The 60,948-nt window shown below is 34.6% G+C and overlaps 2 protein-coding genes, 1 long non-coding RNA gene and 1 pseudogene across 4 annotated transcripts; all 4 read right to left on the bottom strand.

Moving 5' to 3' along the window:
- Positions 1 to 14,292: 14,292 nt before the first annotated feature.
- On the bottom strand, positions 14,293 to 19,427 carry LOC149212840 (glyceraldehyde-3-phosphate dehydrogenase, cytosolic-like; annotated as a pseudogene). The gene is made up of 9 exons (XR_016250023.1): positions 19,417 to 19,427; positions 19,249 to 19,348; positions 17,278 to 17,424; positions 17,085 to 17,145; positions 16,894 to 16,991; positions 15,929 to 16,071; positions 15,672 to 15,805; positions 15,031 to 15,157; positions 14,293 to 14,913 (listed from the first exon to the last, which is right to left on the bottom strand). The product of XR_016250023.1 is annotated as a glyceraldehyde-3-phosphate dehydrogenase, cytosolic-like (transcript).
- On the bottom strand, positions 19,265 to 29,234 carry LOC149212839 (putative receptor-like protein kinase At1g80640). The gene is made up of 8 exons (XM_089388842.1): positions 29,039 to 29,234; positions 28,642 to 28,905; positions 27,916 to 28,163; positions 27,577 to 27,663; positions 27,079 to 27,174; positions 26,444 to 26,549; positions 19,492 to 19,607; positions 19,265 to 19,348 (listed from the first exon to the last, which is right to left on the bottom strand). The coding sequence occupies exons 1-7, from the start codon at positions 29,232 to 29,234 to the stop codon at positions 19,588 to 19,590; spliced, it is 1,017 nt and encodes a 338-aa protein (XP_089244968.1). The 3' UTR covers positions 19,265 to 19,348; positions 19,492 to 19,587.
- A 1,009-nt stretch (positions 29,235 to 30,243) lies between these two features.
- On the bottom strand, positions 30,244 to 31,109 carry LOC149212838 (uncharacterized). The gene is made up of 3 exons (XR_016250274.1): positions 31,045 to 31,109; positions 30,827 to 30,922; positions 30,244 to 30,298 (listed from the first exon to the last, which is right to left on the bottom strand). It is a non-coding gene; the product is annotated as an uncharacterized LOC149212838 (long non-coding RNA).
- A 13,807-nt stretch (positions 31,110 to 44,916) lies between these two features.
- On the bottom strand, positions 44,917 to 45,563 carry LOC149212837 (putative receptor-like protein kinase At1g80640). The gene is made up of 3 exons (XM_089390675.1): positions 45,367 to 45,563; positions 45,133 to 45,196; positions 44,917 to 45,010 (listed from the first exon to the last, which is right to left on the bottom strand). The coding sequence occupies exons 1-3, from the start codon at positions 45,482 to 45,484 to the stop codon at positions 45,004 to 45,006; spliced, it is 189 nt and encodes a 62-aa protein (XP_089246801.1). The 5' UTR covers positions 45,485 to 45,563; the 3' UTR covers positions 44,917 to 45,003.
- Between the last annotated feature and the right edge of the window lie 15,385 nt (positions 45,564 to 60,948).

Below are 60,948 nucleotides of genomic sequence, written 5' to 3'. Positions count from 1 at the left end.
ATAATAATAATATGCCATGGTGTTTTGAAGTGACAATGAGTGTATTTTTAATAATTTTTTTGTTAAATAATCACTAATTCAAATTGTCTCATAACATAGTTGATAAAGAAAAATTAATAATTCAAAATAAAATTATAGACATGTTTATTTGAGAATAAGGCTTTCATAATTTTAATTTAATTATCAATACTTGTTAGGTGGATAATAGAGATTTACTCCGCATGGAATACTCAAGAATATTTTTAATAGTTGTCACATATGAAAGGTTGAGGTTTACCTTAGAAGTAGTCCTATCTTTTTGTCAAAGGATCTTAAGTTGAGTGTTATGGCACTCTTTTCATGTACCAAACTACATGGGTTCAAGTATCCAACTACATGGATTCAAGTCTTCAAAGACTATTGTTAAGCTGACCCTAGTGACATTTATGAAATTGTTGTTCTACTTAAGAAGGTATTGATTCATAATGATTCTATCATAGGAGAATGTACTAAAGGTTGAGAATCATGTTCTTTCTACTTTTTTAATTAAATTTAAAATCATGGTTAAAAAACTTGTTATATGTTTTAAAAATGTATATATGTTTAACTTTCTCACCGGTTGTAGAGTACATGGTAATCATGATCATTTTAATTTTCTAATTAAATTAAAAATCATGGTTAAAAAACTTGTTACATGTTTTTAAAAATGTATATATGTTTAACTTTCCCACCGGTTGTAGAGTACATGGTGACTGGATGTTTAGTTAAGGCAGTTTGTGGTGTAAAGGTCAGCAGTTGAAAACTCCATGGGTTAAAATGCAACTATGTTAAAAGATGGTGTGGCCTACATGTGATTTTCACAATTCAGATGTCATTATGTCACGACTACTCAAGGCACACGTTAGACATGCTAGTCATCTCATGACCCACATAACCTAGAAAACAAAAAAATGTTTATATGCTTCACTTATATATGAATTCTTTTTATAATAATAATAATAAGAATATGAATAAGGGACAAAGTTATAGTTTAGCTAAGTTTAATGGCTTTTTTCAATCTTAACAATGCTAGATGTGTCATGATGTAACATACCGAAAACCTCACATGTAAAAGCAGGGAGTTAGAATATCTTTTTATACAAATTACCCACAAGTAATTATCCAATTCACAACTCCACAATTCCTCATTAACCATTAGATATAATTTTCATTAGTACATCAAGTAAATTGCAATAAAAGATAGTAAGTTGCATAACCATTAACCACCACTGTGGTAGCGTAATAACATAAACTGTCTCATGAATCCTTGCATCCATTTCATGATTTCCTTAACCATATTAATTAATCACATACTTGGACATTATCATTATCCCATCAAATAAAGAACCATCATCATCAAACTGACACAAAAGGCAATCACACCATTGAACACCGATATACCCTGGAAACCCCGTAGGGTGAAAACCAACAAACATTTAATCTTATTATTAAACGCTCGTGAGGGTTTTCACCCCTCACTCAATGGCTTATAAGGGATTCCATCCCTTAACCATTGTTATAAAATTATTACAATGAATTATCACATAACTAGCTAAAAGCTAATACATTTTCCATGAAACCCTTTACATACATACCGCCACATGCAACATTCCTTGTGGCATGATTGTTCTAGAAATGTACAATCCCGCAACTTGTACTCATCTGCATAGACCATTAATCATTTTCCCACCATAATGTTAAATATAATCTATGCCTTTCACAAGTAATCCAACTTTACCTGCCCATGTTATCATTATCAACATTGAAATCATGACTACATTTATAAATAATAATATTAACTAACATTTCCCTTCGCATAAGCACATATTCTTAGAAGTCAAAACACTAAGTCATTACTTCGAAGGGTCTAACCACAACATCAGTTATAATCTTCTTACATCAAAATTTACATAAACTTTAACAAAGGAACTAGTCCTTTAGCTATTACTTTGATGCATGCAAATATATAAAGCAATCTCACACAACCTGTTGTCTTTTCCCGCATGCGAATGTATATCCTTTCTAATGAAAGCTAACACAAATCTCGTGTGCATACACATCTCATTCAACAAGAAACTAAGATAATAGTTATGTTAGCATCAAAGTAATCAAATACCATTTTCCTAAAGAAAATCACTCAATAGTTCTTCAATCCATACAAAGAATATATCTCTATAACACATTGAATATACTTTGTGCGTCCAACAACTTATCATAACAACCCTTCTTTAAGGTATGCAACACATAGTCCCTTCTCTAGAATTCTACCATCATTTCATGTAAACAATTACATACTTCTTTCTTAAAGCAAGTCATTATAACCCCATTTCTCTATCTTCCTATAAGTAAGTTTCTCATGCTTTCCCTTTCAAGAAATTATTATAGATACCCATATTTATGCATAAAAATCAAGAAATAATAACAATGTTCACTTAACTTTTTATGCACCAAAATCAAGAAGTCGACCCAACTCATCTAGCAAGATAATATTTTCAAGAGATTAATATTTTCAAGAAAGTCACCATAATACTTTCTCTACGCGCACACAAAAATCATATTTCCAATGTTACAATAACTACCCTTATGTGCATGGAACATGTGTTTTTCCCAACACAACTACTTTTGCTTCAATGCACATAATCTTTTCATGAAACAAGTATGGACTCTTGTTCTTTTATGAGCACTATTCATATGTGTCTTTTAAGGAAAGAATATCTATTTTTTGTTTTCAAGAGATCTCTCATAAAAGCCATCATTTTCATGCATGAAGTATGCACACTTTTTCTAAAAAGAAACTATATTTATGTTTGTATAAAACATACATTTTCTTCAAGAAAATTAGAATGATTATCTATGTGCCTAGAGGGACATCATTAGCTATTTCTATTATGCATGCAATGCATAACTATTTCACAAGAACTTTGAAATTAGCTAGCATCCCATTGCAATAAAGCATGTATCCCTTTTCAATAAAATCCAACTTAACTACTATTTCTTTTATATGCATTCTCTTTTCCATAAATGCAATAACTATTGTTTGAATATGGGTTATCCTTACCCAAAATAGCTATTTCTATGTCCAAAATAAACATATATTCATTTCAAATACTAACACAAACTCCTATATTTTCCAAGATTTGGCATAGATACTTATCTCTTCATTTGTACCACCATCAAGCTATCCAAAATGCGGAGAGACCAGCGAGAAATCCAAATCATGCATTCCAAACATTTAAGGAGGAAATTGAGTGTGAAGCATCAAAAAGATGATCTGCATGAGAGGGATTTCTTATAGAATACGGCATGCCTGAAGCCACAGTAGATATGGAGCACACAAGAGCTACGACAATGGCAACATTCACCTGACCTCTTCGTGGAAGGGGCTTCCGCCGGCTGTGAAAAACCTCGCCAGAATTGTCACCCACCGCCCTTTATACTTCAGGTTGTGCGGCAGAAAACCAAATTCCAATGATATTTCCCTGAAAGGTACTGTCTTTGCTTGACCACTATATTAGTGTGCCAGTGGATGAGCAAATTCATGGTAACAACATCAGGTAAACCAAGAATTAAATGGAAGTAAAGAGGTGTGATAGAGACAAGAATAATTCTCGACATGCTTGGTATCCACCCGAAATACCATTGCAGAGCCCCAACTATTGCATGAAATCACAAATGGCAAATTGCCACGGGAAATAACGTTTCTAGAACCATAGAAACAACGAATTCCTACAAAGAGTTCAGAGAGCCAGCCTCCATCACGAAGACATGCATAAGATGATGAACTAAAAACTCTGATTCCTTCCCTTCTTGATTTCGTCCTCCTTTAGATTTCAGGAATATCAAGAATTAGTTTTTATAACTGATTCGTAATTTTTTTATTTTACCATGAGTTATTTTAGGGATGTTACATACTCCCCCCCTTAACAGGAACACTGTCCTCGATTTTCATCTCTCGTTGGAGCTTTAGATTTTACTCATGGTATAACCATCTAAACCACAAAAAAAGTGATCCTTCCTCTTTAAAATCAAAGATTTTATTCCAAGAAGTGACAATAAACAAAAATTGAAATGTCATAACATAAGAAAAATAAATAGTCATAAGCATTTATAACTACAAACATATACAAGTTCTAATTCCATCATTTGGCCCTTATTCAAATTCATAATTTACAAATACAAATCTCTAGATCAACTTACCATTACTTACCAATTACTCTTGAAAATCATTAGCACTTTCACGTAAGCATTTTAATAGTGATTGAACGACCCATCAACCCTCCATGGTAAGTAATCCTGTAATGTATGAAAAAGAAATCAATCGCATTAGTCACAATATTCTGAGTCAAATGAAATACTCTTAACTATCCATCAATCATGCAATGTTAGATGATATTTAATTCACGGTACTTTTACAAGTACTTAAGAGCTCACCACATCTCCACATGCACATTGAATTAGCTCTCACTAAAGACATCCACACAGTACTTCTAAATGTACCAAAAGAGCACCTAGCTCTCTAATCATCAAAACAGTCAATCACTGCATCAAGTAAAAATTGTCTTAACCCCTACTAAGATGTTCATAAGATTAATAATACAATAAAGGAATTAAAATTTCCAATAACTCCTTATTGAGCACTAAGCTCATTTCCTGCTAAATGTGCATGACATTTTTTACACATCTATATATGAAATTCATCTTTAACATAACACATAGTTGATTAGTTAATTTCTTTAGCTATGAGAACCACAATAGGCTAAAGAATTCCCAACCCATGGGAATTGGTTTCCACAACCAGAACGAGTCATTTTCACATCCAGACGGTTTCTTTGATAGATACCTTACCAGGTCGAACATGGAATTCCACTAGCCAACCAGCTCAAGAATTCCAATGACCACATAGGGTCCAATATAGGATTCCGCTTGGCAGCGTCCTACCTATTCCTCTGACAGTGTCCTGTCTATGAGTAATTTTTGGCCTCCTCCAACAGGCTCCAAATCAATAAAGTTTCCTCAGGATTTTACCCTCTTAACCATCTTGGCAAACTCTTTTCCCTTACTGAGATAATTGATCTCTAGGGAGAGGAAATCCGGGCAAGCAAGTACCATCAACCCCTTTGGGGAGGTAACTGCCATCAACCCAAGGCATTCTAGCCTTTCACAACTATCCGCAACTGTCGGGCATGTTAAATTTCTATTTTATCACTTTTTCCCAAAGTAATTTACATAATGAACCATATGAACGTTGTCCTTAACAAAATTAACATGCATGTACAACATGCATTTACACTTAACCCTCAACATGGGTCCACAACATCTAGATTGATAGGAAACATAACTAACATACATGTTGTATGCATTCTGATTTTCCAAATAACACAATCATGCATATCATATAACATTATAATTTCTCATTTATGTTTGCAATTCACATTGCAACATTTTATGTGACGAATTTTCTTGTTGCCATTAAGCTACCACTACTTAATCCCATCAGCAACGTTAGCTATACATATGCATCATTTAACAAGCATTCACTTCCCAAATCATTTTAGTTTCATGCATAAAATATTGTCATGCATAAAATCATATGCAAATATTCATTAATGTATAAATGTCAACAATAGTTGAATTAACAATCTAAACATTTCAAATTTCCCATAGTGTATTGTCATCAACACACTGATACATGAAGTAACTACCATAATCACTTGTTTATGAATTGTAATAATCTTAAATCCAATTCAATTAATGCATATAAGTTCTATTGGTTAGTCATACAACACTAACCAATATCAACTACCAATCATCTTAATTAAACCATGGCAAAACTTAATAAAAAATTAGTTATTACAATCAAGTCTTGCTACTTGACTCATTGCATATTTTCAATATCTAAAGGGGTTCTTCTAATGTCCTTTTAAAACAATTTGTCATCCTATTCAAGGATGTTCCCCATAATTTATATTCATGCATTGACTCATTAAATTTCGTTCATTGTAACTTCAATCTTGTTCAATAAATGCATCATTGTTATTGCCATATTTGCAAATCAAAAGTTGGTAGTTGATTGTCACTTTCCTCAATGAGTGTTCAATATTGTTCATAAGTGTAATGAGTGTTCAATATTGTTCTTAAGTGCGACAAAAGTTTTATTGTCTTTTATCCTCATCAGGAATCCAATGTCATGAACATAGTTATGCAGCAAACTTTATTACTTACTACTCAAAGCAGTTATAAACATGAATCACACATATCATGCCGAAAGTAGTGTACTACATAAATCAATATGTGAATGGTTAAACTCATACTTGAGTTAATGCCCACTGGTGGCATACCTCAATTTCTTTTCCACTTACCAATTCCCAAAGGTGCCAGTGGTACAACCTTTAGCTCTGATACCACTTGTAACGTACCCCAGTAACCTCACATGTAAAAGCAGGGAGTTAGATTTTTTTTTATACAAGTTACCCACAAGTAATTATCCAATTCACACCTCCACAATTCCTCATTAACCATTAGCTATAATGTTCATTAGTACATCAATTAAATTGCAATAAAAGACAGTAAGTTGCATACCCGTTAAACGCCACTGTGGTAGTGTAATAACATAAACTGTCTCATGAATCCTTACATCCATTTCATGATTTCCTTAACCATATTAATTAATCACATACTTGGACATTATGATTATCCCATCAAATAAAGAACCATTATCATCAAGGATTCAACATCATCAAACTGACGTAAAAGGAAATCACACCATTTAACACCGATATACCCTGGAAACCTCGTAGGGTGAAAACCAGCAAACGTTTAATCTTATTATTAAATGCTCGTGAGGGTTTTCACCCCTCACTCAATGGATTATAAGAGATTCCATCCCTTAACCATTGTTATAAAATTATTACAATTAATTATCATTAAGTTGTCACATAACTAGCTAAAAGCTAATACATTTTCCATGAAACCCTTTACGTACATACCGCCACATGCAACATTCCTTGTGGCATGATTGTTCTAGCAATGTATGATCCTGCAACTCGTACTCATCCGCATGGACCATTAATCCTTTTCCTGCCACAACGTTAAATATAATCTATGCCTTGCACAAGTAATCCAACTTTACCTACCCATGTTATCATTATCAACATTGATATCATGACTAGATTTATGAAAAATCATATTAACTAACATTTCCCTTCATATAAGCACATATTATTAGAAGTCGAAACACTAAGGCATTACTTTGAAGGGTCCAACTACAACATAAATTATAATCTTCTTACATGAAAAGTTACATAAACTTTAACGAAGGATCTAGTCCTTTAGCTATTACTTTGATGGATGCAAATATATAAAGCAATCTCACACAACCTGTTGTCTTTTTGCGTATGCGAATGTATATCCTTTCTAATGAAAGCTAACACAAATATTGTGTGCATACAAATCTCATTCAACAAGAAACTAAGGTAATAGTTATGTTAGCATCAAAGTAATCACATATCATTTTCCTAAGAAAATGACTCAATAGTTCTTCAATCCATACAAAGAATATATCTCTATAACACATTGACTATACTTTTTGCATCCAATAGCTTATCATAACAACCCTTCTTTAATGTATGCAACACATATTCCCTTCTCTATAATTCTACCATCATTTCATGTAAACAATTACATACTTCTTTCTTAAAGGAAGTCATTATAACCCCATTTCTCTATCTTCCTATAAGTAAGTTTCTCATGCTTTCCCTTTCAAGAAATTATTATAGATACCCATATTTATGCATAAAAATCAAGAAATAATAACAAGGTTAACTTAACCTTTTATGCACCAAAATCAAGAAGTCGACCCAACTCATCTAGCAAGACAATCTTTTCAAGAGATTAATATTTTCAAGAAAGTTAACATCGATTTATTATTTTCAAGAAATTCAACATAATACTTTCTCTACGTGCACACAAAAATCATATTTCCAATGTTACAATAACTACCCTTATGTGCATGCAACATGTGTTTTTCCCAACACAACTACTTTTACTTCAATGCACATAATCTTTTCATGAAACAAGTATGGATTCTTGTTCTTTTATGAACACTATTCATATGTGTCTTTTAAGGAAAGAATCTCTATTTTTGTTTTCAAGAGATCTCTCATAAAAGCCATCATTTTCATGCATGAAGTATGCACACTTTTTCTAAAAAGAAACTATATTTATGTGTATATAAAACATACGTTTTCTTCAAGAAAGTTAGAATGATTATCTATGTGCCTAGAAGGACATCATTAGCTATTTCTATTATGCATGCAATGCATAACTATTTCACAAGAACTTCGAAATTAGCTAGCATCCCATTGCAATAAAGCATGTATCCCTTTTCAATAAAATCCAACTTAACTAATATTTCTTTTATATGCATTCTATTTTCCATAAATGCAATAAATATTGTTTGAATATGGGTTATCCTTACCCAAAATAGTTATTTCTATGTCCAACATAAACATATATTCATTTCAAATACTAACTAAAACTCCTATATTTTCCAATATTTGGCATAGATACTTATCTCTTCAATTGTACCACCACCAAGCTATCCAAAATGCAAAGGCCGGCGAGAAATCCAAATCATGCATTCCAAACATTTCAGGAGGAAATTGAGTGTGAAGCATCAAAAAGATGATCTATGTGAGAGGGATTTTTTATAGAATACGTCATGCCTGAAGCGACAGTAGATATGGAGCGCACAAGAGCTGCGGTAATGGCAGCCTTCACCTGACTTCTTCGCGGAAGGGGCTTCCGCCGGCTATGAAAACCCTCACCAGAATTGTCACCCACCGCCCTTTATACTTCAGGTTGTGCGGCAGAAAACCAAATGCCAATTATATTTCCCCGGAAGGTACTCTGTATGCTTGACCACTATATTAGCGTGCCAGTGGATGGGCGAATTCATGGTAACACCATCAGGTAAACCAAGAATTAAATGGAAGTAAAGAGCTGTGACAGAGACAAGAATAATTCTCGACATGCCTGGTATCCACCCCAAATACCATCGTAGAGCCCCAACTATTGCATGAAATCACAAATGGCAAATTGCCATAGGAAATAATGGTTCTAGAACCATAGAAACAATGAAGTCATGCGAGGAGTTCACAAAGCCAGCCTCCAGCCCGAAGACATGCATAAGATGATGAACTAAAAACTCTTTGATTCCTTCCCTTCTTGATTTCATCCTCCTTTAAATTTCAGGAATATCAAGAATTAATTTTTATAACTGATTCATAATTTTCTTTATTTTACCACGAGTTATTTTAGGGATGTTACACATGAGGTAAGGGTTTTGATGCCTATTCACATTACCAACCATTTCATTTGTATGGCTTCTCTTTCTTTGTTGAGTCTACACAATCCTAGTCTTCCATAAATTTTCTAAAGTCAATTCATTTTTGTGTTCAAAAATGTAATTTAAACAACTAATGATCTTTCTTAGAAAATTATATATTACAGAGCAATGTAACACATAAAATATTGTTGAAACACAAATATAGAAACACATAAAACACGAAAGACATAGATATACATGTTTTACCTAATTTGGGCTATGTCCGCTAGTCGTTCTTTTTATATTATTGAGCAAAATGAAGAGATATAACCTACAACATATCCACTGTAATTTCCTCTTCGCTCTCACACATCCTCCTCTCTCTCGCTTAGAAGAATACTACATAGACGTAATCCAATTCCCTCATATAAACTGAGGGTTTCCTTCTATGGAAAAAAACCCTATATTAACATAACTTCTACCATCATATTATCTGCCTAATGAATGACCCAGATTGACTATGAAATTACAATATTTCACTAGGCATTTTTACAACTACTTTTAGCTTCAGCGGCGCCTTACTGGGGCTAGTGCCACTAGCCCCCGATCACCCAGCTGGGGGACGGTCCACTTGGACCGAGGGGACTTGTCCGCCTACCCTACCTGGAGGGGTGTACAACCCTCTATAATTATACACCTGACTAAAAGATGACCTTTGAATCACAAAGATAATCAAGCTCCACACCCAACATGTCCCATAAATAATATGTCACCCAATTTCAATTTCAAAAATGAAAAAATCAATTTAAATATTTCAAATTTTATTTTATATAATTAAAAAAACCCAAAAAATCAATTTACCTCATTTAAATTATTTTTACCTCTAAATTTATTTATATATAAAAAATAATTTAAATAATAGTGAAATATATAATCCTATTAGTTTTTATACTTAATTTAATTTAATTTGTATTCAGCAACGATAATATTTTTGATTTTTAGACGATTTCAAACAAAATTAATTAAAAAATAAAAACGACAATAAAAATGTTTACAAATCTCTTATATAGCTTCTCCGTAATTTTCCAAGTGCTTTGATTGCAAAACTGTAAAATTCAGTCATGTATAATATCCTATTCAATTTTCACACTGACTAATCACTAAAACAAATTAATTATCCTTCTTTGACACTCACAAATAAATAAAACCAATTAATCATTCCAACACTATTACATCATAAAGTTGTAGAAATTAGTTAGAGTGTGTGAGTGTCATACAGATTTATCGAAGAATCTTAATTTTATATTTAACTAATTAATTAAATAATAATCAAATTATACAAGCTAAAATTATAATGTTAACATTTTTCAAATTAATTAATTAAATTGATTAATAATTTAATTAAAAATAATTTATAATATAATTAATTAATAATAAATAATAATAAGTTTGATTTAATGTAATAAAATAAATAATATTATTAAATCTAATTTACAATATGACATTATTATCATTAAAATAAAAATAAATATGAAGTAACGTAATAATTAGTTTTTAAATTATTGTAATAAAAACCTAAATTAAATTCGATTTTAATGAAATAATAAGTAGATTCTAAATAAAGTTTGATTTAATTTAATTTGTGTAAATTAGATTTGAACTTAATGTAATAATAATTAAATAAAAATGAATAATAATAAGTTTGTTAATAATGATTCATAATAAAACTAGCATTTGCACCAGATGTTGCAAAGGAAACGCCGTAAGGCATAAAGTGCGGAAATCTATTATCCATATAGTGTATGCATTAGGTCAATGACCTATCACTTTGTCTAAATGTTGTAAACGACGAGAATTATAGAAATATTCCTAAATGTGTACCAATATTTATAGGCACACTCCTTATACCTTAAGATTTTTGGTTGCAGCTTCAGATTTGGAAGTCTTGAGATTTACCAAAGCTTCAATTCTTGCTTCTTCTCGTTGATATCTGAAATTTACAGACAACTTGAATGCTCACAGATTTTGTTGTGAAAATTATAGATAACAAATGTTAGCAATCTATTAATTTAGAAAAAGCTTTGTTAGAGATAAAGGTCTTATCATGTTTATCAATACATAGCATTGTAGATTAGAGCTCATTTCAACTTTAAAAACTAGAAATTATAAAAAAAAAAAGAAAAAAAAAGGGAAATTTCACAGAATTGTAATACGATCTTTTAAATGCATTAACACTAAGCTAATGATATGTTCTTTAAAAATGTGCCCATGAATCATTCTCTATTAACGCAAGCAAGAGATATTTAATTACCATTACAAATTGCTTTGACATTTGTTGTGGTGGTCTTTAACACTACATCTAACTGGTAAAGTTTATGTTCAAAAACACTTTTTTACATTCCTGGTCTAAGTAGAAAATTGTTTTTGTTAACCAAACTACAGAGAGCAATCTGCATGTAGAGGTTGTGTTCACAACAGGCAAACACTTGGTGAAGAAAAGGAACAAAAATATCATAGCTTTGGGGGTGGAAAGCTTTGTCATGTTAAGCAAGGCAGAAGTTGACTCAATTCAAGATTTTAATCTCAAGAATGTCACATCTAAGGAGAGTGTCTTTGATCAGGTCTGTACAGAAGGGAAGCCTCTGTCTCAAAAGACTAGAATTGCAGGAATTTCAACTGATAGAAAAGCCTAGTAACTGAAACGATTGGTTCAACATTTAGTCATTCTATGTTTCTTCAATAACATAAACACTGGAGCATGGCAGATGACTCACAATGCTCACACCTTTTTAGAACATTGATTGAAGGGGATTTGACTTACTTATTTGTTTTATATTTCGTTGTATATTTAGCAAATTCAAACATAAATTATGGACTAAACAAGAACATGCCCGGGGATAGAAAATTCTTAGAAAATGGTTGTCGGCATTCTAATCCAAAGAATTGGAAAGAATCCCCAAACTTGTCAACTTTAAATGTTGCAAGCATGCCAAATTCATTATCTGTCTTCAGTGCTTCAGAAATGTCTCAAATATCAGCTCTAGATCTTCTTCTTGTGCCTACGTGCCTACTCTTGCAACTTTCAAAGGGGTCATGCCTTTCCAGCTTCTCACAAAAATGATTTGTGAATCTTATTATTCTTAATGTTAGATATTAATTTACAAAATCCTCAACAAATGAATAGAAAGAATTTAATGATAAAATGGAAATTTCGAAAAACATCACAAATAAAGATATAATGCATTGAACTTACAAGCCACCAAAAAACTGGAACAAAATATCGATGGACATTATCACAACCAAATGCACACCAAGTGTAAGAAATATTATTTTTAGTGTCAACAATCTAGCACATTCAAAACTAATATTACAGACAACTGCCATTTATGCCAAGTCTCCTTTCCTTGCACAACATAACATCTCAATCTAGTTGCAAGTTAAACATGAAAAAAATTGTGTAATTAAAAATTGAAAAATAGTTGGTTTTGAATACATAATGAATACAAAAACTGTAATATAGATTTCAGTTTTGACTTATGAGTTACCATTTCAAGTTTGTACAATACCCAAAATTTCCAGCATCTCCCCATTCAACTCTCTTCGTCTGCAATCTTCACTATCTGAGTTCCAAGTTCTAGAATAATTGCAATTTTTCTTTGAAATTACTTCCTTTTAAAGCTTAGATAGAAACATTACAATCCCTGGGAATCAGACACAAGAAGCAACCCACTTGAACAATTAAAGTGGCCCTTGAGGGGTAAACCACTGAACACGAGGACTTTCATTTGGTTAAGCTGTCATGACAGCGCATACTTTTCAGTCAAAATCACCCAGGGATTTGCACATGGCTCCAATTGCTTATTCATGGCTCAAGAAATTTAACCTTAGTGGTTGCCTTAACATACAACCATCTTTGCCCACGGGGCTTTGGATTGACAGTGAATGGGTGCGTTGTTAAGGCACTCCTTGCGATAGGTCACGGGTTCAAATCCCCTGTGGGTACTTAGGTTAGTCTAATAGAAAAAAATAATAACATACAACCATCTTCACTGCTGAACTTTAACCCCACTTGCAAAAGCTTAAAATTAGAAGCTCAGACAAAGATGGATATTGCAATTTCAAGCAAAAACATGAAATGGCTATTCATACATCACTGCATAAATTAAAGCGTTGATTCCTTACCAGTGCTTCTTGAACAATAACTAAATAATAGAGGCCAATATAAAAGGAATCGAACTCAATCCGCAAGCAAGGTTCCACAGTTCAATTAGCCATTTAATACTAACACTCTAATGCCTTCTTATCAGTTCAATGGATTGGTATAAGCACCGACTAGAAATCTGATCAAACTCAGCCATGTAGCAAATGAGTAGACAAAATCAGTTTTGAGATTTCCCAAAATCCTCCATTCAAACTCGCATCTTTGGTGGCTTTCTGGTACCAATCATCTTGTTATAGAAACCCTCAGCTCCAAGAAATCAGCAACGAATCTATTGGGTTTCATTTGTGAATATACAGATGCATCATCAATAGATAAGAATAAAAATCACAATCTAAATATGAAGCCCCATATGACCATTTTATTCACGGACAGTTCCATCACTGCCATCAAAAACCTGGCCACACAATTAGCTTGCTTTTCTATTGTTACACTTGTCAAGTTGTGTACCACAACCATAAAAGGAAAAGTCTTTATAATATTCCACTACAAGAAAACTAACTTGACCGATTCTAGATCAATTTGAAATGGCCAAGATCTCTGCAGATATTTGGACTGGAAACCAACCTAGATTGAAAATAGGTTGCACAAAGCCGTAAAAAATAAGCTATCATAAATAGAGTTATTACATGCACAAGGTGCTTAAAACCCTTCGCCTCACATCCCTTTACAAGGAGGATGCAAAAATTGCAATATTATTTTATTGTGAATTACACCAGGGAATTCCTAGTATGATGAACTTGATTGCTACATCTTACCAGCACATATTCTACAACAGAGACACTGAACTTGCTTGCTACAACCTTACCAGCACATAATCTGCAACTGACACACCGAGATCTTGAAGAATTCCCCCAGATCTCTTGACAGTGAAGTGCTTTGAAAGTTTGAAGTTTGAACATTAGCCACCATATCATGTGATTCTTGATTATTATTTGCATGGTTAGAACTGTCAAATAATATTCCTTTGAGGTCCCTATTGCATTAGAAGGAAGTCCAACTAAAGCATGCCGCTAAATATCTAAAGTCATACAGGCAGATACAATGTACAAGCATCATAGAGCAACTCAATATAAATACAATGAGCAAAGGAACCCCCTCTTCTGAAGAACCACAGCATCTCTTCCACAACTAAGCAGCCATGAAATATGTAAAAATAAAAACCATAACCATCCCTATTAAACTGATTCTGACAATGCTTAAGAGGAAGCTACAGTTTGCTCATGATGATCAGAATGATATCTGGAGCTACCCTGTTCACATTTCCCCAAAACCTGCACAGTTGACGTGAAATCCTTCATAACCCACGGATGCCTTGCAACAGCCTCTAAGCTCATCCTTTTCTTCGGATCTGTGAAATCCAATAGTGGCAGCTTGATTATTATGGTGAATTTCAAAATTTGCAGCAATGCAACTCTTAAAACTAAAATCTTCTCTGTAAAACATTCAATTGAGAAAAGTCACTTACCCTTGCAAAGAAGACCTTCGAGTAAGTTTGCAAGTGCTGGATTCATATCCTCTGGAAGTACAAGTGGATCATGAACAATCTAAGCCACCATCAGTAACAACAAAATAAGTATTTCCCTCCATCCGGCCTGTTTGAAAAGTCAAAAGCAGCAGAGATTTTATTTTTCCAACAATATTAAGCTATTTTATTTTTCCAACAATAGAGAGAATGATTGGTATTCTCCTTCAAATTGTTTTAGTGAAAACAAGGTATGCAATATGTAAATATTTCAAAATTTGGTAACAAAAAAATGGCAGAATCAAAGCTTGAATAAAACCTTTTATGATTTATCCAATGAAATGAAGGAAAAAAAAGTACAAGATATTGAAAATAATAGTAATAGATTCTGAATTAGTTCTAATACATTCAATAATCCTGACAAAAGCTTGAAAAAACTTCAATGAGCAGTGCTCTTTATATGTTTCTCCCAATACAAAATTATCATTCCCTGTTCAACAAAGGTAGTGAAACGATCCCTAAGCCTGTGAATGCATTGGACCGCTGATAAGTACAATTCTTAACTTTAGAGAAGTATGAGTGAAAATTGTGACATGAGTGAGAAAGGATTTTTCTCTTCTGGAATTGGAAACAATAAATCTTACCCAATATACTATATCTTCTTCAAGTTCTTGAAGTTTTTTGGGTTGTTAGTTGTCAAGTCTCTATATGGCACAAGGTTACCACAATTTCCTCTGTGTAACCAAGAATTCCTTTCAATTTTCCCTCAGATTCCTCCCTATAAAATGAAATGTACCATATATAGTTAAAATGAAATACACAACCTCGAAACTTATTCCTGACAGAGATTGTATATATCCTCTTCCCTTCCTCTTCTTAGGGGGTAAGTGAGACTACTTACTTAATGGCCGCCTTGATCTGGTCATAAGTGGCAGACTTCTCAAGTCTAACAGTCAAATCAACAACTGAAACATCTGGTGTGGGTACTCGGAAGGCCATTCCAGTCAACTTTCCATTGAGAGCTGGTAGAACCTTTCCAACATCCTTCAAAAATACAATCACAATTAGTAGCTGTGAGAACATAAAAGGTGATGATGGTGGGGATTCATATTAACAAAATTAGAATAAAAATGTACAGAACCCAACTAGATTTAACCAATTGCAAGTACACAGCTAATGTTTTTCCAAATAAATCCAATAAACAAATAAAACCTAATCACCCGAAGCATCGGACAATATGATAAAATGCGAAAATTAGGTAAGAAATAAAAAATATTAAATTCAAATGGGATCCAATGTCAAGCAATTGTGTTGTTGCGCCTACTATAAATAAGTGGTACTTCCCATTTTCTCTCCTAACAGTCACCTAACTGTCAAGGGTAACCATAAGGATGAAAAAACACCAGTGGAAAATAGAAACAGACAAGCTTAACAAAGTGGGCTTTACAAAGAGATAATTTGGATGTAAAGATAGGAAAATCGTGAGCCCTAGGTTTCGAACAACAGTGCACATTCATGACTGCGTGAAAGTAATGGTAAGAAGATGTATTTTGTCACTTGACACGATAAGGTGGTAGCCTCACTGTTTGTTGCTCAGGTAAGACCCTGATCATACTAAGTTTTGTTCAGGGAAGGTCCTGATCATAACTTCCCATGAAGAGAAGAAATTTTAGTTTCTCAGGGCTATCTTGAAGCAGGCGAGGTAATTTTTATACATGAAAAGAATGACCAAAAGAATTGTCTGAGAAGTAAATCAATAAAACTAACCTTATTAAGTGTTTAATGTGAATGATAATCACCAGAATAAAATATTTATTGATGGTTTTAAATATGTTTAATCATCATTGATAAATTTTTTCTTCCTACCTTAACTGCTCTTGTACTGCTAGGAATAATGTTAAAACCAGCTCCTCTATCACCTCGCTAGTCCTTGTTTGATGGTCCATCAACTATCTTCTGTGTTGCTGTTTACATACAGAAACATAAGTCAATGCAGCTTGCAAACGCCTTGTATCAATAAAATTCAAGGGCATAATACTAGTTCATAGTAAGTGTACCTGTGATGGAATGGACAGTTGTCATGAGACCTTCAACAATGCCAAACTTGTCATTGATTACCTGCCAGAGAAAATAGAGTGTTTTTGTTCTCTTTCAACATATAGTTCCTCCCCAGCAATATGTAATTTTTCTCATATAAAGACACCTATACAATGAAAACTGTGATAATTTAGTAAAAATATCATTGCAAACCTTAGCCAAGGGAGCCAAGCAGTTAGTAGTACAGCTTGCATTTGAAACAATGTTCAAATCAGATTTGTATTGGTGCTCATTAACCCCAACAACAAACATAGGTGCATCCTTGCTTGGAGCTGAGATAACAACTTTTTTAGCACCTGCCTATTAGAAATCAACAAAAAAAATTTATTATATGGAGTTCAAATTGTAATTTCCATTGTTGCACTTTATACCGTTTGAAATTTACAAAATTAGATATGTTAATAGCCTTTCAAATATTTTTGCATGCACCACAAAGAAAAATCATAGAATAGATTGTTTTCCAAAGAAACTGAAAACAAACATGTTATTTTTCAATCACTTCATCAATTTTGAATAGTCACAACTATGGAGCAATTTTAAGGTAACCTTTCATGAGGCGACTGCTCAATTTGAAAGAAGTTTCAACTTAGAATAGGGTTGGTTATGTCGATATCAGTCAACAGTGTCAATTTTATAAATTGAGAAAGAGCCAAAGCGGACATGCTATTGCCAAATCTCCTTGCTCATGTAGGGAGGGAGCGGTATTACACTGTATTTTAGTGTACTTCAAATATCATTTATCAACTTTTAGGTACACTGTATTTTTAATTAGTAGCTTGTCGGATAAACTTTGAAGGAAAAAATCAATTATAATTGAAATGTGGAATGGTAATATTCAAACCTTCAAGTGAGCAGTTGTTTTCTCTTTGTCGGTGAAGACACCTGTGGATTCAACCACATACTCTGCATTGACCTCGCCCCATGGTATTTCGTCAGGATTTCCACAATTTTCAAACCAAAATGTGAATAGTTAGAAAAATGGGAACAAATAGACAATATCAGCACTTACACTTTGTTCATGCTTAAGCTCAAGCAATAATTGACCTAAGAAACTTTCATTAATCTCCATAAACAAGTGTTTTACCTGAAACCGAATACAGCAACAGATTTTTCTCCAAAGAGCAAAGTTTTCGAGTCTTTGACCTTGACTTCATGATGCTTCCACTGTACGTGGACACTGTCATACTTGAACATATAATTCTAAACAGAGGCACAAAAATTACTGCAGAGATCTTGGGTGGGAAAAATATGGTAGAAGAAAGCTATCAAACGAGTTAATAAAATGTTCCTGTTTCAGTTTGTTCGTAAAACATAAATGCTGTTGGGAATAAATCGAAGATTAAAAAATGCAAAACGAAGAACAATCTTCAGGTAGACGATCCAAAATTCATCAGGAGAATGATGTGCAGATATGCCTAAATTTCAATGAAGAATTCCTCCTAGATAGATAAATAAGGAAGAAGAGAAAAATTGCTCATTTAAAAGGACTTTAGCAAAGAATAATGTATATATTACACAAGCGGACTTTGCCAAAGAATAATGTATTCATTATGCAAATGAACTCAAATATTCTTGAAAGACACCGTATATAATGATCGAGAAGGATTTGAAGAGAGAAAATCAAGCCTTGATAACATTTCTGGCTTAACAGAGTGGGCTTTACAAAGAGATAACTTGGATGTAAAGATAGGAAAATCATGAGCCCTAGGTTTCGAACAACAATGCACTTTCATGACTACGTGAAAGTAATGGTAACAATCTGTATTTTGTCACTTGACATGGTAAGGTGGTAATCTCACTGTTTTTTGCTCAGGTAAGACCCTAGTCATACTAAGTTTTGTTCAGGTAAGGTCTTGATCATAACTTCCCATGAAGAGAAGACACTTCAGGTTTCTCAGGGCTATCTTGAAGCAGCTGAGGTAATTTTTTTACTTGAGACATGCTATTGCCAAATCTCCTTGCTCATGTAGGGAGGGAGCGGTATTACATGTGACAACTCCTTAGTTACCTCAAATATCATTTATCAACTTTTAGGTACATTGTATTTTTAATTAGTAGCATGACGGATAAATTTTGAAGGAAAAAATCAATTATAATTGACTTGTGGAATGGTAATATTCAAACCTTCAAGCGAGCAACTGCTTTCTCTTTATCGGTGAAGACACCTGTAGATTCAACCACATACTCTTCGTCGACCTCGCCCCATGGTATTTCCTCAGGATTTCTATAGTTTTCAAACCAAAATGTGAACAGTTAGACAAATGGGAACAAATAGACAATGTCAGCACTCACACTCTATTCATGCCTAAGCTCAAGCAGTAACTGACCTATGAAACTCTCATTGATCTCCATAAACAAGTGTTTTACCTCAAACCGAATATAGCAACAGATGTTTCTCCAAAGAGTAAAGTTTTCGAGTCTTTGACCTTGACTTCATGATGCTTCCATTGTTCGTGGACACTATCATACTTGAACATATAATTCTGAAAAATAACAGAGGCACAGAAATTACTGCAGAGATCTTGAGTGGGCAAAATATGGTAGAAGAAAGCTATCAAATGAGTTAATAAAATCTTCCCGTTTCAGTTTGTCTGTAAAACATAAATGTTGTTGGTTATCTTAGAATGAGAAAACCTTGGAAGAGATAAACAGGTTTTATTTACCCTTTTATTAGATTGCGAGTCCCATAACTGTACAACAAAATTATTCAACCCAAAAGCAATTTGCGTCCCATCGAGTGCCTAACTAACGCTGGTAACAGGGCCCTCTTCTTCATCTGCAATCAGAAGCTCAGATATAGAGCTATCAGAAGCATGCCACAAGTATATAGTGTTATTCAGAGCTATGGACAAAACATTGGTGGAACTCCAATCCAATAGATTCAAGTAATAATCATCCAGAACGTCGTGCGCATCCAGGGTTCTATCTGCAGACTGCAATCAACATGGATAAGTTAAATTACTAGGTGAAAAAAAAGGGACAAAGGACAATGGTCCTCAGATAGGCATATCTAGTGTACTAATAACAAAAACCCCAAATACTATGTAGTTTTTGTGGTGTCCGAAGAGTATATCAATGGTTAAAAAAAAAAAAGTTATCATGGCTTTGTTTGCAAAGGGGTACTTTTTCTGTACTGAAATGATTTCTAACATCATTCTGTTATAAAAAAAATTAAGAAATTGGAATGGGTGTGGTAGCGATTTCAGCGTTACACATGAAAAAGAAAAAAATCTGTGTAGCACATTCCTCCATATGGGATAATGTTGTAATTGAAAATAGGATCAAGGGCTTTGATTCAATAACGAGTAAACACCAATGGTATTCAAGATTTGATTATGGAATATCTAGTGAAAATGATGGTAAAAAATATGAAATCCAGGCCTACCTGAGCAATATATTTACGTGCTCTTCTAGAAATAGGGAAATTAGCTAGCACATTTTCTTGTGAACCCTGGGAAACAGTCGATGATTTTCCATTGAAAGAAAGAATTATGTAATTGTTGTCCACGGCACGGGCATTCTTCAATAAAGTGGCTGCCATCTCCTTCTTGTATGCTTTTCTGGAAGAGGAGGGGGAAGGGGAGAGGACATGGGTATCGTCACTGTCCTTTTGCTTCTGCGTGATCATGAATCTAGCTACCTACCTCCAAATCGATGGATCCTCTTGCCGGGATAAAGCTGTTGCTCTGTGATGGAAAAAACAATAAAACAAAATCCTGATTCACACTTCCAACTGAACGTACCAAAAAAGGGTATCCACTTAAAAAAATTTCGATGGTTGAGTAGAGAGGCTGATAACCTGTTGCCCCCTAGCCACATTTCACTGTAATAAACCCAATTGAGGGAATTACATGTTTGCAGCATATAAATTATTTGTAAAAACAAGGAGAGAATGCATACACTGTGTTTATTCATTGAAGCACCCTGTTTCTGTAGAGGACGAAGACATCGCTCCCCTGTGGAAAAATTTCCTCTGATCGTTGATGGCTGTCTGAGTGGCATCTGTTTCTTTTCATATGTATTTTTGCGCACTGCGAGGGTCGATGTGGTATTCTGCTTGCGAGGAAACAGTATCGAGGCGTCGATGTGTTCCGTGGCAAAGGCATCTTGCCGCTGCTATTGAGCAGACTCTCTGGTCCTTGAAAATTCATGAACCGTTTCAGTTTCAGTTTCATGAACCGTTTCAGTTTTGGATCAACGATCAAACTTTGTTCAATCGTCTAACACCACAAATCCACGGTTAACAATAGGACACGACAACATCTGGGGAAATTCATTTCAAAGGGAAACGCCTTACGACATAATAACTAGCATTTGCACCTTATGTTCCAAAGGAAACGTTGTAAGGCATAGAGTGGGGAAGAATAGGTAATAAAATCCATCAAAATTAAGATTAAATTGATCTATTAATTTTTCATTTACATACACTGAAATCATATGCAGCGTGGGATAAGAATCTCGAGAATCTCAAGTTACCATTTAGATAAATTTCTATAGTCCATGTTCTATTGTAAATATTTGACTCTTTTGTCATAACTGGAAGAATCTCAAGTTATCATTGAGATAAGTAATATATATCTATATATATATATATATATATATATATATATATATATATATATATATATATATATATATATATATATATATATATATATGAATGAAGATCTCTGCTATGATTTATATTACTGTGGCAATGCCATTTTTCTCTCGCAAAGTTGCATCCATTGGTTTTTTTTAAGACATTAAAAGAATCTAGCTGCTATGGTTTGTTATGATCGATGGGTTATCTTTCATATTATATTGTAGATGATGTTAGATACATTAAATCATTTTGAAATAAACACGGACATGCCGTTGGCATTGATTAGCGGCATATGCTACAATAACTTATCTTCATTGAAAAAGAGGTTGATGTATTCATTGAGAATCTCTCACACTAAAACTTCTTGAAACATGGCTTGAAACACCATGTGTTAATGATGTTTTTATAGAAGTTGCAACAATGAATGTTGAAGGCAACATGGATGTTGTAGAAAATAAAAATGTTAATGAAATTTCCATGAAATACTATCCTTGAGAGACAAAATATTTTTATGATTTATTTTGGAACAAATTGATGAAGAGCAAGCTATGGAAGGTGACATGTGGTAGTCGTTTACATACAAGCCAATTTTTGAAGAAATAGAGGACATGCATGGACAACTTGGAACAATCAAATAGTTGCACCAGCCAATAAAGACACTGAAATCTGAAGCTTACAACAAAAAGACAAAGCTAAAGCAATGAAGAAAAGAAAAGGAAATCCAACTGATGTAAAAAAAAATTAAATTGTAAGCATAGCTTAGACTTGGACCAGAAAATATCTTAGTTTAAATTTTTGTTTTTTGTAATTAAAGGGGAGTGTTGCATAAAATAATTTCAACCACCCATTTAAATAGGAGACAATTTTTTGTTGGAAATATTCGAAAATTTTATATCGGAACGATCTCAAAACATACAGGTAATGACTCATTTTCTTCGGTCAAGGATAGTGTGCATTTGCATGGAGTGCACAAAACAATTACAAGTGATAAGTATATTTATTTTCAAAGTGATTGGTACATTTTTTCCCATTTGCAAATCGATGGTACAACAAACATGGTAAATAAAGTTCTGAAAACATGTTGCAGATAAATTCTGGAGAGCATATAGACAAAATGAAATTTAACTGGTGTCAACAAAGTACAAGAAAACCACCCCTCCTTATCGTCCAGAGTTGTAAACTTAGTGGAAGTACCAATATGAATAGGTCAGCAAAGGTGTCAAAGCCTCTAAAGCTCAGGAAGGATAGCGTGAGTATTGTGTATGCGAACACAGTTTAAGCTCAAGAGGGATAGCTCTTAAAGAGCTTTACCACTATATGTATAAACTTTTATGGAAATGAGCAGGGGCTTAGCATAAGGTGTTAAGAGGTTTGGCCCTTGTCCCTATGCGCGGGCACTGTAACCAAGCGTCGAGGGCGAAAGAGCCCAATCTATCTTCTTATATGCATGTGTTGTGGGTCTAGAAGTTAGGGCTCAGAGGAGCACGGAGACGCATGTCTTATAAACCATATGGCCAGGAGCCATGTCCACAAGCACATGAAATATAGGTCCTAGTCGTCGAATGTCACGAACTGTTAGCGTTGACCACGTGTCCCAAAGATTACGATGGGAGGATTGACAAATCCCACTAGGAATGAATTGTTGAGATGACATGGTGGGTGGGGTCGGTTGTTCAACGATTGGCATGGTGAGGCGGAGGACCCCCAAAACACTTATAACGTGAAATTTGAACTTACTATGCAGCAGAGGGCCAAGCAGGACCCCCAATTAGTGTGGCAAGTGACTTGGACTCAGAGCCACGTGACATCCTGGAAGGTAGACACGTGTTACTTGAATTCGGGGGTTTTGTGGTCCCAAGTGGACTGGATCTAAGTGACACATGGCATACCTAGTGTGGGGCCATGTGGAGGGTGACATCACCCCGGGACCATGTACCCCACGATTTATGTTGGAGTGAGGTGCAACCCCGCTGAGATTTAGTCCCCAGGGTGATGTGGCACGGCGAAGCCCACCTACACAGGCATAAGGGACCACAACCACATGATTGGTTAGAGCGGAGTTGAGGTGGTGAGTAGCCAGGTGGACTTCCACGAAACCTTGGCGGATTGTAAGCCTCGCAGAAGAGAATGGGTCGGGACGACATGGTGTGGTGGAGCCCGAACGTGCTGCAGTAGCAAATGACGATGGGACGCATGGAGGAGGTCTACCAAGGATCTGTGTAACCCCAGAAGATCTTTCCCAGCAGTTTCAGTGGGGAATCACAATGGAATCTGTTGGGATTTTAATCTCGGTGTGATGTGGTCGTAGAGAGGGGTTAATTTATGACCCGGTATGAACGGGCCGACGGCTAAGGTAATGCTGCCATGTGGCGATGAGGTGGCTAACTCGGATAGCTTGTGGACACCACATGGCAAATCAAGATGACATGGCACTATCTGATAGGCTAATCTTCGAATGGCCATATATTTTGATCTAAGAATCGTATTGAGACAAATCTTATATTTTCATAAAGGTCTTAACAAGACGAACACAACAACATCATCTGTTTTAAGTCTTGAGAAAGTCAAAAAAGGTTGAAAAATTTAGACCCCATTTCCATAACAAGACTTTGGAGGTTGGGTCATCTTAATAACTGCCTCCTTCTACCCTTAGTTGGGGCTAGGGATAGTAGGGGATGTGTTACAGAAAGGCACATGCCAAAGGGTGAGCACAATGTAGAATTGGTGTTGGTTGAACAATAAGGTAACATGCTATTCTAACACACTAAGACTTGGTAAAGGTCTAGAGCTCATCAAAAGCACCCAAATGCACAAATCAATTATTCCCTTTTTCAAAAGAAAATTATAAATTTTTTCATCTCTATATTGATCAAGTTTCACGTCATCCCCTAGAAATCTTCAACCACTAAAAGTTATCACTCCATACCTAAGTTACATGACACAATGAGACGAGACATGAAGGACACTAAAATACAAGTGTCTAACACATGACATGGTGACCCCAATAACAAGACACGAAGAACAAGGTTTATATATATACCTTAAAAGAAAATAACACATTACACATAGAAATTATAGACATAAAAATTAAAATTTTGTTAGAATTTAGAAACTAGAACATTTACATGATATAAATTCGATCATGCAACTAAATACTACTTAGTACTTACTTGTCCTAAGTCAATGACGTTCAAGTGACAAACACAAGAAATTAGAACCATAAACTATAGTTTCTCATTAAGTCATTAAAATCGAAATGTATTACATAAATAATGAGTCACTATTACTACAAGTGGGAATGCCAATGAAAAATACAAAATAGGGTAGATACTAGAACCGTAAATGGAATAATCTCATAGCTTGTGATTGTCAATAGTCCTTCTCCATGTTAGAATCATCAAAATCAGCATCACTTCCATGACTCTCTCCTCCATCCTCCCCCTTCTCTTCCTCATCTATATCCAATCCAATCAATGCATATGTTGGTGTGGAGAATGAACCCTCAACTGGATCACCATCAACAAAATTGAATGGCTCTAGCACTGGTTCATTAAGATCCAAGTTTGCTAATGCCAACTCAACACTACTATCCAAACCCCATATCATTAGGAAACGCATCCCACATCTTTGTCTTTCCCTTCAACCACTCTTCCCTCTATTTAGAAATAAGACGGAGGTTGATGTGCACATACACCATACACCATTGTCTTGCACTTGGAATCCTTTCAAAGCTACACTATAACCCTCAAATGCACTCCAAAATGCCTACGAACTTCAACCTACTAAATGAAATGAGGAAAAAAGACAGACAAGTCACCTTTTTCAAACCCATGGGCCACTTTTGACAAACATGTGTCCTAAACTTGGGACACATTTAGAGCACATGTCGAAAATGAGTATGGCACATGCCCTGAACTCGTCCTCACGAATCCATGTCTGACATGTGGAAATTGTGACACGTGACCCCCTAGGTGTGTGTCATCTAACTTAGAAGACTTGTAAGATACCAAACATGAACCGGACATGTGCCAAACTCATCCTTACAAATCCATCTCCAACATGTGGGATTCATAACACATGACCCCCTAGGCATGTGTCCTATGAATTAGAAGACTTGTAGGATACCAAACACACATCATTTTGCACATGAGAGAAATTTTCATAATGAATCCTCACACGAACGCTCCAACTTTTAAGATGCAAGATAACTTTATAGTCGACAGAACATGACAAAATGTTCATTTTCATGTCATGTGTCCAAGGTAAATGCATATTTTTATATGTAACCTCTTGCAAGACTAAAAAGAGATAGACATTGATTTTAACTTGTATCTGAACCAAAATTTAAAGCAGCAATGACTTTGGTTTTATTGAAGGCATCCAATTTGACCCTGCTACAGGTATGTATCTATTGTGGTATGTTTATACAAAATAAAGACAACTGGAAAATTTTGATTCTTTATGATTGGTTTCAAACTCAACCAAAAATATCATTCAACATTTTACTAGACACATGTTTGTTCTCTAAAATAAAACTCTAATTTATTGTGTATCTATAATGATCATGCATTGTAATTTGTTGTACTGTGGCCCGTAGATACTTTCAACACTCCAGGTAATACATCATTGTAGGTGGACTAATATTTTAATCTCTACTACAATATATATCACTATATATATGCGAACAATGAGAAAAATTCAAAATTGCATCTAACTTCTTTATTAGAGACTTACCATCAAGCATGTATTCTGAAGCTACATATCCCAATGTCCCTACTAGATCAATATTTGTGTTACCAGCACATCCTGCACTTGTTACTGCAAGACCAAAATCTGAAAGCTGCATCCATAGCCAGTGGTTAGAGAGCGGTGACTACAATACCATCTACTTAGGAAATGTTTCACTTCGGACCAAGTGTTTTAAAGAACATAAACCAGGATGGAAAAATAAATCTATTTAGAAATTTCTCAAAGTTTAATTCATGATAAGAGATAATAAATTAATACAAACAGTTGCACATGTCACGAAATTGATAGAAAAGAAAAACTGAAGTCCTACATGAAAATATTTTGACAATAAAATAACTGATGCTTAAAACAGTTCATAAAGTAAAAAAAAAAATCAGTAGGAAAGCAATGGAATTCCCATCTCACAGAATCTCCCATTGAATGCAATGCACATGCCATACATTTACAAAGGCTTTTGTCAATTACATTCTAGGAAACTTTCTTAATGCTTTACAAGAATCTTCCCAAATTAACCGATAAATATTACATAAGAAACATTCATTTCCAGGCAGATTTAATGGTATTACTATTTTTAACACTACAGTCAATGTAAGTGGGAGATTGGAAAACCTTGCCCTCACCTTGGCGTTGAAGCTTGCATCAAGAAGAATATTTGATGATTTGAAATATAGGTGAATCACTGCAGGGTTGCAGTGCTCATGCAAGTGTTCTAGACCCTGTGAAAGTAAGAAAACCATGGTAAGCTTGAGCTCCCAGGTTGATAGAGGACCAAGTGAAAAAGTGATTTCAATTGGTAAAATCTAGTAGTAGGGAATCAAATTATCTGTGTTAGAACTACCTTGCTGAATCAAGGGCTATCTTCATCCACAAAAACCATGTAAGTGCAGATCTGTGAGATGGTCCTGACAAGCAATCCAGCAGAGTTTCTTAACAAAGCATAGCTGTGAAAGGCTGCTTACTCATGGCCTACTAGTTTATCCATGACGAATGGTAGTATCAAGTTTGTTTAAACAAATAAAAGGCTTCAAAACATAGGCAATATTGAACTTGCCCAGTGGTTGGAGAAAGCTACCATGTAATTGGTCTTCCAAAGAGCCATTCTGCATCAAATCGTATACTAAAAACCGTGTATGTTCATGAGTACATAACTCAAGCAAAGAAACAAGGTTTGGATGTCGGATTTGGCTCATTAGCTCCACTTCATTCTGCAACCAATGACAATACCAACAGATGAAATTAGCAAAGCTTCTTCTAAGTTCTAAAATTATAGGGAGAATAAAAAAGCACAATGCAATATGTTAAATGCAGTGCATCACCAAATCCACAAAAGAAAAGACACTCAAAATGGAAACTTTAGGGCACCCCCCCCCCCGCAAAAATGCCTTCACTAATATCTTCTTAAGTTTGAAGAAGCAGCCAGCTTCCAAAATAATACCTGTAACGTTTTTATTACCTACCTGAAATTCATGCTCAGCCTGTCTACTACCCTCATCTAGCTTCTTCACAGCAGCAAAGGAATCATCATCAAACATTGCCTTGTATACACACCCAAATCCACCCTCTCCAAGTATGTTATTGCTGCTGAAGTTATTTGTAGCTGTTAGCAGCTTAGAATATTCAATTGCAGTTGCACATCCCTTTTTCTTAGAAACACGGGAGTTCAAACGACTCAGGAGAGGCATGAGTGGAATACCCCTATAGGCATCTGTGAAAATTCAAATTACAGGCAACTTAGTGAGCTAACCCTAGATCAAAATAGTCGTAATGTAACTAATTGAACTCTCATGTAAATAGAGGTCATGCGCACCCATGGCTTTTTATAATTTGTTAGAATACAAAATTTTGATTTTATCAGATGATTCAGATCATGAAATCAAGTCTGATGTTTATTATGTTAACCCCCACGAAAAATAATAGTTTGAAAAAGGAGAAGAATTTCTATAGTCATGGAAACCATTCCAATGCACTGCAGTAATGCAAAATAATTAATATGTATATACATCCAAAAGTTATCCACACAGATTCAACAGGGGAAGTCATCGAATCTTAGCCCCGAATCTAATCAAAAATATCTCCATAGGAAGCACCACTCTCTTGTGGCTGCCCTGTTGGTGTACACATCATGAGAGGGTTTGGTTTCACACAGTGAAAGGGATAAAATATGACATAGTGGTGATACCAACCTGAGGCGTCTGGATCTAAATTTCGCTTGAATGCATGACGTTGAGGTGAAGAAGGAGTAGAGTTGTAAGTATTTCTATACAACCAAGTAAAAACTAAAGAAATCATGATACATCCAAAAAATATTCGCAGTATGATAATTGCCAATAGCAGTCCTTTGTTGATGTGATGAGATTCTTTTTCTATCTGCATTGGAGAACCTGTGTCTGAACACACAACCCATTTTGCAATCGTCAAAAGAAAAAAGTGCAATGACTTCTTAGAACCTATAGAAAGATGCAAACAAGCAATTCAAATTGAGAGATTTCAATTTATGAAGAAATCTTACACAGGTTGTACTTTTTAGCATAAATATACTCTTCAAAAATTTAATGAAAAGGCTGGCGTTGAAGCCCTTACCGGTTGAATTTTCTGGTTTAGTTGATGCATTTCTTTTTTCCTGGGGATCATCAAGTAGGGAAGCCGATGACAATGCGAAATGCAAAGAAACTGGCACAGAGGTAGGCACCAGTAAAGAACGTCCCTTTGCAGTCTCGACTTTGTTAAAAAGAGAGAGACTCAGAATCAAAATATGCAGTAAAACTGAATGCCCCATCTTGAAAATGAGTTCTACTTGAAAGTCAGTCAGGCTGTGCCAGAAAGCTCAGGAGATATTCAAAGAGGTAGATATCTGTGTCCTAAACTTGGGACACATTTAGAGCACATGTCGAACATGAGCTTGGCACATGCCCTGAACTCGTCCTCACGAATCCATGTCTGACATGTGGAAATTGTGACACGTGACCCCCTAGGTGTGTGTCATCTAAATTAGAAGACTTGTAAGACACCAAACATGAGCTGGACATGTGCCAAACTCGTCCTTACAAATCCATGTCCAACATGTGGGATTCATAACACATGAACCCCTAGGCATGTGTCCTATGAATTAGAAGACTTGTAGGATACCAAACACATCATTTTGCACACGAGAGAAATTTTCATAATGAATCCACACACAAACGCTCCAACTTTTAAGATGCAAGATAACTTAATAGTAGACAAAACATGACAAAAGGTTCATTTTCATGTCATGTGTCCAAGGTAAATGCATATTTTTATATGTAACCTCTTGCAAGACTAAAAAGAGATAGACATTGATTTTAACTTGTATCTGAACCAAAATTTAAAGTAGCAATGACTTTGGTTTTATTGAAAGGCATCCAATTTGACCCTGCTACAGGTATGTATCTATTGTGGTATGTTTATACAAAATAAAGACAACTGGAAAATTTTGATTCTTTATGATTGGTTTCAAACTCAACCACAAATATCATTCAGCATTTTACTAGGCACATGTTTGTTCTCTAAAATAAAACTCAAATCTATTGTGTATCTATAATGATCATGCATTGTAATTTGTTGTACTGTGGCCTGTAGATACTTTCAACACTCCAGGTAATACATCATTGTAGGTGGACTAATATTTTAATCTCTACTACACTATATATCACTATATATATGCGAACAATGAGAGAAATTCAAAATTGGATCTAATTTCTTTATTAGAGACTTACCATCAAGCATGTATTCTGAAGCTACATATCCCATTGTCCCTAATAGATCAGTATTTGTGTTACCAGCACATCCTGCACTTGTTACTGCAAGACCAAAATCTGAAAGCTGCATCCATAGCCAGTGGTTAGAGAGCAGTGACTAGAATACCATCTACTTAGGAAATTTTTCACTTCGGACCAAGTGTTTTAAACAACATAAACCAAGATGGACAAATAAATCTATTTAGAAATTTCTCAAAGTATAATTCATGATAAGCAATAATAAATTAATACAAACAGCTGCACATGTCACGAAATTGATAGAAAAGAAAAACTGAAGTCCTACATGAAAATATTTTGACAAAAAAATAACTGATGCTTAAAACAGTTCATAAAGTAAAAAAAAATTCAGTAGGAAAGCAATGGAATTCCCATCTCACAGAATCTCCCATTGAATGCAATGCACATGCCATACATTTACAAAGGCTTTTGTCAATTACATTCTAGGAAACTTTCTTAATGCTTTACAAGAATCTTCCCAAATTAACTGATAAATATTACATAAGAAACATTCATTTCCAGGCAGATTTAATGGTATTACTATTTTTAACACTACAGTCAGTGTAAGTGGGAGATTGGAAAACCTTGCCCTCACCTTGGCGTTGAAGCTTGCATCAAGAAGAATATTTGATGATTTGAAATCTCGGTGAATCACTGCAGGGTTGCAGTGCTCATGCAAGTGTTCTAGACCCTGTAAAAGAAAGAAAACCATGGTAAGCTTGAGCTCCCAGGTTGATAGAGGACCAAGTGAAAAAATGATTTCAATTGGTAAAATCTAGTAGTAGGGAATCAAATTATCTGTGTTAGAACTACCTTGCTTAATCAAGGGCTATCTTCATCCGCAAAAACCATGTAAGTGCAGATCCGTGAGATGGTCCTGACAAGCAATCCAGCACAGTTTCTTAACAAAGCATAGCTGTGAAAGGCTGCTTACTCATGTCCTACTAGTTTATCCATGACAAAAGGTAGCATCAAGTTTGTTTGAACAAATAAAAGGCTTCAAAAGACAGGCAATATTGAACTTGCCCAGTGGTTGGAGAAAGCTACCATGTAATTGGTCTTCCAAAGAGCCATTCTGCATCAGATTGTATACTAAAAACCGTGTATGTTCATGAGTACAGAACCCAAGCAAAGAAACAAGGTTTGGATGTCGGATTTTTCTCATTAGCTCCACTTCATTCTGCAACCAATGACAATACCAACAGATGAAATCAGCAAAGCTTCTTCTAAGTTCTAAAATTATAGGGAGAATAAAAAAGCACAATGCAATATGTTAAATGCAGTGCATCACCAAATCCACAAAAGAAAAGACACTCAAAAGGGCAACTTTAGGGCACCCCCCAGAAAATGCCTTCACTAATATCTTCTTAAGTTTGAAGAAGCAACCAGCTCCCAAAATAATACCTGTAACATTTTTACTACCTACTTGAAATTCATGCTCAGCTTGTCTACTACCCTCATCTAGCATCTTCACAGCAGCAAAAGAATCATCATCAAACATTGCCTTGTATACACACCCAAATCCACCCTCTCCAAGCATGTTATTGCTTCTGAAGTTATTTGTAGTTGTTAGCAGCTTAGAATATTCAATTGCAGTTTCACATCCCTTTTTCTTAGAAACACGGGAGTTCAAACGACTCAGGAGAGGCATGAGTGGAATACCCCTATAGGCATCTGTGAAAATTCAAATTACAGGCAACTTAGTGAGCTAACCCTAGATCAAAATAGTCGTAATGTAACTAATCGAACTCTCATGTAAACAGAGGTCATCCACACCCATGGCTTTTTATAATTTGTTAGAATCCAGAATTTTGATTTTATCAAATGATTCAGATCATTAAATCAAGTCTGATGTTTATTATGTTAACCCCCACGAAAAATAATAGTTTGGCAGAGGAGGAGAATTTCTATAGTCATGGAAACCATTCCAATGCACTGGCAGTAATGTGTGGAGCGATAAAAAGGTGTCTTTTGAACTCCTAATTACCTTCACATTAATTATCAACCCAGGGACGACTTTTTATTCCAAGAGTGTAATCAGTCTGAGGCGGCTATTTACTCGAGAGTAATGTTTTGCAGTATAGTGCTTAAAACCCAAAAGTAAATGAATGCTTGAAAAAGAAATCTAATTGGAACAACAAGAAACTGAAATGTTCTAAACTAAATCATTCATCCAAACAACCAACAATCGAGGATATAGTAGTAATAACTCATTCCTCTAGAAATTGATGGAAAAGGAAAATAGAGTATGGACCAAAGATCTGGGAGCTAAGCAGCGACTTGCTGACTCACCACAGCTTTAGACCTTCCCTCACACCAAAGTAGAAATTGCAAGGAAATGGAATGGCAGCAAGTAAAATGGAATAGCAAAAGGAAATAGAACAGCAGTAAATGAAACAGCAATTAAAAGAACTAAATCTCGCGAGTTAGAACTGAACTCTCATTCCGCAATCAAATAACAATCGGCAAAAGCAATTCCAATGAACCTTACTTTACGAGAACATATTTACAAATGAATTATGGAACAACGTTTATCATATATACACAACACACTTACTATTGTAATCTGATGATTCAAGAGAATATGATTACGTTCCAGATAGAATGATATTGCCCCCAGATTCCCACAAATAAGAATTCAGATAAATCCAATACAACAATATTCAATATGAAGGCTCTGTAATAGAAATAGTCGGTTTAAATAGTGAACATGTAATCAACTCCGAAAAGATTCATTACGCAACATAGAGTCACTTACATAAACTTCCTGAATGAAACCATTAATGAATTAGTCGTAACAGAGCATGGAACAACATATAACAAATACGTCAGATTACCAAACTATATAAACAATCCACACAGAAATCACAGTATAATGATACAACAACAATTGTAGAGATATGATACACAACAGCAGCAGCGTACTCCACTAGAGGCTGGGCCCTTAGCTGCCAGCGGACGCTGCTGGGTTACTTCAGAAGGAAAAGAGTGAACAACAACGCCCAAATTATGTATTAATCATTAAATAGTGGAATCATTACAATAGTGGAAGCTTTGAGACTTACAACATAAAACAATCCTTCCTTCCTCCTATCCTATCATGAATCCTTGCTTCTAAATCTCTAATTCAAATCATCAATTCGCCATCATTCGAATCCCCAAAGTCATCCTGAAGTCTCTCCCTCTCTGATCTTGGTTTTCATTTAAATAGAGAAAGATCAGAGAGCAGTTATAACATAGATAATTACAACATGATTTGTTTTACAAATTTGGGTTGATTCCAACCAGATGATCAACAAGAAAATATATTTCCTTTCATCTCTCAACAAAAGCAAGACGAATTTGGGTTTGCAGCTAAAGTTTGGAGGACGGCCGCAACTGCAAATCTGAGAAAATCGTGCTCAAAGAACCCTACGTTTCTCTCTGTACAAGCCGAATTTGGGAAAACCGTTCTTTGTAAAAGTTAATTGGGCCCGTTCTAGACAAAACCCATGTTCCGGATTTCTCAAATTCGTCTTCATTTGCTCAGAATCTCAACCGTAAAACTGTCACTCCTTAAACCAGCGAATTTCTGAGTTGGCAGATTTAAAAATCAAATCTTCAATCTGGAAGTTACCTTGGAGGCTAAAAATGGTGAATAATGTTATAACCAACTTATTAGAACTATCATTGATAAAATAATGCATAATAATCAATTTATTAGAAATAAAGGAGAATAAATAATATTCATCCATGAGAGCATAAATCATTTATAAAATGGATTTAAATGATAAATTATAACAAATGATATGATGAAGAATAGTGGAAATGGGTGGGATAAGTGTTACAAAGTGGTCATATTCATGGCCCAACATACCCCCACACTCAATATGTTGCATGTCCTCATGCAACAAAAACTGAATATATTGCATGTCTTCATGCAACCCAAAGACAAAAACCTATGTGTTAGCCAAGTAATAAAATAAATATGTTCATCTCAGCGCATGAAATGGATAGAACAAATGAATTCTTCCTCAATTAATGAATATTCAATTTTAGGAATCTTGATGAAGGCATAACAATTAAGTTGCAGCAAAATATAATATAAATAACAACAACCTTTATTAACCATTTTCCCAAAAACTACAACCCAGCTTTTGTTGAAATTTGGCAAGTAAATTTATAATATATGAATGCCTTTATGATCCAAAAATCGGATTGTTTTGATGCACGGATCATGAGATATAAACAAAATGGTTGTAGGTGAGAGTGCATGATTTCTGAAATTTTTATGAACCAATTTATCTTGAATTTATCTAGGTATGTGTATTTTAATAGTATGTCTGTGTTTCCTAGAGATCACAAGAATGGAGTTCATAGTTTTAAAAATATGTGGAAATCAATTTCTGCACTGTGTGAAAATGAAATTGTATGCCTTAAATAAGGAAGAAAGTAGAAAACATCCATCATGCATAGCAATTCCTCCCCCTCTCTGAAAAATTAGCATGTCCTCATGCGATGCTAGAAAACAAATAGAGGTGGTTGCTACCAGCTGTTGAATTCTATGCTTGGTGTAAAACAACATGGCATAAGGGAGGTGTTGAGAATGAATAAGAATAGAAATGGATGATGAATAATATGAATGATGTGGTTAGAAGAAAGAAATGAAGGAACACTCCCCCACACTCGGAAATGATATGCTGCTGAAAAAGGGGAAGTGGTAAAGATGTGAAATGAAGGATGATAAATAATGCTCAAAATGGATGTTCAGTAAATTCTCCTAAATTCGTAATAAATCAGAAAATTATGCTATTTTACCTCAAGTTTTACCTCCAAAAGAAAAATGTGGAATGACATATATGGACTAGCAGTTGTTGAAGCTGATGTAGGCAGAATTGGTGCTGAAAGTGATGCAAAAGGTGGAATCCAGGGAAGCACATCATGTCTGAAGAATTGTTCACGTTCACGAGCCTCTACTGTGAAGTGCAATAGTGTGGTCATGCTACGAATAGAATTCTGCCCATACTTGTTGTTCTCCTGTAAACAAAGCACTATTTTGCATACAATGTTCTTGAATCCATAGTGTTAGTTTTGAATAGAAATAGATAAGATGCATGCAAAACTTTTAGTCAGAAAAACTTTTGTCAAATCAACAAGTTATGGCAGAGTGTAGTAATCATATCGCATGCAATTCCATAATGCATACATTCCCCCCCTCTAATTGGAAAATGAATTCCATGACCATAAAGCGTATGAGAGGGGTTATGTTGATGGCAGGGCAAGGGAATGAACAATACAGCAGTAGAGTACACATATCAATGATAGGACGACGAGAGTTATGGTTATAATGAGAGCAGAGTGTATAAAGATAGTTATGAATAAGAGATAGGACGCTTTGAATTGATGATAAGTGATGAAAAAGAGAAAAAGAACAACAATATGTCAATAAGATGCTTTACTGATAGTATTCTAGCTGAAAATGATGCGATTGATCATAAAACAATTTCTCATGCATAAAGGTTCAAAACAGGGAAAAAGTTAAGGAAATAACTTCTCTGATAAAAAGAAAAATAAGAAAAGGGTATTATAATAATAATTGACGATAAGATATAACTTCAATACCATAAGCAGAGCCGCTGCTGCCAGTAGGCATCCATAACCTCGGCAGGGTTGCTTTTTAACCCATATGAGCCACAATCCTCAATTTATAACTAGAGAGTTTCAGTGTTGTTCTACAGAAGAGATCAATGTGCTGGCATGGTAACCAGATAACCACACTGCCATTCACTAGGATGTAGCAAAAGTGATCAGGCCGGCTCGTGATGAGACCTCCTGTTCCATGGATAATTTGGCTATCCAATGGATCATAACCCTGGTGTGGTGGCCATAATGGGAATGCCACTTTGTTACAACCTTATGAACATGGTAGGTTGGCTTGTAATGAGACCCCCTATCCTCCATCTGCGAACAAAATTTTGTTATTATTACACATTTTGATGATAAAAAGAGGGAGGCTCAGTACTCCTTAAGAGCAGGGACAGTGGAAGAAGTTGAACATGTCAATAGAAAAAAAATATACCCATAATCTCATTTATTACAGACAGAGAAGATTATAACCAGGAAGGGTGGAACCAGCATGGTATTAAGATGATCAATCAATATCATGTTCAACAGAAAACAATGCAGTAAAGTGATATATAAATAATTGTGTGCCTTTTGAAAAGAATCTATCATCAAGGAGCTGTTCGGTTAAAGATTATAACGTGAATGATATTAACTTTGCTTCAAAAGAACCCATAATTCTCATCCTGATAAAAGTAGTGTACTTCATGCCATAAAAGGGAATCGGTAAAATGTGGTTGAGATGAATTAGGAATAATATCACAAGAGGAAGAAAAGGGTTGCTCTAAAAAATACTCCCAAAGTGTTGCTTTTTTTTGAATGAATAGCAAAAACACTCAAAAAAATGTTATTCCTTGTAGGGAACAACAAAGGAAATGCACACCAAAAAGCAAAAATACACACAAAAAAAAAAATGTGAGAATGCGAATGCCGTTCCTTTGGAAAAAGGAACAGCAAAAATCAAAAGTACCGTTCCTTTGAAAAAGGAACATCAAAAATGAAAAGTGTCGAAGTGCTGTCCCTTTCGAAAAGGAACAGCAAAACGTGAAAGTACAGAAGTGCTGTTCCATTTCAAAAAGGAACAGCAAAACGTGAAAGTGAAGAAGTGTTGTTCCATTTCGAAAAGGAACAGCAAAATGTGAAAGTGAAAAAGTGCTATTCCATTTCGAAAAGGAACAGCAAAACGTGAAAGTGCAAAAGTGTTGTTCCATTTCGAAAAGGGACAGCAGTTGTTCCATTTCGAAAAGGAACAGCAAAATGTGAAAGTGAAAAAGTGCTGTTCCATTTCGAAAAGGAACAGCAAAACGTGAAAGTGCAAAAGTGCTGTTCCATTTCGAAAAAGAACAACAAAACGTGAAAGTGCAAAAGTGCTGTTCCATTTCGAAAAGGAACAACAGCTGTTCCATTTCGAAAAGGAACAGCAACTGTTCCATTTCGAAAAGGAACAGCAAAATGTGAAAGTGAAAAAGTGCTGTTTCATTTCGAAAAGGAACAGCAAAACGTGAAAGTGCAAAAGTGTTGTTCCATTTCGAAAAGGAACAACAACTGTTCTATTTCGAAAAGGAACAACAAAATGTCAAAGTGCAAAAATGTTGTTCCATTTTGAAAAGGAACAGCAGCTGTCCCATTTCGAAAAGGAACAGCAAAATGTGAAAGTGAAAAGTGCTGTTCCATTTCGAAAAGGAACAGCAGCTATTCCATTTCGAAAAGGAACAACAAAATGAACTGTGAAAAAGGAACAACAAAATGAATGGCTGAACCAAAAAGTGCTATTCCTTTAGAAAATAAAGAGCAAAACGAAAATGATGTCCCTTTGAAAAAGGAACAGGCGGAACGACAAAAATGCACACAAATGCTGTCCCTTCAGAAAAGGAACAGCAAAATACACAAGCATAAAATGCAAACACGCAAAGAATGAATTAGTTGTTCACTGCATTGATGCTGAGGATGAGTTGCACTTTGAATGAAGCAACACCCGAAACACAAAATATAAGAGAAATTAGAAAAAAAAAACAACAAAAAGCAGTATGTAAATAAATAAATTGAGTTACAACAGCTATGGTGTTATGTCAAAAAAATGATCTATTTGAAAAATGTTTTGGCAACAGTAACAAGACATGAATTTTCAAATGGAAATCAATTCTTCATTTCTTCTATTATGAATCCGTTGGGTAATGAGTTGGATGAATTCCTTTGTTTCATGTAAAATTTCTTTCAAAAATCACTCGTCCATAAATTGACCTTCTTTATTTTCCCAAGACCTGCAAAAAAACGAGTATCTACCTGCAATAAAACATTAAATCATGGAGAAAAAGAGGTGCGCGGGCTCCCCTAATCCAAGAATTATGTAAAAAACTAACAAGTAGTTACTCTGTAGAACAAATCCTTGGAGAAAATAACAAAGTAAAGTTTATTTGTTACCTGCGGGAGAGCAGTGGCCAATCATACTAACCTGCAGTGTTTTAATCACAACTTCTTTGTTTTTCGTCGAAATTGAGTGATTCCAAAGCCAAATGAGAGCTAATTCGAAGCTTTATCTCCATTAGAAACAGGTTTTAAAGATTCAATGATATGATATGTCAATTTTAGTTAGAACAACCTGCATAATAGAGTCATTGTCGATTACCCGGCTTAGACCAACAGTTGATATTTCAAGCGTAACGTTTTCGTTTGATGTTGGATTCAAATGATTCAAATTGGAAATGAAAATAGATTCATTTATTTATATCCAATAGAAACAGGTTTTGAAGACAAGAAGAATTGATAGGTCAAATACTGTAAGGAACAGCCAGAAAGACATAGTGTTAAGAGTGCTGATTTACGATAGACAGTGAGTATTTTGATCATAACTTCCCCATACAATATCGAAAATGAGTGATTCCAATTGCATTGTAAACTAGATTCATAGGGGAATCTACCATAGAAACAAGTTTTAAAAATGCATTCATTTAGGCCTCCAAAAACTGACTGTCCCAACTCTGTTCCTGAGTTGCCTGCTAGACATCCGGTCAATGTTTTGGCTCTAACTTTTTCGTTTCAAATCCAAATTGAGTGATTAAAATTGGGTTAGAAAGTAGACATCAAGGGCTACTTGGGTTAGAAACAGGTTTTAAAAATATGGTCATTTAGGCCTCCAAAAACTGACTGTCCCAACTCTGTTCCTGAGCTGCCCGCTAGACACCCTGTCAATGTTTTGGTTCTAACTTTTTCGTTTCAAATCCAAATTGAGTGATTAAAATTGGGTTAGAAATTAGACATCAAGGGCTACTTGGGGTAGAAACAGGTTTTAGAAATATTCACTTTAGGTCCCTCAAAACATGACTGTCCCGACTGTTTTTCTAGAAAGTTCATCAAGCCCGCAAGCCAAAAAAAATGAAATTCAAGCATTTTTTCAAATTGGTGATAAAAATGAAAATGAGTGTTTGTAGAACTTATTATTTCCATTGTAAATCATCTACATACACAAATTATTAAAAAAAATTATCACCGATGTTGATTTCGATAGCATGTTGCAACAAAAACAACTAGTTTTACAAAAGAACAAAATGCACTTATTTATGTCCTTATTTTATTTTATTTTATTTTTTCACTAACCTACTTTGATTGAAGGATGAATATGACTACGTATATGAGTACTTCCAGTGAAGCCATTTTCGAAATACGGCTTCACGTATGCACATACCCAAATTTGAAAAATGCATGTTAATGGATATTAGGGTATGAGAAGCCATCTTCCCTTGAAAAAATGAAAAAATTGTTGAAGCATGGAGTGATGTTGCAAACAAATGATGGAGTGAAACCAATTTTCAATTTATCCTTTATTTTCTTGATTTCGCATAGCCATCATATCATGAAGTTCTTTAGCTTTTAAAATAGCTTGTTGATGCATAGTAAAAGAAACCTCATTTTCTTCCATAGCTTCTACAATTTTTGCATTTGAAACATTCTGAATCTCATTGTAGGTTTTCTCTAATAACACATGTGAGATAGAACGGGTGGGAAGGGTAGGTAAATTTGCCAGTTCAACATTGTAAGCATGTTGTACTGGTTTATTATGGTGAGGGTGTGGAATTAGTTGAGCAGGAAAATGTGTATGAAATGGAGCATTTTGATGATGTGGCTGATTGGGTTGTGTGAATGGTTTTGATGGGAAAGCAAGGTGTTGTGAAAGAGCTGGTGGAGAATATGGAAAATGTGCTTGTGCTACAAGATGAGGGAGAGTAGTCATGCCATCATAAGATGAACCATGCCCAACTTGTAAACAAGATAGGTGGTTATATTGAAATTGACATGGCTGCCCTAACACATTAGCATTCCATAATGGATTATGCAAGTATGACAATGGAGAAAAAGTGTTTTGAACCATACCTGTAGGCCTTGTTACAGCTTTCTTACCTCTTTTATATGCTACTTCCATCCTAGATAAGGAAGAGTGAATATCTATGAAATGCTCCTTTCGGTCATGAGAACAAAACATTTCATAAAATTCTTCATTTTTATGAACCTGCAAAACATCCAATTTTTCATTTAGAGAGCTAATAAAATCAACTTTAAAATTTTCAAATAACACATTGATTTCAGCTCTTATGTCTCCTGTTCTTGTAGCAGATTTGGAAAACAAAGAAAAAACATCTCTAGGATTCTTACCAGCCTTGGAGATTCCTCTTGAATACCTTATGCACAACTCACAAACATCATCATATGATAACTGAAAAACATCACCTTTTCCTATCAGATTTAAGATTTCTAAACATTCATCTTTGATTCCTTTAAGAAGGAGTGTTTTTAAGGTCTCTTTCTCCAAATGCTTATATTTTGATTTTTGAAGGTTGTAATGAAATCGATCTACATATTCCTCCAAACTTTCATCTTCCCCTTGTATCATACCGAAAATATCTTCATTGGATTTGCAATAGTCTTGGTACTTCTTCAAGAATATGTTCTCCATGTCCTCCCATGATTGGATGCAATTCCCACCTAGGCTCATGAACCATCGGAGAGCATAATATAAGATGTTCTTCATGTGTTTCTTCGAGGCTCCTTCTTCAAATGTTCCTGTCAATCGGTTAGTGAAATGGGTGGTGCTTATATCACCACTTGCGTGAGATCATGTGATTCATTTTTTTTTTAAATTTCTATCTTTTTCCTAATTATTCACACAAAAATTCAAACATCTATTTCTACTCTAGGTTCTTTAATAGTCCTGCTGGAAAGCGGACGGGGGAGCAGGGCTTTTACATGCTCTGTACGCAGGTTCTTACCTTCCGTTTTTAAGATCCAACTCTTCCCTAGCAGGCACTCATCAGATTCACACTACTCTTTAGAAATGGCTACACTCTCCCCGGCAACGGCGCCAAAATGTGGAGCGATAAAAATGTGTCTTTTGAACTCCTAATTACCTTCACATTAATTATCAACCCAGGGACGACTTTTTATTCCAAGAGTGTACTCAGTCTGAGGCGGCTATTTACTCGAGAGTAATGTTTTGCAGTATAGTGCTTAAAACCCAAAAGTAAATGAATGCTTGAAAAAGAAATCTAATTGGAACAACAAGAAACTGAAATGTTCTAAACTAAATCATTCATCCAAACAACCAACAATCGAGGATACAGTAGCAATAACTCATTCCTCTAGAAATTGATGGAAAAGGAAAATAGAGTATGGACCAAAGATCTGGGAGCTAAGCAGCAACTTGCTGACTCACCACAGCTTTAGACCTTCCCTCACACCAAAGTAGCAATTGCAAGGAAATGGAATGGCAGCAAGTAAAATGGAATAGCAAAAGGAAATAGAACAGCAGTAAATGAAACAGCAATTAAAAGAACTAAATCTCGCGAGTTAGAACTGAACTCTCATTCCGCAATCAAATAACAATCGGCAAAAGCAATTCCAATGAACCTTACTTTACGAGAAGATATTTACAAATGAATTATGGAACAACATTTATCATATATACACAACACACTTACTATTGTAATCTGATGATTCAAGAGAATATGATTATGTTCCAGATAGAATGATATTGCCTCCAGATTCCCACAAATAAGAATTCAGATAAATCCAATACAACAATATTCAATATGAAGGCTCTGTAACAGAAACAGTCGGTTTAAATAGTGAACATGTAATCAACTCCGAAAAGATTCATTACGCAACATAGAGTCACTTACATAAACTTCCTGAATGAAACCATTAATGAATTAGTCGTAACAGAGCATGGAACAACATATAACAAATACGTCAAATTACCAAACTATATAAACAATCCACACAGAAATCACAGTATAATGATACAGCAGCAATTGTAGAGATATGATACACAACAGCAGCAGCATACTCCACCAGAGGCTGGGCCCTTAGCTGCCAGCGGACGCTGCTGGGTTACTTCAGAAGGAAAAGAGTGAACAACAACGCCCAAATTATGTATTAATCATTAAATAGTGGAATCATTACAATAATGGAAGCTTTGAGACTTACAACATAAAACAATCCTTCCTTCCTCCTATCCTATCATGAATCCTTGCTTCTGAATCTCTAATTCAAATCATCAATTCGCCATCATTCGAATCCCCAAAGTCATCCTGAAGTCTCTCCCTCTCTGATCTTGGTTTTCATTTAAATAGAGAAAGATCAGAGAGCAGTTATAACATAGATAATTACAACATGATTTCTTTTACAAATTTGGGTTGATTCCAACCAGATGATCAACAAGAAAATATATTTTCTTTCATCTCTCAACAAAAGCAAGACGAATTTGGGTTTGCAGCTAAAGTTTGGAGGACGGCCGCAACTGCAAATCTGAGAAAATCGTGCTCAAAGAACCCTACGTTTCTCTCTATACAAGTTGAATTTGGGCAAACCATTCTATCTGAAATTTAATTGGGCCCGTTCTGGACAAAACCCATGTTCCGGATTTCTCAAATTCGTCTTCATTTGCTCAGAATCTCAACCGCAAAACTGTCACTCCTTAAACCAGCGAATTTCTGAGTTGGCAGATTTAAAAATCAAATCTTCAATCTGGAAGTTACCTTGGAGGCTAAAAATGGTGAATAATGTTATAACCAACTTATTAGAACTATCATTGATAAAATAATGCATAATCATCAATTTATTAGAAATAAAGGAGAATAAATAATATTCATCCATGAGAGCATAAATCATTTATAAAATGGATTTAAATGATAAATTATAACAAATGATATGATGAAGAATAGTGGAAATGGGTGGGATAAGTGTTACAAAGTGGTCATATTCATGGCCCAACATAATGCATAATAGTTAATATGTATACATACATCCAAAAGATATCCACACAGATTCAACAGGGGAAGTCATCGAATCTCAGCCCCGAATCCAATCAAACAATATCTCCATATGAAGCACCACTCTCTTGTCGCTGCCCTGTTGGTGTACACATCAAGAAAGGGTTTGGTTTTACACAGTGAAAGGGATCAAATATGACATAGTGGTGATACCAACCTGAGGTGTCTGGATCTAAATTTCGCTTGAATGCATGAGGTTGAGGTGAAGAAGGAGCAGAGTTGTAAGTCTTTCTATACAACCAAGTACAAACTGAAGAAATCATGATACATCCAACAAATATTGGCAGTATGATAATTGTCAATAGCAGTCCTTTGTTGATGTGATGAGATTCTTTGTCTATCTGCATTGGAGAACCTATGTCTGAACACAAAACCCATTTTGCAATCCTCAAAAGAACAAAGCGCAATGACTTCTCAGAACTTGTAGAAAGATGCAAACAAGCAATTCAAATTGAGAGACTTCAATTTCTAAAGAAATCTTACACAGGCTGTATTTTTTAGCATAAATATACTCTTCAAAAATTTAATGAAAACGCTGGCGTTGAAGCCCTTACCGGTTGGACTTTCTGGTTTAGTTGATGCATTTCAGATGCAAGATAACTTTATAGTAGACAAAACATGACAAAAGGTTCATTTTCATGTCAGGTGTCCAAGGTAAATGCATATTTTTATATGTAACCTCTTGCAAGACTAAAACGACATAGACATTGATTTTAACTTGTATCTGAACCAAAATTTAAAGCAGCAATTACTTTGGTTTTATTGAAGGCAATCAATTTGACCCTGCTACAGGTATGTATCTATTGTGGTATGTTTATACAAAATAAAGACAACTGGAAAATTTTGATTCTTTATGATTGGTTTCAAACTCAACTACAAACATCATTCAGCATTTTACTAGACACATGTTTGTTCTCTAAAATAAAACTCAAATTTATTGTGTATCTATAATGATCATGCATTGTAATTTGTTGTACTGTGGCCCGTAGATACTTTCAACACTCCAAGTAATACATCATTGTAAGTGGACTAATATTTTAATCTCTACTACACTATATATCACTATATATATGCGAACAATGAGAGAAATTCAAAATTGGATCTAATTTCTTTATTAGAGACTTACCATCAAGCATGTATTCTGAAGCTACATATCCCAATGTCCCTACTAGATCAATATTTGTGTTACCAGCACATCCTGCACTTGTTACTGCAAGACCAAAATCTGAAAGCTGCATCCATAGCCAGTGGTTAGAGAGCGGTGACTACAATACCATCTACTTAGGAAATGTTTCACTTTGGACCAAGTGTTTTAAAGAACATAAACCAAGATGGACAAATAAATCTATTTAGAAATTTCTCAAAGTATAATTCATGATAAGCAATAATAAATTAATACAAACAGCTGCACATGTCACGAAATTGATAGAAAAGAAAAACTGAAGTCCTACATGAAAATATTTTGACAAAAAAATAATTGATGCTTAAAATAGTTCATAAAGTAAAAAAAAATTCAGTAGGAAAGCAATGGAATTCCCATCTCACAGAATCTCCCATTGAATGCAATGCACATGCCATACATTTACAAAGGCTTTTGTCAATTACATTCTAGGAAACTTTCTTAATGCTTTACAAGAATCTTCCCAAATTAACCGATAAATATTACATAAGAAACATTCATTTCCAGGCAGATTTAATGGTATTACTATTTTTAACACTACAGTCAGTGTAAGTGGGAGATTGGAAAACCTTGCCCTCACATTGGAGTTGAAGCTTGCATCAAGAAGAATATTTGATGATTTGAAATCTCGGTGAATCACTGCAGGGTTGCAGTGCTCATGCAAGTGTTCTAGACCCTGTAAAAGAAAGAAAACCATGGTAAGCTTGAGCTCCCAGGTTGATAGAGGACCAAGTGAAAAAGTGATTTCAATTGGTAAAATCTAGTAGTAGGGAATCAAATTATCTGTGTTAGAACTACCTTGCTGAATCAAGGGCTATCTTCATCCGCAAAAACCATGTAAGTGCAGATCCGTGAGATGGTCCTGACAAGCAATCCAGCACAGTTTCTTAACAAAGCATAGCTGTGAAAGGCTGCTTACTCATGGCCTACTAGTTTATCCATGACGAATGGTAGTATCAAGTTTGTTTGAACAAATAAAAGGCTTCAAAACATAGGCAATATTGAACTTGCCCAGTGGTTGGAGAAAGCTACCATGTAATTGGTCTTCCAAAGAGCCATTCTGCATCAGATCGTATACTAAAAACCGTGTATGTTCATGAGTACAGAACCCAAGCAAAGAAACAAGGTTTGGATGTCGGATTTTGCTCATTAGCTCCACTTCATTCTGCAACCAATGACAATACCAACAGATGAAATCAGCAAAGCTTCTTCTAAGTTCTAAAATTATAGGGAGAATAAAAAAGCACAATGCAATATGTTAAATGTAGTGCATCACCAAATCCACAAAAGAAAAGACACTCAAAAGGGAAACTTTAGGGCACCCCCCCCAGAAAATGTCTTCACCAATATCTTCTTAAGTTTGAAGAAGCAGCCAGCTTCCAAAATAATACATGTAACGTTTTTATTACCTACATGAAATTCATGCTTAGCCTATCTACTACCCTCATCTAGCTTCTTCACAGCAGCAAAGGAATCATCATCAAACATTGCCTTGTATACACACCCAAATCCACCCTCTCCAAGTATGTTATTGCTGCTGAAGTTATTTGTAGCTGTTAGCAGCTTAGAATATTCAATTGCAGTTGCACATCCCTTTTTCTTAGAAACACGGGAGTTCAAACGACTCAGGAGAGGCATGAGTGGAATACCCCTATAGGCATCTGTGAAAATTCAAATTATAGGAAACTTAGTGAGCTAACCCTAGATCAAAATAGTCGTAATGTAACTAATCGAACTCTCATGTAAACAGAGGTCATCCGCACCCATGGCTTTTTATAATTTGTTAGAATCCAAAATTTTGATTTTATCAGATGATTCAGATCATGAAATCAAGTCTGATGTTTATTATGTTAACCCCCACGAAAAATAATAGTTTGATAGAGGAGAAGAATTTCTATAGTCATGGAAACCATTCCAATGCACTAGCAGTAATGCATAATAGTTAATATGTATACATACATCCAAAAGATATCCACACAGATTCAACAGGGGAAGTCATCGAATCTCAGCCACGAATCTAATCAAACAATATCTCCATAGGAAGCACCACTCTCTTGTGGCTGCCCTGTTGGAGTACACATCAAGAGAAGGTTTGGTTTCACACAGTGAAAGGGATCAAATATGACATAGTGGTGATACCAACCTGAGGCGTCTGGATCTAAATTTCGCTCGAATGCATGAGGTTGAGGTGAAGAAGGAGTAGAGTTGTAAGTCTTTCTATACAACCAAGTACAAACCGAAGAAATCATGATACATCCAACAAATATTGGCAGTATGATAATTGCCAATAGTAGTCCTTTGTTGATGTGATGAGATTCTTTGTCTATCTGCATTGGAGAACCTGTGTCTGAACACACAACCCATTTTGCAATCGTCAAAAGAACAAAGTGCAATGACTTCTCAGAACTTGTAGAAAGATGCAAACAAGCAATTCAAATTGAGAGATTTCAATTTCTGAAGAAATCTTACATAGGCTATATTTTTTAGCATAAATATACTCTTCAAAAGTTTAATGAAAAGGCTGGCGTTGAAGCCCTTACCGGTTGAATTTTTTGGTTTAGTTGATGCATTTCCTTTTGCTAGGGGATCATCAAGTAGGGAAGCCGATGACAGTGCGAAATGCAAAGAAACTGGCGCAGAGGTAGGCACCAGTAAAGAACGTCCCTTTGCAGTCTCAACTTTGTTAAAAAGAGAGAGACTCAGAATCAAAATATGCAGTAAAACTGAATGCCCCATCTTGAAAATTAGTTCTACTTGAAAGTCAAACAGGCTGTGGCAGAAAGCTCAAGAAATATTCAAAGAGGTAGATATCTGCATTTTCTCAAGGAAGGTTCAAACCTAAAAATGCTTAGCATTGCTCTCAAATTTGTAAAATTGGTAACAAGAATACACGGGGTAGATCAAATCCCATTTACATTGGATTTCTTTGAACACTTCAAGTGAGAATGTAAACAGATCTGAACAGAGAGTTGATCTTCACTGATCACAACAAGATTTGCAGCACCAAATGCCCAACAGTCCTCCACAAGTGAAGTTCAGGCCTCCAAATGAGTGTGCGCTTAGTTGAAGAGCTGTACATGCAAACTGGTCCTTCAGTGCTTATCGGTGAGCCCACACATATCACACATTGATGCGAAACGAATGGCTCGCTGGCGGTGCGTCCGTCCCGCTTCCTCATTAACTGTTCAGGATCAATGTTGGATCAATGATCACACTTCATTCAATCGTCTAACACCACAAATCCACGGTCAACAATAGGACACGGCAGCGGCTAGGGCAATTCATTTCAAAGGGAAACGCCTTACGGTGTAATTAATTAATGTAATTAGATAATGTAATTAAATAATGTAATTAAAATATTGTAATTAATGCAGTAATGATTAAACTAATGTAATTAGTTTAGATTAGTAATAACGAAGATAATGTAGAAAATTAAATTTTGTTAGTATTGTAGTTAATAATGGGGACCAAGATTTGCTAAGTTTCTACCCATCACGATTAAATTTATTAGGGTTTTTTTCTATTTCTAAAGTTCCTCCATTTTTTCTTTTAGAATAATGATCAATAGAGGTAATGACTTTGGCATTTTCTAGGCATATGTGGTGTTTGGTTACTTTTGAGTGTTCAACTAATGCATATTTCTTATATCTATCATGATTGATATCAACACAATGCTCCTTAAGCCTAGCATAGATTGAGTGACTAGTTTCTCCAATGTAAATCTTTCCACATCCATAAGGGATTGAAAGACAGTTTTACTTTTTTAGGATTAACTTGGTATTTAGAATAGTCCAACATTTTTTGTAAGGTGTTAGGAAGAGAGAAGACATTTTATTTTTGTTGAGGATGTTGGCTATCTTGCTAGTAGTTCCTTTGATATATGGAAGTTTGATAGTTTTTAAGAAGTCCTTTTTATTTATATTATACCTATTGTTATTCAACGAGTTTTTGATAGTATTCCTAATTAGATTTTCATTGTACCCATGACTTTTGAATACCTGAGTGATATGTTCAAGTTCGTTATTTAAGTGATCATTGTCACAAATTCTCTTAGCTCTAATGGCAAGGGTGTTTATTGTGCCTATTTTTTGCCAAGGGTGATGGTGAGAGTCCTCAATATATTGATAAGTGTGGGTTTTGTCATGATAAACCTTATGAGGTATCTTACCACCTTGCCTTTTGGAGAGAAAGACGTCAAAGAATGGTAATTGGTCAATTTAATATTGTTCATTTGGTTATTCATATGGTCCAACAATTCTTTAAACTTTTCTCTCCCATAAATCCAAATGAAATGTGTATCATACACCAATCTTTTTGAGTATATAAACTTATTAAAAAAGAGTTGATAACTTTTTTCTTCAAAAATTAAATTGTTTTAAATTTTATTTCTAAAAAATAAAACTATAATCAAATTAGAAACAATATTAGTTTACTTAATTTTTATTATTATAAATTATTTTATATAAAATAAATATATAACAATATTATTTTATTGAAATAAATAATTAACCTAAATGATCAATAAATAAATATTATATTAAAGTGCAGGAAGTCTTTCAATTACCTTTTGAGTCATACACATGGGGAGAGATTTATTCTCTCATTACAAGGACATTGGTCAGTCTATGCACTAGCTCAAAGGTAAATAAGTCTCTGGAAAAGCTTTCCAGACTGCCTGATAGAAAATCCATATGCAACAAATATGGATTAACATTGGATGATCCTTTGGTAAAGAAAAGGAAGGCTAAGAAAAAAGCCAAAAGAGAGTTTAAAGAAACTTTCTACAAAAACCGAAGAAATTATCCAAAGCCCAAAGGCAGATATTCAAAGTCGAGGCATGGTCAAGCCTCTGGAACAAAAAGAGGGTATTATAAATATGTTCCCAAAACTCATTATTACAATCCTTCTGATATCCATCTGCATACTCATAAACAAGACAGATGGAATAAAATTACTTGTTGGCTATGTGGGAAAACTGGACATACTTCCTCCCGATGTCCAGAGGGTGAAGAATCAAAACTAAACAGGGGAAAGAAGTCCCAAGTCTTTGCCCAAAGAAACAAACAAGTAAAGCAAGAAGGAAGAAGACCAATTGTGTGTATGAAATGCGGTTCTCATGCTCACAGCACAGAACACTGCCCGAATGTCACAATCAGAGAAATCGCTCAGCAGCACCAAATAAATGAATCTTCTTGCGATTCATTTAGTTCTTCGACTGAAGAAGAACTCCATGCTCAGATGGGGCAATATTCAGACTCTATTTCTTCAGATTGTTTGTGTTCTGATTCTGAAGAATGTGCATGTCATGTCCAATATAATTCTGACTCTGAATATTTCAGTGACTCAAGTGAAGAACACAGGGAACAACCTAAGCCCCAGAAGGAAAAATTCCTTATGGCCGCAACGAAAGAAGAAGAGCTAAAAATCTTGTCACAAATCTGTGCCATGGAGGATGGAGAAATGAAAAACCGCTTGACGTAAGCTTTTATGGATCAGCTAAAAGCAAAAGCTTCAAACAGTCTAGGTAAGAAATCTCTCTTAGTTGATGCATCATATGAAAAGAATACAAAATCATTCCAAAGGCGTCAGTAGAAGCCTAAAAGAGTAAGATCTCTTACTCTAGGAGAAGTTAGCAGAGAGATTCATAATCTCAAAACCAAAATTTTTGCACTAAAAGCTCAAGTTGCAGAAATTCAGAAAGGAAAACAGATGGCAAAAGAAGACGATGATAATCAGCCATGGCATACTGCTTCTCATAGCAGTAATCAAGAAGTACAAATTGCTGAAGGTATGAAGGATCCAAATTTTGGATTCAGAGACATGAGATTGTTAACCATCTCATACCAACAACACCATGTTCTGATAAATATCTGCATAAAAGGGAAAATGTTTGAAATGATTGCTCTTATTGATTCTGGAGCAGATATTAACATTTTGAATATGAAAAATATTCCAGCAAAATATTGGGTGACTGCAGAAAGAGAAGTGGTAGGATTGGGTAACAAAAAGCTTAGATATGAAGTACCCAAAGCATCTGTTTGTTTTGAAAGCCACTGTATTTATATGAAGTTTGCAGTAGCTGATATTCCAGTAGACTGCATTGTTGGTAATATCTTTCTTGTAGCAGTAGAACCTCATGGGTCACTTAGACTCAAAGTAGGTAAAGCTGGATATTTTATTTCTGTCCCCCCTTAAAAGGGACAAGAAAGAAAATTAAACTTCCATATATCTCCAATCCTAGAATTTCTACAATGGTACACGTTGTACAAGATCTGGATAGAGCCGAAGCTAGACTATCAGAATTAAAGGATCTGAAATGTACGCTGAGAATAGAAGAACAACTTAAGCTGCCTTAGATCCAGAACAAAATTGGAGATTTAAAGAAAATAATAGAAAACGAATGCTGCTCTGAAGAACCTAAATCCTTTTGGCACAGGAAGCAGCACACAGTGGAGCTCCCTTACAAGGAAGGATACACTGGCAAGCCTTGTAAAAGCAAATCCATCCCAATGAACACAGAGTATCGAGATATTTTCCAGAAAGAGATTCAGTAGCTCCTCAGTAGAAGACTGATCAGAGAATCCAACAGTCCTTGGAACTGTTACGGGTTCTATGTCAACAAAAGAGCTGAACAAATTAGAGGCATTCCCAGATTAGTCATAAACTATAAGCCTCTAAATTCAGTCCTAGCTGATGACACCTATCCAATCCCACACAAAGGAGACTTGATCAGAAGGATAGCAGGTGCCAAGATATTTTCTAAGTTCGACCTGAAAGCAGGATTTTGGCAAGTGGCCATTGCTGAGAAAGATAAGTTTAAAACTGCCTTCAGCATACCAGCAGGACATTATGAATGGAATGTCATGCCTTTTGGACTCAAGAATGCTCCATCAAAGTTTCAAAAGGTAATGGATGACATTTTCAAGCCATATTTTGATTGGCTGATTGTATATATTGATGATGTATTAATATTTTCTAAGACTATTCAGGAACATTTTAAACATGTAAATATTTTTAAGAATTTGGTTAAGCACAATGGTTTAGTGCTTAGCAAGAAGAAGATAGAGGTATTTCAAACTGCTGTGAAAATTTTGGGCCATACGATCTGTAATGGGAATATTTCTCTGCAAAAGCATGCATTGGAGTTTGCAGATAAGTTTCCAGATGTTATCACAGATAAGAACCAACTGCAAAGGTTCTTAGGTTGCCTTAATTACGTCAGCAATTTTTATCAAGACTGCGCCAGTGACAGAAAAATCTTAAATAAGAGGCTGACGAAGAATCCTCCTGAATGGACAGAAGTCCATACAAAAGCAGTCAAAGACATCAAGGCCAAGGTAAAATCCTTGCCCATTCTGTATGTTGTTGATGATCTTGCATACAAAATAGTTGAATCCGATGCAAGTAATATTGGATGGGGTGGTATTCTAAAGCAAAAGGTTGGAAAAGAAGAGCAAGTTGTTCAATTTGCCTCAGGAGTATGGAATCCAGCCAAACTGAACTACTCCACGATAGAGAAAGAAGTCAAGGCAGCATGGAACTGCATCAGTAAGTTTGAATTTTATCTTATTAATAAACCTTTTCTTCTAAGAACTGATGCATCTTCTCTGCAGAAGGTGTTAACAAAAGACATCAAGAAGGCCGGAGAAGCCAAGTTTGCCAGATGGCAGGCTTTATTTGCAAACTTTGACTTTCAGGTAGAGCACATCAAAGGAAAAGACAATAATTTGCCTGATTTTCTTAGCAGAGAATACATTGAAACAAAAGATCATGTCATGATGATCATCACAGAATCGGACCAGCACCAGAAACAAGAAGCCTTGAGAACCATGCCTGTTGACCAAGACTGGGAAACCTACAAAAGAAATTGGAAACCCACGTGGTAGCTCCGAAATATGAAGGTGCTAGATGCCAATTTGCAGCTACACACTGACCTCCAACACTTTGTTCCAGAAAGAAAAGTATGCCCTAAAGGAGGAAAGTGGATTCATGATATGATATATGATAAAGCAAGACGGGATCGTGACCTTGCAAGACAGGCTTTGGAACAAAATTGTCACGACATTGCCACTATTTGGTGCCATGGTGGATGCAGCACAGGAATGTATGAAAGGTATGTCTGTATATACAGGACAAGAGATCTCTGGAATGAACCAGGCCATGTTAGAATATATATAAATAAAATTAATTATAATATTTAGATTTTTATTTTTAAATAATTAATAACACAAAATATTAATCAAATGGACCCTTCTCTTTTTTCATCATATTCCTTGCATTTACAATGAAACAACTCTTATTATGTATATTTACATGTACCTAATATGAGAAAAATCATTGAAGCAAATTAACATGTCAAACTTATATTCTTAATATATAGATTAATATATAGATGATGTGTGCCAAATTTATTGGGATAATTTTAATAATGAATTCAAAATTATATAAATTTTTATTTATAGGGGAAGAATAAATTATGTAATTAATTATTATATAATTAAGACATAAATTTTCGTGGATATTTTATTTGACAATTCTTAATAAATAAAATTATATTTAAAATATAAAATTCTACATTATTACAGTTTTATTTGTTTTTAGATTTCGAGATTTGTAGAAAATTGTTAATATTGTTTTCATGAAAATTAAAAATTGTGCATAAAATAGAGAACAACTAAATAAAATCTCTCACACACATTTGACACAAGATTATGACCTGGGAGACTTTTTTGGGAGAAAAACCCAAAAGAATCTGTGGTTGTTCTGCTCTCTTTCTCTAAATAGAAAATGTTTGTCAGTATAAAGAAGTATGGCCTATCACACGTGGGATACTACAATAGAAAAATCATTTTTGTGTGTTCTATAACCTATCCCTCTCGGCTTTTCTTTCTCATCTATGGAACAAACACAGTCAAAATAATGGAGCCCGTTTTCCTCCCAATGGCTTCGTTATAACACAACATGATAACCTACTAGTGGTTAGGATAATGATAATTTTAATGTCTCTGATTTCTGCCTCTGTTCCATCAAAAGCTTGAGCAAAGGATTTGGTCACCTCTCGATCATGGACATCAAACTTTTCTATGAAATTTAGCCACTATGCTTTGCTGGAGGAGCTGCCAAGCCTATGAATACCCTTGCATAAAATTTCTCCCATTTGGCTCTGTTTGGACGATGACCCACATGTTGGCAAAAGTTTCGCTTCACAATTGCTTCCTTGATAGGGTTTTAGAATGATATTAGTTCTAAGGATGAATATGAGAGAATGAGATGGCAGAGAGTACACTGGATATTTGAAGAATAGGGTTGATAGGGCAGGGTATTAAATGGATATGAGTAGGCAGGGTTAAAATGGAGTATTCTTTTAATGATGAATGGTAATTGGGCTCTTTCGTGGCTGATTTCATTAATGTGATATAATGTTTACAACTCAGTTTGAAGTCAGAATAGCAATCATTATTTTAAATGGTAGTATAACGTCTATGTCATTCATAATCTAATGTTTTACCTTTATTGATAAGTCTAATATTTGCATACCTTTGAATTTGTGATTCTAACACTTGATTGTTCTGCTTGAATTGTCTTCAGGTACTTGCAATTGTAGGTTTGATCTTCCTCTTTTGCTGAAGTCTTCAATTGTCCCAATTGATGGTTCCTATAAATGTTAGCTACAAAATTGTGTCAAAGCTGTAGATTCTCATCAATTCTGTAGCTACTTATTCTGAAAAGAAAAAGAGGGATAAAAAGAAAATGGGAATTAGAATATGATTCAAAAAGAAAAATTAAGGTGCCAAAATTACTTGGTCTTTACACTAAATTTTATGTATAAACATGCTAACATAGCTGGTTTTCATGCTTCTCTCTCTCTCTCTCTCTCTCTCTCTCTCTCTCTCTCTCTCTCTCTCTATATATATATATATATATATATATATATATATATATATATATATATATATATTTTTTTTTTTTTTTTTTTTTTCTTTTTCTTTTTTTAAGAAAAACAAAAAGATTTACAAATCAAGTTAGAGAAGAAGGAAAATCCTTCCTAATCATCTTTAAATCAATATTGTCTTGTAGGTTTTTAACAAATTCCTCCTTTGTCAATGGCTTGTGGTAAATTATCAATCGATGACCATTTACAAGGAAGGTCACTCTTTCTTCTTCAATGGTTCTGATCCTAACTATGCAATTACCAAAGCGAGTTTCAATCTCATAAGTCCCAAGCCAATGAGTTTGAAATTTTCCTTGAAAATCTTTAAAATTTGAGCCAAAAAGTAATGCCCAATCCCTTGGTTGAAATTTTCTTTCCTTTATGTACTTCTCATGTCATCTAGATCATTTTTGTTGAACTATGTTGGTTCTTTGAATAACATCATGTCTTATCTCATCTAGTTAATTTAGCTACTCCATTATTTGTTTTTGTACTTCAGAGACCAAATTTAATTGTTGCCTTGAAGGTCTTTATCTAGAACTCGATAGGAAATAAGACTTTCTTCCCATAAACAATTTCATAGGGAGTATGTCCTGTAGTGTTTCGTGATGTGGTATGGTATGCCCATAAGGCTTTTGGAAACTTTTCTGCCCAGACTCTTCTATGCAGATGCATAATTTTGGTGATAATTGCTTCAATAACTTTATTAGTGGACTCCACTTATTCATTTTCTTATGGATGATATGGAGTTTATTTCCGATGTTTTATTTTATATTCCTCCATTATCTTCTATACCAATTTGGATGGGAATTGAGTACCTTGATTTGTCACAATTTCCCTTGGAACACCGAAACGAGTAAAGATATCTTTGAAAAGAAATGAAACTACACTATTTTAGGTTGCAAAAGAAAGTGCTTTAGCTTCTACCCATTTTGTAACATAATCAGTGCAAACAAGAATGTACCTTTTTTGTCTGGATGGTGGATTAATTGGACCAACAACATCTAGAGCCCATTTCTCAAAAGGTCTAATGAGTACCTGAGGTTGGAGAGGAATTTAATTTGAAGGAACAGGTTTCCCCATTCTTTGACAACTATCACATCTCTTTACATATTTTTTGACATCCTTGAAAAGGGAATGCCAATAGTATCCTAAGAGAAGGACTTTGTAACAAGTTCTTTTGTCAAGGAAGTTTCCTCCACATAGCTCATCATGACAAGCTTGAAGTATTTTTGCTTCATCTTCTCTGACACATCTTCGAGTAATCAGATCTATCCATGTTGTGTACAATTATTCATTTATCCATGAATAAGATGCACTAATTTGAATTACCTTCCTTTTTTTCTTGAGGAGACAAATATGACGGTAACTTCCCTATAGCCAAATATTTAGCAATATCTGCAAACCAAGGAGATTTAGTAGATATTGCAAATAAATATTCATCAGGAAAATTGTCTTCTACAGGTACGTCATTGTTATCATTTTAAATCCTAGATAGAAAGTTAGCAACTGAATTTAATTTTCCAGGTTGATCCAAAACAGTAATATTGAATTCCTGTAACAATAATAACCATCTAGTAATTTTTCCATTAGTAATTGGTTTATTCTTTAAGTACCTAATTGTAGAATTATCAAAATGTACAAAGGTTTCATAGCCAGTGATGTATTGTCTGAATTTGTTGATGGCATGGAAAACAACTAAAAACTCCTTTTCTGTTACAGTATAGTTTAACTCTGTAGGAGTGAAATTTTTACTGGTATAATAAATGGCATAAGGAGTTAAATAATTTTGTCCTAGTACAACCCTTTATGTCGTATCTAAAGCATCTGTTGAAATATGAAAAGGTAATTTTCAATTTTCTAATCTTAGAATAGGTGCTTCAAAATTATTTTATTTCAATGTTTCAAAAGCTTTTTGGCAACCAGAACTCCAATTGAATTCACAATATTTTGTGAGCAATTTAAAAAGTGGAGATGCAATTTTTGTAAAGCTTTCTATGAATCTTCTATAGTAACTAGTAAAAGCAAGAAAACTTCTAACATCTCATTTACAAGTTGGAATTGACAATTTAGAAATAACTTCTACTTTGGATGTGTCCACTATAATTCCATTTCCTGAAATATGGTGTCTTAAAACAATCCCCTCAATAAACATCATAAACCATTTTTCATGGCTTAATGAGAGATTTTATTCGTTACATATGATGAGAACTTTTTCCAAATTTTTAAGAGATTCTTCAAAACAATTTCCATAAACCATAAAATCATCCATGTAAACTTCCACAAAATCATGAATTACATCAGAAAATATTCGCAAAACTACCCTTTGGAATGTTGCAGGTCCATTACACAACCCAAAAGGAAGTACTTGGTAACAATAGGTTCCCCAAGGACATGTAAAACTTGTTTTATATTGATGTTCTGGAGCTACTTGGATCTGGTTATATCCCCTAAAACCATCTAGAAATGAGAAATATTTATTTCCTACCAATGTGTCTAAAACTTGATCAATGAAAGGAAGTGGAAAGTGATATTTTAAGGTATCTTTATTCAATTCCCTGTAGTCAATGCATACTCTCCATTTTCCATTATTTATAGGAACAATTACAAATGGTGAAACCCACTAGCTATCTAATATTGGATAAATGAAATTCACATTTAACAATTTTTATAATTCCTCTCTAACAATTTCTCTCAAATTTGGATCCATTCTTCTCTGAGGTTGTGACATTGGTTTAGCATTTTATTCAATGTAAATATGATGTATACACATATTAGGATCAATTCCTTTCATGTCAGTATATTCCCATAAAGGAGAGGAATGTTCTTGTAACATCTCTTTTAAATATTTCTTTTGAAATTCTTCTAGACTATTATTGATATTCAAAGTTATTTTCTGGAAAAATTTCGATTGAAGAGTTGCCAAATTTTTCCAGAGAATGTAAAGATAATTGAGAAGATGATAAATATTTAATATTGCATTGTTCTTCAAAATTTTGATTAGATTCACAATACGAGGAAGACTCACTATTTTCCATTAAATTTAAAATATGATCTTCTTCATCTATTTCTGAAGTAACAAGGATTGGTCGTGTATCAATATCATCATCTATCCATTCTTCACTTTCTACTTCTATTGTTTTTTCGAAGGAGGTTATAATGGGAATTTCCTTGTTGAACTTCCATCAGAAATAAACATATCACTAGATATACAACTTATAAATGAATCAATTGTAGCTAATCATGGTCTTCTTAGGATCAATGGATGTCCTCCTAAAATACTCTTGGGTGTTAGAATCATAAAATCAACATGATCCTCCCAATAATCTAAGGATACCAATATGTTTTCTAATACACCATCCAGTTTAATAATAGATATATCTGCTAGTTGCAACAATGTAGGTGTATATTGAAGATTAGGAAGTTTCAATTGATTCATATTTTGTTTACTCATGATGTTTATAGCTACTCCTAAATCAACCAATATATTTGGAATTTCAATACCATTGATACGTTTTTTTACAATGGGACTTCCTGGATCAAGGTATTTCTGAATTGTTGTTTTTCCCATCATGATATCTGCATTTTTTTCCAATTAACTGAATTCAATTGATTTCTTTTCTCTTTCTCCCTGGTCTTTTAATACTCTACTACCTAATTAACTTCGCAATAATCAGTATTTCCTTAATGGCTTATAGAAAAGGAATTTTTATACAAACACTCATAAGTTCATCTAACATATCATAACCAGGTAATAAAATCTGTTTTTCTACCCCCTCATCAATTTTTAATCTTTCAGGAAAAGGTGGTTTTGCAACAGATACCGAAGGTTGTTCCATAATAGGAATTGGAATATTATCAGAATGTGTAGGGGTGACTTGTTTTTGAAGTTTTTCTTTTTAATTGAGAGGCTCCTCTTTTCCAGAGGCATTTTCTTTTTCAGATTCTTGAATAACAAGTGTCGGGGAATTATTTTCCAATCTCTGCCAGATGTAAGTTGGACATTGTTTAGATCTAGTGGAGTTATCTTATAAGTTTGGAAATTCTATCCTCCCATTTTGTAAACAGGTTGTGAATTTTTATTATTATTCATATTTGGAAGTGGTTTAGTAGGCAATTGATTTTATCTTTGCGGAAATGGTAATGAAAGTTGTGGGTTTGGATTCTGAGGTTGAGTTGGTTGAACATGTTGAGGAAAATATTGTGGTGGAAAAACAACATAACGTTGCTGATATTGAGGATATTTTCCATAAGGATTTTTCCATCCCTATGCCCAAAGTTGAGGCCAAGACTGCCAAGGCATGGGTGCAGTCCAATTGTTTTGTGATGGTTCTGTAAATTATTGAGTGTTAAATCCCTTAGTCATATATGGTTGTGAATTTTGCCACGGTGTCTTAGCAATAAAACATAGGGGATCTTTTTGATTTGGTATCATTTCCTCTTGATAAACTACTTTAAGGCCTGGTATTGATGGAAATTCTTTTGTACCATGATTTTCTGCACATATATCATAGGTTTCTACACTTTTTAAATCAAGAGGGTATTATCTGAGAGCATGTTTATTTCTACATTTGAGACAAAAAATTGACAATGTAGCATTTTCATCATTTTGCTTGTTTTCCACTTCAAGGGCATCTATTTTTTCACTAAGACTTCCCAAAATGTCCATTTTAAATTTTCCAAGCAAATTACCTAATTCAGCCCTACTTACAGTCAGAGCTACAAATTTATTAATCCTTGACATGGGAGGATCTCTTGGAATTTTCTGAGTTCTTTCCTTACCTCTTGAAATTTGTATGCAAAACTCACAAATTTCTCCAAATGATAACCAAGAAATATCTCCCTTACCCATCAAATTGAGGAGATAAATCTTCTCATCTCTGATGGATTTTGATAAGAGAGGTTTCAAAGTTTCTCCATCTAGTTCATGCATTTGAGCCCTTTTAACATTATAAGCAAATATTTCAATGAAATCTTCAAGATTTTCATCGTCTTTCTGCATCATTTTAAATAATTCATCCTTAATATTATAGGGCATCCAATTATTCTTATATTTATCTAAGAATGTAGTTTTCACTTCTTCCCATGTTCTTATAGAGTGTGCTCCTTGGCCCATAAACCATTTTAATGCTACATCCCTAAGAGTTGCTAGAAAATATTTCAACTTTTGAGGGTCAAGTAGATAATCATAAGATCTACACAAGACTTCAAACTCAAAGAAAAATCTTTTAGGATCCTCACTTCTTAATCCATGAAAGTTTGGAAGGACAAAGGGTGAGATGTTTTTCATTGTAGTTGTTGTATCTTGATCGAGAATAGGAAATCCAAAGGGTTCTGGATCTCCCCTACCTCCTCCTATCCCTCTTCCTCCACCTCTATTTCCTCCTCTTCCTCCTCCACTCCTAGGTTTTTCACCATTAACATTATGTACCTCTCCTTCCCCTTCTCCAACCATTGTAGATTCTTCAGAACTAACACAAGGTTCCAAAATTGGATTTTCTAGTTCTTCTTCTAGCTCTTCTAGTTTTGGTTCTTCAACCAATGGTAAGTTAAAATAAGTTTCTTCCTCCTCTTCTTCACTAGTGATCTCTAGCTCTTGTCCTAGAAGTATTTCTCCAGTTGAAGATAGGAAAACTACTCCTTGTGTTAGGGATGTAGGATCTTCTTCTGCTATTACTACTTCGGTTGATGAGGTTGGTGAATCTCTACTTTGGATTTCAGATCTAAGTACCTCGAGATGTTTATGTTTTCCTAAAAATGATGGGGTATGAGTTTGAGTGGGTGGTGTAGCACTACCAGGTCGTGGTGGGGCGAGTGATGTTGTTGGGATTAAACTTTTACCTCTACCGACAAATCTACCTCTAGAATATCTTTCCCTATGCATATCATTTTTATTTATTTTTTTAATAAAAAGAAAATATTCATATTCAAACTTCCCCCGCAATGGTGCCAAAATGTTTGCCAATTTAATTTTCTTAAATTGTTACATGAATTATCGACCAGGATTATTAAACTGATGAAGTGTAAGTGCATTATATGTGCTAGAAGCCTTTAATTATTAAAATTGAAATGCATATGATTCAATGCATTATTGAGATTAATCATATGAAATATGAGCACATTATTATGAAAATGATGTCTAGGCAATAAATCTCAAAAAGCAAACAATCAAACTCTTAATCTAGACAATCAATCTCACACTTGCAAAAAATAAGAAGACTCAATTCATGAAACTCTTCAATTTCTACTGCATAGCTATCACTATGTTTTGTAACAAACTTGAATCAATACAACACACTCTTTGCATGAACAAATCAAAACAAATCAAAACCTTGCTTGAAAAGAATCAAAGTCACTTGAATTTATAAATCAAATATGAATACAAATTGTAAATAAATCCTCTATTTTATAAAACTGAATCCTATTCTAAGTACAACATCCTATCAATTTCACTATTGCTAGATTCAATCCATATGTTGAAGTTATCATTCAAATCCTATTACGAAATCTAAGATCAGTACAAAGAAAACATTTTAATAGATGCATCTACTTAATAAAAAACAACTAATGAACTGAGTTAAGCGGAAATTCTAATGAAGAAAATAACAAATAAATTGAAAAACCTGACTACTTGAGGGGGCCCTCCACAAGTAGATGGTTGTGAATTGAAATCAACACTCAAC

Source organism: Pinus tabuliformis, chromosome 1_1 (genome assembly GCF_031772625.1).
Source record: "Pinus tabuliformis cultivar Carrire ecotype Pingquan chromosome 1_1, CPIR1, whole genome shotgun sequence".
Classification (NCBI taxonomy): domain Eukaryota; kingdom Viridiplantae; phylum Streptophyta; class Pinopsida; order Pinales; family Pinaceae; genus Pinus; species Pinus tabuliformis.
The sequence above is the reverse complement of the archived record's forward strand: the minus strand, read 5'-3'. Positions and strand labels throughout refer to the sequence as shown.

Coding starts and splice junctions, on each gene's coding strand:
- LOC149212837 (XM_089390675.1), bottom strand. CDS start 45,484: ATGAGCAAAATCCGACATCCAAACCTTGTTTCTTTGCTTGGGTTCTGT. Junction 45,197..45,366: donor TTTGGAAGACCAATTACATG/GTAGCTTTCTCC, acceptor ATTGCTTGTCAG/GACCATCTCACGGATCTGCA.
- LOC149212839 (XM_089388842.1), bottom strand. CDS start 29,234: ATGGGGCATTCAGTTTTACTGCATATTTTGATTCTGAGTCTCTCTCTT. Junction 27,664..27,915: donor AGGCTGAGCATGAATTTCAG/GTAGGTAATAAA, acceptor CATTGGTTGCAG/AATGAAGTGGAGCTAATGAG. Junction 27,175..27,576: donor ATGAACATACACGGTTTTTA/GTATACGATTTG, acceptor TTACTTTCACAG/GGTCTAGAACACTTGCATGA.